Source organism: Castanea sativa, chromosome 8 (genome assembly GCF_040712315.1).
Source record: "Castanea sativa cultivar Marrone di Chiusa Pesio chromosome 8, ASM4071231v1".
Taxonomy (NCBI): Eukaryota; Viridiplantae; Streptophyta; class Magnoliopsida; order Fagales; family Fagaceae; genus Castanea; species Castanea sativa.
In genome coordinates this window covers 30,504,925-30,577,013 of record NC_134020.1, presented here as the reverse complement: position 1 = coordinate 30,577,013, position 72,089 = coordinate 30,504,925, and the positions used below count along the sequence as shown (strand labels likewise).

At 34.4% G+C, this 72,089-nt stretch overlaps 4 protein-coding genes across 4 annotated transcripts; 1 reads left to right on the top strand and 3 right to left on the bottom strand.

Moving 5' to 3' along the window:
* Positions 1-15,398: 15,398 nt before the first annotated feature.
* On the bottom strand, positions 15,399-16,120 carry LOC142606181 (uncharacterized). Its single transcript, XM_075777570.1, has 2 exons — positions 15,802-16,120; positions 15,399-15,421 (listed from the first exon to the last, which is right to left on the bottom strand). Exons 1-2 carry the CDS (start codon positions 16,118-16,120, stop codon positions 15,399-15,401), a joined length of 342 nt encoding a protein of 113 aa, XP_075633685.1.
* Positions 16,121-16,808: 688 nt separating this feature from the next.
* On the bottom strand, positions 16,809-17,405 carry LOC142606180 (uncharacterized). The gene is made up of 2 exons (XM_075777569.1): positions 17,081-17,405; positions 16,809-16,825 (listed from the first exon to the last, which is right to left on the bottom strand). The coding sequence occupies exons 1-2, from the start codon at positions 17,403-17,405 to the stop codon at positions 16,809-16,811; spliced, it is 342 nt and encodes a 113-aa protein (XP_075633684.1).
* Positions 17,406-27,229: 9,824 nt separating this feature from the next.
* LOC142606667 (laccase-4-like) lies at positions 27,230-33,057 on the bottom strand. The gene is made up of 6 exons (XM_075777999.1): positions 32,855-33,057; positions 31,044-31,195; positions 29,895-30,139; positions 29,443-29,571; positions 27,958-28,878; positions 27,230-27,730 (listed from the first exon to the last, which is right to left on the bottom strand). Exons 1-6 carry the CDS (start codon positions 32,948-32,950, stop codon positions 27,600-27,602), a joined length of 1,674 nt encoding a protein of 557 aa, XP_075634114.1. The 5' UTR covers positions 32,951-33,057; the 3' UTR covers positions 27,230-27,599.
* Positions 33,058-49,592: 16,535 nt separating this feature from the next.
* LOC142607148 (protein NRT1/ PTR FAMILY 8.2-like) lies at positions 49,593-53,689 on the top strand. Its single transcript, XM_075778572.1, has 5 exons — positions 49,593-49,897; positions 50,481-50,683; positions 50,775-50,992; positions 51,521-52,077; positions 52,615-53,689. Exons 2-5 carry the CDS (start codon positions 50,575-50,577, stop codon positions 53,447-53,449), a joined length of 1,719 nt encoding a protein of 572 aa, XP_075634687.1. The 5' UTR covers positions 49,593-49,897; positions 50,481-50,574; the 3' UTR covers positions 53,450-53,689.
* Positions 53,690-72,089: the final 18,400 nt, after the last annotated feature.

Sequence of the window (72,089 nt, the reverse complement as noted above, 5' to 3'; positions counted from 1 at the left end):
ACATGGGAACCACTGCGCACCTTGTGGAGTGAAAAGTGACCACCACACCTTTGGTGCGGTGGTCACTCCATAAGTATAGAAACTTGTGGGGTGTGGGGGGCAAGAGCTGAGATTCAAATCTCCAAGAGGGAGTTTCACACACATTTATACTTAGATTAGATTATAGTAGAATTCTATCTTGTATCAAAAAATAAAAATAAAAAACATGAGAGAGATTTTTGAATTTTGCTACGGTAACGTGTAAAAATAGATGTTCATTGTAACAACATCTAGATCGTAAATACTATTATTTTCTTCCACCCAATTATTTTAATCTCATAAAAAGAAAAAAATATAGAATGTGAAGCGCATAGTTATAGCAGTAATAATAAGAAAGTCAAAATATGAGATATATGATGTATTGTTAAGATAAAAAAAAGTTAATGGATACTCTAAATAGCATTAGTTTAAAAAAATTATAAATAAAATTAATAATTTGACAATTATATATTTCTTATGAGAATAATATTAAAAAATTAATAAAATAATCTATTAACAAATATTATAAAAATTGAACAAAAAAAACAAATATTATAAAAGCACGTGTTAACATAACTCTTATTAAAATAGAAAAGTAAAATAAATAAAATAATTTATTGGAGATGGAAAATTTTTTTTTATATTTTAAATTTTTTCTTATCTGGGAGTGTGAATGGTCTAAATAAGTTTACCCCTAGCATTTGCAAGTTGATGCTGTGGGCCCCCACACTGTTACAGGTTACTGGCATTCTCATTGGACAGCCTCCCCCACATAATTGTAAATAGGTTATGATCTCAAGGCAGAGGCCAGAGAACCTGGGTCCTTCACAAGGGGACTGGTTCTCACACACGTGGCACTATTGGATTGGTTCAAACAAGCTGCACTATTCAGTCCAAGGCAGAATCTGGTAACTTGGGTAACCCTCCAATTAGCTGGATCCACGTCAGAAGTAAAAGAACCCTAATCATGGGGCCAACTACACATAATTGTAACTCTTTTAGCTATAGCCATTAGCCAGCCAACCACCGCCTCTCACATCTCTTCACACCTTTTTTCTTTCTTTTTTTTCCTTTTTTTTCTGCGTTGTTGGTTAGTGGAATTGAGTAGGAGAATTATTAAAAACCCCACGCGCTTTGATTAGAGCGTGTGGAAAAGGCACTAACCAGAGACCGACAAAAGAGTACTACCCATGAAAACACCAGTTAAAAAGGTTCACATGTCAAACTCGAAAAACGGAGCGTGGAGCACGCGCCGACCAAGTTGGTTGAGCTCCACCGTCACACTCTCTCTCTCTCTATCTCTCTCAACCAATAAAACCAAGCGGTCCCCTTCTTGATGTGACCAACTGCTCCACTGCTTTTGTCTTTGTCCGTTCCTTTCTCTCTGCGGGAAATCTATACGTCTAGGCTTCCCAGTCCCCACAACCGCCTTCCTCAGTCATTGTTATGTTAGCACCTTTGAAATTTTTGTTGGAATATTACTTTCTAGTACTTTTTTTTTTCTTTCTTCATATTTTAAAAATAAATTTTTTTAATATTTAGCAATAAAACAAATCAAAGATACAAAGATAAATTAAAGGCCTGATTGGTAAGAAGGTTTTTTTTTTTTTTCAAAACTAGTATAAAAACAATTTTTAAAAAATTGAACTTAAAACTAGTTTTCAAATTATAATTTTTATATTTTATGTGTTTGACTCTCACTTTTAAGAACAATTTTTAAAATACTAAAAACAAAAAATAATTATTTGGGAGACCATTTTCTATTTTTGAGATTTTTGAAAAAAAAAATATTTACAAAAAGTAACGTGTAAAATCTGTAGATTACTTTTTTTTTTGTAAATAATGATAAGGAAATAAAGCTCATCAATTTTTTTTTTTAACGATAAGTTTCAAATTTGATGTATGGGAATTTTTTTTTGTGATAAAGATAAGTTCCTTAATTTAAGAAATAAAAGAGTTTGGACAAATATGTGGAGTTCACTGTTTTCAATTTATTTACAATTATGCAATTAAAAGCATTTTTAGTATCTTGAAAATACCTCCTTAGCCGTTTTCAAAATCATGTTCTAAATTAGGAAAATAGGATACAAGTTTTTTAAAATTGTATTTAGTAAATATTAACCAAACAATAAATTCAAGTGTGGGACCCACCATTTTATGGATTGCAAAACAAAAAAATATATTTAAATACTCTTACCAAATAGGCCCTAAAGATTTTAGAATTTAAATTCATGACCCAAATACAAATTAAAAATATAAAAAAAAATTTGAAAAAAAATTTTTAATTTAAAATCCATATAATTATGATACACATTTTATAATTACACAATAAAAAAGTGAAAGATACAAATTTTTTTACAAATTATTGATGTGGTAAGTGATTATTGATAAATGAAAATGTGATGATATAATTTAAGAGTAATGTTACAAACACAAACTATTTACAACATTTTTACGAAATGCTAATGTGGCTTTAGCATTTTCCAACTAATTATTGGTAAAAAAAAAGTAAGTGGTGGGTCCGGATTAGAACTAGTAAGAATTTGCCACATCAATAATTTGTAAAAATGTTGTAAAATAGTTTACAACCGTAGTATTACTCATAATTTAATGCAAGACTCTTGATGAATATTGTACCTCAAGAATAATGCTAGAGATACAAATTATTTTACAAAAAGTTTTACAAACTACAAATTTGGTGAGTAATTATTGGTAAATGAAAAAGTGATATTAATTGTGGGCCTAAATGGAAAACCAATAAGAGGTTGGTTACATTAACATTTTGTAAAAATATTGTAAAATAGTTTATAACTGTAACATTACCTTTGTACTCAACCCTAATTACATAGCCTACATTATATTGTAAGAAAATTAATTATTAATAAAGAATCTTAGTTAAAAAGTAATGTAGCATATTTTCCAAATTGTTTGATTACTCATTAAATGATACCTTCTTTTTGAAAACTTTGTCACATCTCTGTTCAAATAATAAATAATTTACCCTCTATTATCTTTAATGATAATTTTTTTAAAGTTCTTAGAATATTCGCATCAACCAATGCAAATTTGTTGTCAAATTGAAGCTAAATGAACAACCTCACACCATAGCACCTCACACCACCACCACCACCACCATTTGGGGTTTCATCAATGACAAAGAAGATTTTTACAAGGACCCCATTTGGTCACTTGAGATTTTTAGCCATCTATGGGTAAAAAGTTTGTGTATTGTGTATGAACTTTTAATTCAATCAATGTTTATGTTTAGTGTTATGTATTTTGTTTATAATTGGTTTTAAGCTTGAAAAAATTTGAGGATTGCAATAGGGTAACAATTAACATAATATTATGAGGATTGTGATAAAGTAACGATTTATCATAGATTTGTGTTGGGCCATTCCCTATATATGTGTCATACACTAATTAGTTTGTTAAAGATTTATAACTAACAAATAAAAAAAAAAAATTAGGGCTAAGGGGTTGTTGTCAAATCTCATGATATAACGATTTATCACAACCCTGGCATGAGCAAAATTTATAGGTGTTGAATTGGATTGATGTCCATTTACTCACTAGGTTTTTAACCAGGTGTGAAACTGTAGAGAAACAAATTACCCATGCTATGAAATATTAGCTTGTTTTGAATATAGATTAGATTTAATTGGCATTAACCTTAGATTATCGTGTGCTTTTATAATAACTATTCCGACAGTGTTGAGCATAGCCTTTAACTCCTATCATTCCTAATGGGCGGGACCAAACCAAAAATAAATAAATATAATGAACCAAATTCAAATACACATATATTTGTTAGGGTAAATTATAAATTACACCCCTAAAGTTTGGGGTGATTGGATTTTACACCCTAAAATTTTATAATTTAGATTTTACCCTCTAAAGTTTAGGGTGTTTGGAGTTTCCACCCTGATATTTCAGAACTTAGATTTTAGTCATTAAAATTTAGAGTTATTTGTATTTTACATCCCAAATTCTGAAATTTTAGGGTGTGAAATTCAAATAACCCAAAATTTTAGAAAGTAAAATCTAAACACTCCTAAAACATAAGGGGATAAAATTCAAATTTTGAAATATTAATAGTGTAAAATTCAAATATCACTAAATTTCAGGAGATAAAATCTAAATTTTAAAATTTCAGAATATAAAATTTAATTACCCTAAACTTTTAGGGGTGTATTTTGTAATTTACTCGATTTGTTATTATAGCATTAATACTAATATTTACTTTGAAATAAAACAAGAATAAAATTATTAATTATTGAAACCTTTGAAGCCAAATTAGTCCATCATGTTATCCTCTGACAACAACCACTGCCACCCTACATCGTTATTTAATCATGCCCTACCTCAAGCACCATCATTTTCTATTCTTTGATGTGGAATTTTTGGCAGACTAATCTACCATCTCGCCTTACAACTTGGCCCAACAATCACCATAATAAGCCTATACTTCAACAACAGCTAACCCTTCTCAAAATCAAATAGATCGACATCAACACCAAAAAACCTAGTTCACCTAAACCTAAATCTCCACACTATCTAAGACCCAACCTCTCATGCCACATTGCCACCTCAATTACCGTCTAATCAACTCAATCCATCGTCTGATAATAACAAAACCTAAAGAAGGCACCGTCTACCAATCAAAACGACCTTTTAAGTCATTTCCATATAAAACGACCATAGACAATCACATCCAAGAATGGTTTGAGAGAGAGAGAGAGAGAGAAGATTTTCCTAGGGATCCACCAAAAAACATTCTCACAAATTGGAAAAAAGAAATAGGAAAAAAAAAGAGTATAACTTTAAATTTATGTGAATCACTTTTTTTTTTTCCACTTTTTCATCGTCTCTAAGAAACATATACCAGGAAAAACTAGAATATTTTCTATCATTTTTCTATTTCATTCACCCAATCAAACAGATTCTAAGATCAATCTCTTAAAGCGTTCACATTGGGTCTTGTAAATGCTATATATTGTTAATATTTAGTATCAGAGCTCCAAAACCACCATTACGCAGTCTTGCAATTGCAAAAAAAATTGGAATTATGCTACAATGCCATCCTATTTTTATGATGGCCCCGTAGCAACTAGTAAAATGTTTATATTGTATTCTATTGCGGTGGGTGGATATTTTTAATTATTTTTTATGAAAAGGAAGAGAGAGAAAGAGTTAGTGAAATTAATATTATAATGCATATGCATAGATGAGATAAATAAAATTTGAGATATTAGGTTTGTTATAAAATATTATGGTATAATTGATAAAGTAATTTTTAAGATGATAAAATAAAATAGTTTCAATAAAGGAGATGTGAATGCTTTTAACACATGTTTAGTAGGCTAGTGTACTAGATATAATATTTCTAGTGTGTGTTTGACAAAAATTAAAAAGCCAGTTTATTTTACTATTCAGCTTATTTTTACTACTATTTATGAGTCTCACTATACTATTTCAGCTAACTTTTACTTTTATTTACAGTATTTTTAGCAAAAAAATTTTAATTTCAATAAAATAAGCGAATCCAAACAAACCCTAGAGAACAAAATTTTAAATAGAGGTTTACTATTCACACACCAAAATGGAGTGGGAAAATCAATGAAAGAGTGGGGACGAAATTTTAAATAGCTTCTAAAAAAAAAAAAAAAAAAATTATATTAATAGATCTCCGTCCCATGAAAAAGAACTGTTGCAATAATTGTTCTAGTTGTCCGCCAAAATTGGAATCCGTTAGTGTTAGAGCAATATAACGGGTTATCATTTTGAACTCCTATTAGAATTTCATTTCATCTCTTGTGTACAAAGCATAGCAACTTTATTTGGGATGTCATGCTCATGTCATATCTATGTCGTACTTGTAGCGTAACGGTGTCTTATTTACCATATTATATTATAATTATTTTAAAATTGCTTATGTCCTCGTACTGTACCTATACCCGCAATGGCAGAGTTAGAAAATATTCTCAATGGAGATCAAGCCAAATATATAATTATATTTCGGTGGCATTAACTTTCTCAATATAAATGCGTATGACTTTATTTTTGGAAAACGACAAAATCTTTTACTAAAGAGATTTACTTATATAATTTTATAAATGAAATTTTAACCAATGTCCTACAGATTAAAGGATATTGATTTAGAAACATTTTAAGGGAAAATGATAAAATAATTAATTTTTCTAACATCTTTTTATAATTCCCAAGAAAGTGGTATTAAAAATGTTCTAATATGGTTTATTAAAAATTGCCCTAAGATCGAGCACCCGTTAACATAACCATTTTTATAAACTCATACTTTAAATGCTCATTTTAAAAAAAAAAAAATTTTATACAAGATAGTATAATCTAAGTGTATATGTGTGTGAACTTCTCTCTTGGAGACTTGAACCCCAACCCTTGCCCTCACACTCTACAAGCACTTATACTTATATAGTGACCAACGCACAAAGAGTGTGCAGTGGATTGCTCCTTAAATTAATGACTTATATATGACAAAAAAAACTTCAATATTAAATGAAAAATAAAGAACATAACAATAAATTAAAGAACATTTATAATTTTTAAAATAAATAAAGGGGAGCATTACCTAAAATTTATTTAAATATTTTAAAATTTTAACATTAAAATAGAGGAGGAAAGGAATTTTTAGAAAATCCAAAGGGAGTCTCGGCCCCTTCGACCCCTCCCCACCATCAACCGCGTGTACCTAAGTCAATGTCCGTGTTCGTGTCCGTCCGTGTCCATGTGACGTCCGTGTTTGGACATGCCATATATTGTTAATATTTAGCATAAGAACCCCAAAACCGCCATTACCCAGTCTTGCAAAGTCTTGCAATTGCAAAAAAAAAAAAGGAATTATGCTACAATGCCATCCTATTTTTATGATGGCCTTGTAGCAACTCGTAAAAGGTTTATATTGTATTCTATGGTGGTGGGTGAGTATTTTTAATTATTTTTTGTGAAAAGGAAGAGAGAGAAAGAGTTTGTGAAATTAATATTTTAATGCATATGCATAGATGAAATAAATAAAAATTGGGATGTTGGGTGTGTTATAAAATATTATGGTATAATCGAGAAAGTAGTTTTTAAGATGATAAAATAGAATAGTTTCAAGAAAGGAGATGTGAATGCTTTTTACGTGTGTTTAGTAGGCTAGTGTACTGGATATAATATTCCTAGTGTATGTTTGGCAAAAATTAAAAAGTCAGTTTATTTTACTATTCAGCTTATTTTTGCATCTATTAATGAACCTTACTGCACTTTTTGGTGCTATTCATGAGTTTCACTGTACTATTTCAGTTAACTTTTACATTTATTTACAGTATTTTTAGCAAAAAAAAATTCAGTTTCAACAAAATAAGCGGATCTCAAACAAACCCGACGAAATTTTAAATAGAGATTTACTATTCACACACCAAAATGAGGTGGGAAAATCAATGAAAGAGTGGGGACGAAATTTTAAATAGCATCTCAAAAAAAAAAAAAAAAAATTTATATTAATAGATCTCCGTTCCCATGAAAAGAACAGTTGCAATAATTGTTCTAGTTGTCCGCCAAAATTGGAATCCGTTAGAGTGCTAGAGCAATGTTACGGGTTATCATTTTGAACTTATATTAGAATTTCATTTAATCTCTTATGTACAAAGCATAGAAACTTTATTTGGGATGTTATGCCAATGTCATATATATGTCATACTATTTATTTCGTAACGGTATCTTATTTACTGTATTATATTATAATTTTTTTTAAAAAAAAAATAGTATAATCAAAGTGTATGTGTGTGTGAACTTTTTTCTTGAGACTTGAACTAAACCCTTGCCCCTACACTTCACAAACACTTATATTTGTAAAGTAACCAACGCACCAAGAATGTGCGGTGAATTGCTCTTTAAATTAATAACTTATATATGACATAAGAATTTCAATATTAAATGAAAAATAAAGAACATAACAATAAATTAAAGAACATTTATAATTTTTAAAATAAATAAATGGGAGCATTACCTAAAATTTATTTAAATATTTAAAAATTTTTACATTAAAATAGAGGAGGAAAGGAATTTTTAGAAAATCCAAAGGGAGTCTCGGCCCCTCCGACCCCTCCCCACCATCTACCATGTGTGCCTATGGTAACGTCCGTGTTCGTGTCCGTGTGACGTCCGTGTCTGGAGTCTGGACATGCCATTCTGTTCTTTTTACTTTGAGAAGGTGGAAATCAATGTCACGAAGTACAGGAAATTGCAAATATCTGACATTGGGCTAGGTACTGTTACAGGCCCAAAAGCAAAGATGCTTTGCGTCACATGTAACGTGTTCTCTTGTTGACTAGCTAAGCACCTAGGCCACCATCATCTCTAACTGGTCACCTCACCTCGAATCTCTCACACCCTATTCAATGGGGGACAAAGTGTACGTTAATAAGCTGAGCTCTACAAAATGTCACAATTGCCCTTCTAGTCATCCATCCATGTTCCCATTGTGCTGGTGTCATTATCGGAGCAGAATCAAAACAGTGATGGGTAGGGTGAATTATTATTATTATTATTATTTATTTTATTTTATGGTCTTCTTATCAAAATATCGGTTTTGGAGCTCAACATTATTTATGTGTTTTTACTATGTATTTTGATTAAGATAACTGCAAAATCCTTCCTTTCTTGGGGACCAGGTTCATAATATTCATTTTTTTAAAACCTAATTGAGTGTTTACAGTTTACACATAGCAGTAAAATGAGTATGAACTAAAACATTCTTAAAAATTGCCTTTTAGCTTAAATTATTTGCATGGTACGGGGTCTTAAAATAAATAAAATAGTAAGACGTGCATTCTAGATGAGTTGAACTTTCACATTAACATTGTGTTTGGTTGTAGCTATGGGAAGAGAAAAGAAAGGAAAAGAGGAAGGTAAAAGAAAGAGAAAGGAAAAAAGAAAAGAAAAATAATCCATTTTGAAGTATTTGGATATAGGGAAGAAAGGAAAGAAAAAAAATGTGGGAGTTTTATCTTTCTCTTGTTTATTTGCAAAGGGAGGAGAAAGAAAAAAAAAAAAACTTTTACGTTTGTGCCCTTGTTAATGATGTGAAAATTCATATATTAGAAAATTTGTAATTTCTTAAAATATTAAAGCCATATTAGTCATTTTATAGTATAAAGTAATGGACCCATGCAATTAAGGCTCTCCCTTCCTCCAATTTCGTACTGATACCAAAGTAGTGGGCCCCACGAAGATATCATCACTCCACCTTATTCACCTTTCTCTTTCATTTACAACCAAACAGAGGAAATGATATCCCTTCCTTTTCTATTCTCTTCTCCCATTTCCAAACATAATGTAAAAAAAAAAAAAAAGTTGAACTTTTCTATTCCCGAGAGTGAGAAAGGAGTGCTAATTCCACGAAGGTGAAGAGCAATGAGATTCAATTTGGTTAGAAGGTTAGAAAAGATTTTACTTTTACACCTAATGTGTTTGCTATGAAAGATTAAATAGTGTAAGGATAGAAATTAACTTAATGTTATTTTTTCCTTTTTTTTTTTTTTTTTTACTATTATGTTTTTATTGTAATTTGAAACAATGTGGTAATATTATGGGTGTGCATTCAACCCACTTATTTGACAAAATCGACCTAACTTAATCCAATTTGACGTCTCAGATTGATTTGGGTTGAAATTTTATTTTGGGTCACAGATTAGGTTGAATTCAAGTTGATAGATATTGAATCCAACCTGATCCACTTAATATATAAGTTTATTTTACTATCCATAATTTAATTTTTTTTTAGTTCTCTTTATTTCAGTATATTAAAATTTTAGTTTTGATGAGTTTAGCACTTTACAATATAATTTAGGCATATTATTTAAATCTTTACATAATAATTTAATAAAAAGAAGTAATAAGTTTTTTTTTGAATTTCAAATTTTTTATAAGGTATAAAACATGTACTCAACAATCAACCCATTGATCCAACCCACATGGGTTGGGTTATGAATCTCTCAACCCAACAAAGTCGAGTTGGGTTGAAGAAACCTTCCATACAGATCCATGAACATAATCTCCCTTTTCACTGCAACCAAAAACTGAACGATAATAATCTGCTTTACCTTTTACTTCCACTGCTTTTCATCTCTTCTTTCAATTTTCACCCCCAACAAATAGAGCCTAGGACACAGGATTATAACATTGTCACTATGTATTAGCCAATTTAGATCTTAGCAAATAACATTGTGCTTAATTATTCAAAGATCATTGGTTGTTTTGAAGTTTGGTGGTGAGATCGTTAATTTGGAGTGTTTGGCTTCTCCAAATAATTAAGAGTTACTATTGCAAGGAGTTACACTTGGAATGCTATTATATCTAAGAAGGCCCCAGGTTAATTGGTGAAGAATATTGGTCTGGTTTTCAAGAATATTCTCAAGCATGCCTTCATCAACTGGTTAGTTTTTTTATAATACTCACAAAAAAAGGTTGACCATTATAGATATGCTTTCTAATTGGTGTTATATAAGGGTTACTTAAGTCCTTTCTACGAAGGCATAAGGGACCTTTAGATGCTCCTAAAAAATTGTGTGGATGAAAATTCTTAGGAAATGCTGTCAGCTCTTACTTCAAGCAGGTTGGGAAATGAGATTTAGAATTGGATATATAGGGCTTCTCCAAAAAAAAAAAACAAAAAAACAAGATGATAGGGCAGCTACAATTTATAACTCGGCTTGATTAAAATGTTCGAGTATAAAACAAGAGAGTTACGTCTGAGTGAAGAATTGTTTGACCTTTGAAACTTGATAGATTGTTTTGGTGCAAATATTTTGATCATGCCATTTTAAATAGGCTGCTCTCTGTTACTTATGGAGGGTTCTAACTTCTAAGTTTGATTCTTTCTAGGTTTTATTTTTTTTGGTAACAATTTGATTTTGTTGTTGTTGTTGTAACACTAGGATGTCTTTCTAGGTGTATAAATGTCGTAAAAAGAAAAAAACAAAACGCATTATTATATATATTTGAAGAGACTTAAGGCATACATCATCAAGGCTTTTAAAAAAGACCATTATCATTTACAAGCTAGGAACAAAGAAATGTTTCTCACATACAAGCGATCAGATTGAATGGTTATAGATAAAATAAACACGCATGACCATCTATTATTGATACATGGATGTTGGATGACTCTATTTTTCGTTGAAAATGCATTTGAATAATCTGTTCCGAAGTTTTTGGTCTAAATACATATTCTCCATATATTCACGTTGATTGTAAGAATGCATACACGTCATGAAGAACAGAGAGGAAAATAAAACCAAACAAAGAAATATATAGGAAGATAATAACAAAGGAAAGTTGTTTACTAGTTAAGACAATTTCCAATCTAGTTATGCATAGTGGTTGGCTCCCCCATCCTTATCTTATAAAATGTACCAAATGGTTGGATGGGCCTCTTTAACCAAAAGATACCAAAATATAACGTCACCCCCATATTCTTTCTATTTATTGACCGACAAATAAAATAAAATAAAACAAAAGTTTCTTCTCAATCGATATATTCACATTAATTTTCTCCAAGCTGAAATTGGAATAAAAGCTTTAAAGATTAAAAAAAGAAGAAGAAGAAGAAGAAGAAGTTGCTATATATAATCCATAAAAACTAATACGCATGTGTTAACCCTAATTAGATTAGTTTTAAAGATAAGTTAAAGCAAATTATAAGGATTAGGTTAGTTAATTAGGATAGAGAGAGAGAGATTCCTAGATAGAGAGAGAGTAAGAGAGAGAGAGATTCCTAATTAGAATGTGTTTCGATTCAAGGCTGCGTTTTGCGTTTTGCGTTTCAAGCTTTTTTTTTTTTTTTTTTTTTTCCAAGCCGCAGATGTTGACCAGTCTTTCGTGAACAGTGCATTCGTGCACTGTTTACGGACCCACAAATTTCACTTTTCAGTCACTTTTTCATTAAAAATGGGTCCCGCGGTACTATTCACACATTTTAAAATTATTTTGCTACAGTATTTTCAGTTTTCAGTTTTCAGTTTTCAGCAATAAATTCTATCCAAACGGAGTGTTTCAAACGTATTAATTGTCTATTGGCTCTTGATAGAGTCAGGGGGTACAGATTACAAAGCATTAATTGTTGGAAATTAAGACGTGACAACTGGACATGCATTAAAAAAAAGGAGAACGTGATGAGGCATTAATAATCAAGTAGGGCATTGACACCTCATTATAGTTTGTTTCCAATAATGGAAAGATTCCTTGTTTGTGTTCCTTTATTTTCTTTCCCAAAAAAAGTCAAAAGGTCTGGTGAGGTGTGATTGAGATTTGTTTGAGTGAGGCTGCATTCCAGTAACCGTGTGTGCACGCGTGCAATGTGGTCACAAAGTAGATCAATTCAAGATTCAAATCATACAATATATATATATATATATATATATATATATATATATATATATGTGTGTGTGTGTGTGTGTGTGTGTTCATTGTCCCTTGTCCTTATAATTATCAATAACATCTATAATATTAGGTAGCTTTCCTAATTTTATTTTATTTTTCTTTGGGAAAAAAAGGGCAGAGTAGAATAATTAATATCACTTGTAGTCTAAATTAACTTGCTAATCTTTTTATTTTTTTGGAGAATTTTAGCAAAAAAAAAACTTATGAATGAATACCAACTCTCCTATTAAGTAACTATCAACTTATTAAAGAAAATAATGAATAATATTTCGATGAAAAGAATATAAAATTAAATTACATGATATTTTTTTTATTGAACAAATTGTATAATATTTATTTATTAAATTAGTTAGATGAATTAATAACTTTACTAATGACATAGGTAGAAATAATTTGTTAATTTATGCAACTAGTGGGGAAGTCATTTTTGGGGAAAAAGAGAGCCAAATTAAAATGTGGCGATTATTTATTACCATTTTAAATATAGTATGTTATGTTTTATATAGAAGTGAAAAACTTAAGGGCTTGTGCAATGAAAAACTCAAGGGCATAGAAAGGTTGACACCACCTTCTTCGTTAAAAGCACATTGAGCCATGTGAGACACTAAGCGTGCGTTTGGATTGGACATTTTGTCCAATTTACGTGTTCATGTTTTTTTAGCGGGTCCTAGTAGTACTGTTCACGTATCATCAAACTCACTTTTTTCATAGATTTCTAGGTAAATTTGGATCCTACAGTACTATTCACACATTTAAAAATTATTTTGTTACAGAGTTTTTAGTAATAAGTTTTCAGTTTTCAGCAAATAAACGGTATCCAAACACACCCTAAACATCCTTAGAATCATTAGTAGTATTGGTGTTTCAAAGCTAGGAAAAAACTCTTCTGGGATTTTGGGATTGTTTGAAGTATTTGCATAGGGTTTTTGGGTGCTTTTCTTAGGTTGGTGATGGACAAAAAGGTTGAGAATGAAGTAAGGGCAAAAAGAATTTTCTCTCTGCACAAACTGAGGGAATGAAGGGAAATTTTTGAATGATCCCACTATATTCAGTGTGAGGTGAGGAATATGTGTATATAGTACTGAGGGCGAAGGTTTGGGAGTGACGCCAAGAGGCGTGTATTGGCAAATGGTGACAAAATCTGTTATTGGAAATTCTCTGGAATGTTGGATAAGTGAGGTCAAAATTTGTTGTTAGAAAATTCTCTGAAATTCCAACTCTTTTCATTAATCCAATTCCTTCTAATTGGCAAATAACAATGTGACACTCATCCAATAATCAATGGGCCTTAAATTAAAATTTGATAAACGCAAAAGTACTTTCAATTAACCCAGGTGCCAAAAGAAATTGAGAAGCAAGAGTATCATCACAAGAGTGCATAGGATTAATGCAAACAAGGAGGTAGTGTGCCATAAGCAAAACTGTGTATGCTATTTTTTTATAGCCATGAAATCCATAAGGCAGGAACTTACACGGTTCCTTTGGTGTCCTCTGATGGGAAAAAAGTAAATGCATAGCTACTTTGTCGACACACTTATGCATAACGCTTTTAAGGTTCTCAAAGTTAAGCCACGAACTGTCCCAATATATGACTCTTCCTTGCTAATAATACCCCTTCGTTGGGTTCCTAATTAGATGTATGAAGAAAGGCTCTAGACCAGGCTTCATGGATTTATTTTTTGTGTTACATAATGTCTGGAGGGAAAAAAGAGCCAAATAAATGAAGGGCCAAATAAGCTATTTATTTTTGAAAATATTTTATTGAAAATTGAAAAAACTGTCAATATTTTTTTAATTTCTGAGAAAAACTTTTCCAAAAATGATTAATTATTGTGCCTTTAGAGCACACATTAGCTAAATCCATAAATGAAAAGTATGCTCAGTTAGAATTATGTATATATAAAACCTACCTGCTATAATGGATGTTTGCAATTAATTTTAGTAAGTCTTATCATACTAAGTTGAATTAGTATCTTAGAGCAATGAGCTTCTTCAATTTTAATTGCAATCAAATTTTGGAATTGTCAAATGTCAAGTAAGTGCATTATTTGAGATCATATTTTATATATATAGTACACAAAGATGCCAACATATATAATCAGCTTTATTTTATTATTATTATTTTTGAGAGGCAGATTACCAAACTTGAACTTGCGGTATATGACTTGCCCTCGTATTATTTGAGGCAAAACAGAAGCCACTGCATTATGGTGATCCATTAAACTTGTTATGTAGCCCAATTTTCAAACCCATAAGTGGGCTGGACCAATCTCCAGGGAGTTGACCCTTCAGTTTTTTTTAGACACATTTACACACGTTTGTGGACATACACACACACACACACTAAAACTGGTCTTGATCGGAACTCTAGAAACTTGAAACTAGAATCCCGAAGGTTTTGATAGTCAGGATTTGATCAACTAAAAAACCTAACCTGAAAATCAATCTTACAAAATAAAAATTAAGAAAATAGATAATTTGCTCCCAAGGATAGCCTAGAATTGTAGTGGAGGCATTGCAAGGAGTAAAATGGGCTGGATTTAATATAAAAGTTGATCAAAAGGAGATATTCTCAATTAAGCCAGAAAATAATTTCCTACCCAATTTGTCTCTCTTTAGCGATTAGAATGTAAACAATAGACATCATTTGACATGGTGTACTACTGGACGTAATTAAATTGAATGTCCATACATTTCAATCTTCATCAAGATCATACAATTTTTCCTCGTCTTACTATTTTATGCAAAATGGGTATTTTTTTATAAATTTTTTTTTTTTAATATTCAACAAGAAGAGAAGCACTACACATACACGATACATTGGAAAATTAATTATGCCCTACATATAATAGACTTATTGTTACAATATCAAAATTTATAGTTGAAGATGACAAGAAACAACTATTTCCTTGACTTCAAATTCATGATGGAGGAACTGTATAGCCTGAAAGAACCATATCAAAATATTAGTGCGTGTTAGCAATAAGAAATTAGACAAACTATAAACAAGTATAATATTACGTAGGCAAAGATGCACTTTTCGTCCTTATATTTTGCTTTAATTTCCTTTTTGGTCTCTATATTTTATTTTTACTACATTTAGTTTCTATTTAAAAGAATGTCATCCATTTTAGTCATTTTTGTCAGTACCTTAACGGCAAAAAAGTGGGCTAACCTTCATTCCCTACAAACCTCATACTAATGGAAAGCTGAACCCCATACTTCAATTTTTTGAGGATTAATTAGATTATAAGACCATTGATACCATAGTTACATGAGGAAGAAAGTGAGGCATAAACCTTTAAACTGAGTTAACTGACTTACTCCCACATATGGTTCCGGGCTGGATTGTTAATCCACATGATCGTCCAACATAGACAACCTTCTCCATGCTAATGATAAATTCAACTATTCTGGTGACAAGCTTACAAACACAAGGAATGTCAACACCTTTCACCACCGCACAACATTCGGCGGAAGGTGGAATTTTCGGTCCAAATCTTTTGACAGAGCTCAAGCATTGTGAAGCAAGGCTTGGAATAGAAGCTTGGCATTGGGCTGAGACTTGATGGTTCCCAGAGATTAGGATAATGGTAGCCATAAGCATTGCCAAGACCAAGCATCTAATGTTAGCAATTGCCATCTCTTGAACTCTCTCACAACTATTACTTTCTCTCACTCACAATTTCAAATTATTTAATTTGTGGTTGAGAACTCATGCTTTGGTTAAGATATATATACTTGGTTTAAATCCTCATTCACTGCTGTAGCTATCAAACTAAAAAAAAAAAAAATTAAAACTGAAAAAATAGAGGTTTTATGGTGTTGAAATATTTTTATAAAACTTTATTATTTTACATTTTAAATATAGATTAAATGCTCATTTAATAAGTGAATTAATGAACTCAGTTTTTTTTTAATCCATTAGCATATTGGTTTCTTTTAAGAAATTCAAATATAAGTTTCAACTAGTTTTTGACCAATACTTCACACGTTTTTGTTTTGTTTTTGTTTTTTTTCCCCTTAAGAACATAAATTTTTAGATGTTATTTTTGTAGTTATTGATAATATTTCACGTCAAAAACAAAAGAGAAGCACTACACATAACAATACATTGGAAATTATGCCCTATAATAAGCTTATCGTTTTATTATTATTGAAACATCCATAGTCAAGAGAAAAATGATTTCAATCCTGAATAGCTTTATTAGAAACATTAGCTAGGAAATGCCAATAAGATAAGCTACAAGGCTCTTAGCTTCAATATCATAAATTATTATTGAAGAAGACATGCAACAACTATCTTCCCTTGACTTCAAATTCTTGTGAAATTATGGAACTGTATAGCCTGAAATTAAGAACCATATCAAAATATGAGTGGGTGTCATCAATAAGAAACTAGGCAAAACTAAACAAGTATAATAATATGATGTCATAATAACTCTTGTAATTATTATTATTTTTAGTTTTTCTTTAAAAGAATTGGGCTATCTACTCCAATAAATCTCAATACTCACGGAATTAAGGTTGAACCCCGTACTTTAAAGATTAATAAATTAAAAGACCATTTAAACATTAAATTTAACTGAGTTAACTGACTTACTTCCACATTTTTGTCCGGACTGGATTGATAATCCACATGTTCGTCCAACATAAACAGCTTTGTCCATGCTGATCATATTTTCAACTGCTTGAGTGACAAGATTACAAACACATGGAATGTCAAGACCCATCACCACCGCACAACAATCCGCCGATGGTGGATTTTCCGGTCCGGTTTGCTGAACAAACGTCGAGCATTTGGAAATAAGGTTTGGAATAGAACCTTGGCATTGAGCTGAGACCTTATGGTTCCCAGAGATTAGGATAATGGAAGCCATAACCATAAGCATTGCCAAGGCCAAGCTTTTCATGTTAGCAATCGCCATGATCTCTTGGAACTTAATTTCTCACAAGTCACAACTATTATTACTTTCTCTAACTCACGGTTTTGGTTATCTGTTGACAACTCATGCCATTGTTCAACATATATATACTACTAACTGGAGTACAATCAAATGAGCATAGACGAGCGCTATGGAATTGTCCCACGTGGTAATATTTTCTTCCCATATTAGGGTTAAATTGAAAAGGAAAACCAAAAAGAGGATTTATCTATTGATTCAGCAACGTGTTAAAAAATGGAATGTAAGGAGGCCCTTTTCTTTTGTTTTATTTATGGCAATGAAGTGGTTGGCTTTTCTTCTTTATTTTATTTAGAGATGCTACGTCTACGATATTTTTACAACAATTCATAGGTGGTTAGTTGTTATTGGTTCAAATTTAAACCTAATACTAAGATTACTTTTTTGCCCCAATAAAAACAACCAGTAACAACCTGTCACTTAAGATTTGTTGTAAAAATGTTGTGAAAATATTGTGGACATATCATTTCTCTTTTATTTTATTGTAAAAATACTAGTTCTTACCTGTCAATTTGATTCATACATAGGGATGACAATAGAGTGGGATGGGTCCAAAAGATGTGGTCTTCACTCCCGCCCTGTATGGTTTTGTTTTGTCCCATCTTTGCCATTCCCCATCCCATGTGACCGAGAAAATTTTCTTGCCCCATTCCTGCCGTTGTGGCCTTGCAAAGCCTCGTTACACATTGTAAAACTCTACTTCTTGTTAATTTGCCTACAATTATTACAATTTTTTTTTAAAAGAAACCTGTTTTGTTAATAAAAAACCATATACTATATAATAAAAGTTGAGCTTAGAAGCCATGATTGCGCCAAGTGACTACTCTCATTAATTAGTAAATTAATTTTATATTATTTGTTAGGTTATATATATTTCCTCAAATTAAGGGATAATATTCAACAATTATTTAATTTAGGTAAAATTTATCATTTAAACTTCAACAAATTTAAATTCTAATCAAACTAAAAGTCTATTATAAAAAATTCTAAACTTTAATCACAAATAACAACCCACGTTTTCTTTCTTTAAAAAAAAAAGCCACGTTTTGACTTCTACTCCAACTAAAAGTCTATTATTAATATTTTATGCTTTGTTTGTTGGCGAAAATGCACTTTGGGTCTCTACATTTTGGGTCAATTCCCATTTTGGTCCCAAAATTGATTTCTTTGCTAATCTCATCCCTAAAAAAAGAAAATCGTTTTTAAAATGGTCATTTTCATCAGGCTAGAAATGGAGAAATCCTACGTGGTTAACGGAATGTTCTGTTTGCTGACGTGGCGCTGACGTGGCTATTAAAATATTATTAAAAAAGATTATTTGACATATTTAAATGCCATGTCAGCATTTTAATTTTTTTAAAATAAAGCCACGTCAGAAAATTTATATAAAAAAGAAATTAAATTTTAAAAAAAACCTTAAATCTAATTTAATTAAAAAAAAACTTGTTTCTCAAAAAAAAAATTTTTTTTTTTAAAAACTTGGTGTTCAGTGTTCTTTGTGTTCTTCCCCATCAAACCTAGGAAGAACTCAAAGCCACATTCCCAGAAAACAAACTCAGCAACCAAACAACAAACACATACCCAGATCGGCAGAACCACAACAGCACACCACAACAGAAACAAAAACCCAAACCAACAGCACACCACACGGCCAAACCCACAAATCTGACCACCACTTCCACCGTCGCCCACCAGCCACAACCCCAAACCATAGTAGCAGAAAAAAAAAAAAAAAATTAACCACAACAAGAAATCACCACTTCCTCCTCCACCACTTCTCAAGAAATCACCACCATCCACAGCAAGAAAAAAAGAAAAAAAAACCCACAAACCAAATCAACCAAATCGGACCACGACTCCTACGATCCACGCTCCGACCCATGAACAATCAGACCCACGCTTTGATCCACCATTCGATCCACGCTCACGACTCCTTCGATCCACGCAGACCTACGAAGAGAGAACAAAGAACAGAGAAAGAGGGTGAGAAGAACAAGCCTCCGCGACGTTGGGTGCTGGGTTGGTGGGTTTGGGTCTCGGCGAGAATAGAGAAAAGAAGGAGAGAAGAAGAAGCCTCTGTGACGTTGGGTGCTGGGTTGGTGGGTTTGGGTCTCGGCGAGAACAGAGAACAGAGGGAGAGAAGAGAGAGCAAAGAAAAGAAGTGAGACAGGAGAGATAAGAATAAGCCTGAAATGAAATAGCTCCTTTGCTGTGGGATGATAGGTGTTGGTTTGTGTTTGTTGTTTGGTTGCTGGGTTTGAGTTCTTCCTGGGTTTGATGGGGAAGAACACGAAGAACACCTAGTTTTTTTTTTTTTTTTTGAGAAACAAGTTTTTTTAATTAAATTAGATTTAAGGTTTTTTTTTTTTAAATTTAATTTCTTTTTTATATAAATTTTCTGACGTGGCTTTATTTAAAAAAAAAATTAAAATGCTGACATGGCATTTAAATATGCCAAATAATCTTTTTTTAATAATATTTTAATAGCCACGTCAGCGCCCTGTCAGCAAACAGGGCATCTTGTTAGCCACGTAGGATTTCTCCGTTTCTAGCCTGATGGAAAGGACCATTTTAAAAACGATTTTCTTGTTTTAGGGATGACATTAGCAAAGAAATCAATTTTGAGACCAAAATGGGAATTGACTCAAAATGTAGGGACCAAAAGTGCATTTTTGCCTTGTTTGTTTTGATGTAAAATATTTTCAGGAAAATATTTTCACATTTTGCCATGTTTGTTTTGCATTAAAATAATTAGTCAAATGTAAAATATTTTCAGTCAAAGGAAAAACTAAAGGCAAAAATTGTAAAATATTTTACACTTCAAAAATCGGTAAAACATTTTACACTTCTCATCTCTCACTCCCAACTCTTTATCAGCTTCTCCCCCTCTCTTAACTTTCTCAGTTCTTCTCCATCTCTTAGCTCTCTCACTCACAAGGCCAAAACCCTCTCATCTCCACCCATCTTGCACAACCCATCTCACACCGTTGCCCACCCACTGACCAACGCCATTGATTGATGCCACAACCCTCTCTTCTCTTGTAATACCCCGCATATCTTTATTTGATATATATATATATATATATATAATTGATGGGTCATAAGTACTTTTGTAAGTAATTGCAACCCACTACCCCACTAAGTCCACATTTCTGATGCGTTAAATATAGGGTAGAGGAAGAGATAAATTAGGGTTTTCATAGAAAGAGATTAATCACTAAAAAGACTAGGAGATGTGTTTTTCCCTTGGAGTTTAGAACACATACAACTAAAGAGGCAACCAAAGAATTCCAAGTATGATTTCTCATTTGTTAGAATCAAAGAATTAAAAGATTAGAACCTTATCATGGAATTGGTAGTAATGGGTAGATTGTGTTTAAAAGAGGATTGTTTACCCTATAACGTTAAGTTGCCTATAATTGGGATTTAATATATATATATATATAATCTCAAGTTGCCGCTGGGTGCATTTAAGAACAGAGCCACTGTGTGAAGTCTAGATAAAGCCACGGATTACAAGCTTGATTAACTAGGTGCATGGCTTTACACTTTCTTTGGGTTATATGTATATATATAAAATCCTAGGGTCCCTATAGCTTGTATTCTAGAACATAAGTAAAGATTATAAAGCTTAAATCATGTATAAGGGTCTACTTTTTGTTGGGGCATATATCAAATCCTGAGTTTACAATATATTGGCTACTGCCTCTAAGGTTTGATAACTTGAAGGAAACATTTTTGTGTAGAGATTCCTTGCATTAGTGTTATAAATTGGTTCATCAAAGTACAAGTCTCTTGAAACAATTTGTATAGTTCAATAAGCTTAATATTTTGTGGAGGATATTAAATAATCCTTGATTGATTATAGGTCCTATTTAAGAGTATTTTGGGACTATTTGGATGGTGTTTCAGCTGGACTTTCAGAGTGATTCAAATGCTGTAAATAATTATGCATAATATGCACAATTTTTTTAATTAGGTTCCTAGGAGTCAAATGTTTTCAAAAGTTATGTTTTCAAGCATACATTTTCTAAAGTTGATAAAAAGCATTTTTACATCATTGAAAGAGAAACTTCAATTTTTAAATAATATTTTAAAGGGGAACTTCAAATTGTAAATAACGTTTTGAACGTCCGAATTTCATCTAAAAGATAATTTCAAAACTAAACTATTTTCATAAAATAATTGAGTTTCAAAGTAAGTTTTCTAAAAAGGTTTTTGTTCATTAAATTTGTTTAAAGCCAAGTGATGTAAAGTCATATTCCTATTTTTCCAAATGATATTTAAAATGTTTCTTTTAACAAATTGAGCTTTCAAACTTACTCAAGAAATATAAAATATTTATATAAACTTCTCAGTTCTTATTCATTCCCTAGGAGAGTTAAACATCCTTTGATTTATGCTTCAATTTGATACTGTGATCTTTGATATGCCTCTGTATATGAAATAATTGTTCATTTTAAGTAAATTATTCTATTTTGTATAAACTTTGGCTTATGTGATATATGACTCAAAAGAAGTGTTTTTAGAATTGATTCCTCACCAATGTGGGTTAGATGTTGGTATCCGCTCACAAGATTGTATGCGAAAATATGTAATATGTGTATATATGATACTGTGTTTTGATCAATTATCTGTATGTCTTTTCGAATGATTTTAAGATTTGATTACATATGTATTAAATGATCATTATATGTTTTGGAAAACTATATTTGATATATTGAGTAAATTTGTGAAATCAAAATACTCGTGCTTTGCTTAACTCTATTCTGTTGTGTATTGTGTATAATTGCTTACTAAATGTGTGGCTCACCCCATCAATTACAATTTTTAGATTAAAGTTTAGTTGGAAAATAAACCATTGGATCACTTTGTAAGGTGCAAGGTAGAGTGTGGGAGTCTTTAGGTGACGTCAATAATGCTTGAAGCCTTAAAGGATTTTTAGTTATTTTTATTTAGCTTAAGATTTTATAGTATTTGGAGATTATTTCTAAATTGTGGATTTTAGTTGTTGTAAGAGATTTATCAAGAGCATTGTTTATTTGGAGTTTGAATTATTTTGGAAATTAATTATATTTTTTGAGTTATGTAAGATCAGCAGGTTAGTCATGCATCTAAATTCATAGTTCATGGATTTAGGTCGTGACATCTCTTCTCTCTCACACTGCCTTAGGTCCAACGACGGGCTTGGGTTTTTGGTAGCTACCCAATCTTGCCTCCATTGGGGTTAGATTTTCAAATTATGTTCTTTGTTTTTTGGGTTCTCGATCTGGGTTTGTGGAGTTTTTTCTTGGTTGATGGTGGTTGTCTTTTGGGTGGGTTTTATTTTTTATTTATTTTATTTTATTTTATTTTTTTCGGGTTTTCCGATTTGGATTTTTTGTTGATGGTGATTGTCTTTTGAGTGGTCAGTGGTGGTTGGTGGCAATTTTGGTGGTAGTTTTTTGAATGGTTGGTGGTGTTTTGGTGGCTGTTTCTTGAATGGTTGGTGGTGGTTTGGTGGCTAGTGCTGTTTTAGTGGCTGTCTTTTCTTTCAATGTGGAGTTTTGGGAGGTGAGTGGTGGTGGTCTGTGCACCTGTTGAGTTTTGAGAGATATGATAAAATTTTCATTTTACGATGAAATATGCAATTCAAAAATGATTTCCACTATACTTTCATGTTGAATGTCAAACATAGTAAAATGAAAATATTTTATATATAAAAAAAAAGTGTGTTTAGAACAAATAATTGTAAATTAATTTTATATTATTTTTTTATGATAGAATTCACCAAATTAAGGGATAATATTTAGCAATTCTTTAATTTAGATCAAACATATCATTTAAACTTCAACAATTTGAAATTATATTCAAACTAGAAGCTTATTGTTTTATTATTATTGATACATTAATAGTCAAGAGGAAGAGGATTTGAATCCTGGATAACTTTATTAGAAACATTAGCTAGAAAATGCCAGTAAGATAAGCTACAAGGCTCTTGGCTTCAATATCATAATTTATTGTTGAAGAAGACATGCAAATAACATGATGTCATAATAATTCTTGTGATTACTATTATTTTTAGTTTTTCTTTCTAAATATTGGGCTAACTTTTACCCAATAAATCTCAATACTCATGGAATTAAGGTTGAACCCCATACTTTAAAAGTTTGATAACTTAAAAGACAAATATTTTCAGAAAAATAATTTACATATTTTACCATGTTTGTTTTGTTGTAAAATTTGGTCAATTGTAAACTCAAACTGTAAAATTAAGGCAAAAAGAAGGAAAATATTTTACGCTTGAAATTTTAATAAAACATTTTACATTTTATAATCTCTCACATGTAGAGATCACATTGACAGACCAGCCACTCCTAACTCTCTCCCAATCCTGACGAGGAGAGCACCCGCTAGCAACACAATCTTCAACGCCAGAGATTGTGTCTCTCCATTGCAAGTCAAGCACCGAAATTGCAATTTGTGTTTGCTGATTTGTTTTTTTTTTCCTAAGCCCTGTAGATCTGGGTATGTTTTGTACAAATCTCTACTGCTAGGCCATGTCATACAAAAATTTTGTAGATCTCCACCTGTGTCATGCAAATTTGGGTTTTTTTTTTATTTTTTTATTTTTTATCTGGTCTGCAAATCTATGTTTTTTGGCTTTTTGCAGATCTGATTTTTTTTTTTTTTTTTTTTTTTTTTTGGGTTGCAAATCTGTATTTTTTTTTATAGCTAATATGAGTTTGGGTGGTTTGATTCATGGCTGTGTTTCTTATTAAAATTTAATAATTTCAACTTAGAATGATGAGAATTTTGAGTTTAGTTGTTTCTAATTGAAGATTTTTTTTTATAATTTTTTTATTTTACACTTGCAAATGAATTTTCAAGTACAAACCCAAACATTGTAAAAGGAAAAATTTTTCCATAAAATACTTTCAATGTAAAATATTTTACATTTGAAAATATTTCACCTCGAAACATTAGCATTGCCAAGGCCAAGCTTTTCATGTTAGCAATCGCCATGTCTTAGAACTTTCTCACAAGTCACAAGTCACAACTATTATTACTTTCTCTAACTCACAGTTTTCGTTATCTGTTGAGAACTCATGCTATTGTTCAACATACATACATGCATTATATATATATATATATACACACACACACAAACTGGAGTATAATCACATGAGGATTGACGAGTGCTATGGAATTGTCCCACGTGGTAATATTTTATTTCCATATTAGGGTTAAATTGAAAAGGAAAACAAAAAAGAGGATTTATTTATTGATTGGGGCAACCTGTTAAAAAAGACTAAGTTTAGCTAAATAATTGTTAAATATTATTCCTTAATTTGAGAAAATATAACTTGACAAATAATGTAAAATTAATTTACTAATTAGTAAGAATAGCTACTTGGCGTGGGTTCTAGTTAGCTCAGCTGGTAAAATCTCTGATGGTTGTATAAGAGATCTGGGGTTCAATCTCCGCGTGCACCAAAAACTGATTGGTGTCTTGGTCTGATAATAAATAGCTATTATCAAAAGTAGACACTATAGGTTAAAACTCTCTCAAGAATAGCTACTTGGCGCTATTATGGCTTTTAAGTTTAACTTTTAGGTTATAATATAAAGTTTAGCCACTTGGCCAATTTTGTAACTAAAAAGGACAAATTTTTCCCCGCCCCACCACCTTTGCGAGGTAGGGAAAACCCATGTGGAGGGGCGGGGCAAAATTGCAATCCCTATTCATACGTTTTGGTAGCAATTAATTTGCTTTCTATTGTCAAATTATTAATGAAAATTGACTGGAAACCAAATCATTAACAATAACTCCAAAATAATATTTTTGCCTTCTCATGCTCAGCAAGGCTGGAGTTTCTTCCAGTCAAGCTTCATAATCCTTAATATTTTTTACACGGGCGTGTATAAATATAGGTAAAGTTTAGAGAAAGTTTAATTAGAATTTGTAAATGGAATCCAATTTTGTGTCATGTGTTTAAATTCATGTGAGGGCCATACTAGAATTATCCACTTAAGTTTGTGCTATGTGTCCACTTAAGTTTTTTAATCTTCTTGTCAAGAGAGTTAATGAATGCAAAATACTAAGAATCTAATGTTAATGAACTATATAAAAAAAACCAATCACATATACTCAATAAAAATCACCATACAACATAGATCACCACATGTTCTATCTTATTAAAAATTAGAACAAAAAATAATCATGAATAGTATTAAATTTAGGTAAGAATTTTAATATGTGACTAATTACGTTTACTTTTCAAAAAAAAAATTGACTAATTATGTATATTTTATTATAAAAATTGTGTTTAATTTTAAATGTATCTATATGTATATACATGTTGTAAGGGCTCAAAAATTTATGGCCCAAGCCCACTTAGAATAGTGAGGCCCGAACCTTCAAATTAAGTCCAAAAAGATAGAGTTTGTATAGAGGATGGGAAAAATGATGCTGGTGTGGGTTTAATTAAGTTTAGATCTATGACCAAATAATCAAATAAGAAGGGAAAAGATTAATTTGAAAAGTAATTGACATTAATGCTTTCCTCGAGTTAGTCCGAAGATGTGTTCTTATACAAAGATTTACACAAGTCTTAAGTTATTTCTCCCTCCCCGCTATTCGTGTTCTTATCTTTTTCTCTTTATCTCCCAGAGAATTTTTCCTCCTTCTAACTGGGGAGTTTCCCTTCCTTAATTTTAAGTGCATTTATGCGTTTACATGGGTAAAATGTTAGCTTAGCTAATACATGAGCAATAATATTTCCTTGCGCATGCCTTTTTGAGAAACAAACAACGATAAATAAAGATATAGGATAGTAACTATCAAAAAAGTTTAAAAGAATGGATCCCAAAGCAATGATTGAATGTGTATTATTATTGTAGTCCCCTTAGAAACTAATTTGGATTTTTAATTTTTTTCAACTTTAGTATAATAATAAATATATATAATATTTTATTTTATTTATACAATGGCGTCCATAATTAAATGGGAACATATAGCTTAGAGATGTAGAATAAAAATTTCTTTATTTGCATCAGGCTTTCAGGGAATCATTTTTCTCAAAGAAAAAAAAACTTTCAGGGAGTCATTCAAAACTTGCTTGAAATATTTTACCCAACATAATGTAAGAGTTTTGTTTTCCGTTTATCATGATAAAGGTATTGGGTAGACAAAAGTCACAAAACACATATTTTTGTGCCCTACAACCTTGAAGACCAATTTCTCGCCATTGAAAAATGTTTGAGAGGTTGTCAAACATAACCGCAATTTGATTGGTTCTAAGACACTCAACCCACTTTCACTCTAATTTTTTATTAAAAAATATACAGTTAAATTCTTTATCCGTTAATTTTAATACAGTAATAATTTGAAAAATATTTTACAAAATAACTATTCAGTGAACAGATTTGTCCCTAACCAAAGAGGAGGAAAAAAAGTTTTAGTATTGTTTTTGTCCATTTAGCAAAATGCTACATCTTAAGTTCCTATAACTAGATTCAATCCATGTGTTTGTATTAGCCAATACGTTATATGATTGAATTTAGTTGCATTTGAAAAAAATATTATTGATATTGTAATATTGATCAATGCAATCATGTATTTAAATTTAACTGAAATCCTTAAGAAATCTGGCACTACAATTACACTTTCATCTTAGTGTTATATGTATAAAAGGAGTGTCATTTGAGATATAGCTGAGCTCACTGACACTTTCATCTTTTTTTTTTTTTTTCCTTTTCTACTCCCAAGTATTTGACATACACGAAGAAATTGAACAAATTGTTGCTTTTAGTCAAAATATATGTGTGACTTCATTCCATGTATCATGTATGCAAGATGACTCATTCTGTCTTTAAAATCCCTTTGGACTTTAATTAGAAGCATGAGCATAATTACAAACATAAAATATATATAACTCAGTATAAAAAATAAAAATAAAAATAAAAATTTGAGGCAAATCAAAAGTCAAAACTAAAAAGAATTCCAATCCGGTTTTATTTAACTCTGAGCAGCTTCCTTTAGCTCACTGGCTTGCTTGAAAGAACTCTTCTTATTAGCCACCGGCTGCCACCTAATATAATGAGCACCTTGCGGTTTCTACCTAATGTCAAGGCCCTTGAAGTGTTTGAGTTCAGCTATGTTTGACAATTGCTAGCTTAGCACTTAGGAAGATCACTTGGAGGAGGTAGAAGAGATTCATTAGGGCCTTTACCATTGTCCACCACAAATGCCATCTTAAGCCCCCATGTGGTATGCACTTCCAAATGGCAATGCATAAACCAAACCCCTAACAAGCCAAACAATTAAATGTCACATTTTATATCATATGTACTGCAAGTCTGCAAGAGATCTATAAGTCTAAAGACACAACATTTTTTAGAATTATTGGCATAAGTCTGTTGTGATTGTTGTATATTAAAGTGATGTCAGTGATAAACCCAAATAAAATGATATTGATCCTATTAATAATTGTGTTATTAGTGTTACTAAATAGGCATTGAATATGGAGTTTACCTGGATTGTCAGCCCTGAATCTAATAGCAGTCCATCCTCCAGCTGGTACACTAATTGTGTTTCTCTCCACAGGGTCAACAAGATTGAATTTCTTTGGATCTTTCTTTGGATGAAAGTCACCTAGTCCCCTTCCAACCTCAAAGAAATTGAATCCATGCAAATGGAGTGGATGGTTTTCAGGGGATATCATCCCTGTATCTTGTAAGACTATTTGTACAGTTGAATTGTAAGAAAGTCTATACAGCCTTGTCCCAGTCATGGTCCCCAAGTTCGTTGGCTGTGTGCCAGTAAAATTAAACTTACTTGGTGGATTAGCAGGGAAGTCATCGGTGAAAACCCCACTTATATTGAAAAAATGAGCTTGAAGAAGTGAAATAGTTGGCATCACAAATGAAACATTGTTAATATCCGCTACCACACGGACACCAGTTGCACAAGTAGAACAAGGGTTAACACCAAGACCAATAGTAAAAAACAACGAATGGTCTATTTTCAATGGAACTATAGCTGGGTATTTTTTCGAGTTCAGGCTTCGGAGGGCTTTTGTGAAGTTTGCAGCTAGTGACGTAGAATTTTTGGGAGGTGGGGTAGTGAGAGTGGTTGTGGTAGAGGCTAGAGTGCCTGAATAGTGTAATGTGGCTGTGGCTGAGGTGTTATCAACTGCAATGGGTTCGTCCATGAAAGGTGAAGCTACAACCATATACTTCCCTGTTCTACGATCACCTGTTAGGAGTGCATTTGTGGTTTGGCCTGGTCCAATGACAATGGTGTCGGTTTTTAAAGGTTTTGTGTATACCGCGTCAACCTCAACAATGGTGAGTGTGTGGCCAGCAATCTTGAAGAAAAGCTCTTCATTCATTGCAGCATTGATGATTCGTAGCAAGTATGTCTGTCCGGGATTTATTGGTAATGTAAAACCTCCTGGAAAAGAAAATTGAGTATTAACATTATTGTAAAAATATCGCTAAAATTATTACAAATTTTTCTTTAAAAAACAAATCTTACAAATTAATGTGGAAAGAATTTTATATATCAATGCCACAATATGAAAACAGTATAAAACACAAAAGAGGCAAATTACTAAGCACGAAGTATTTAAATATTGTACTAAAATGCAAAAGCCACTTTTAATTATCGCCTTAAGAAACAAACTGTATTGAGTCTAATAAAACTTAAGATATATCATACATCCCACTATATAAATTCATGATTAGACATATATACATATATATAGTCCCATAAAAAAAAAAAAAAAGATTAGACATATATAGAGATCGGAGGCAACATTACCCTTTGAATAAATTTTCCCTATTATCATCTCATCCAAAGAAACAGCTTAGCCTAATTCTATTTTATAACTTAAAAAAAATCTATTTTAAAAACTATTAACTGAAATTCCATAGATATAATTCTTATTATTGCATGGTTGAAGCGTAATTAGACTGTTACTATGAATATATATACAGTTGTAGCAAGATCTTTTACTTTCTAAAGGGCAGCTTGATACAGGTCCAGAATGACCATTGATGGTGTGAGCATCAGAGACATTAGGGGCCCCGCCAGATTTCAAAGCTTCATTAATGACAGCCTCAACATCTGATTTCCACCATTCACCTACAAGTTGAAATACCAAAATAAATAAGAATTTTATTGACCTATTAAGCATGTTACGGTCTATTGGAAATAGACCTTAGTGTGATAGCAAGTGCTTTATATCCAAAGCAACATGTCACAAATTTGAGTCTAAAAATCAATATTTTCATTAAGAAAATTAAAATCGGGGCAAGATGCAACCCTCTTCTTAGATGTCTGATCCACATGACTATACCAGTTTTGAACTGGTTGATTTATTAAGCGAATTCAATTTTTCCAAGAGAAGTTATGAAATGGTTTATAGAATTGAAAAAAAAAAGAAAAAAAAGAAGCTTGGGACGTACCTAATAAAACGACTTGTTCCTTTTGTGGCCTGGGAAATGGGTAAGGAACCCCACGCTTGGGCAAGATAACCAAGGCACCTTGGACTGTGGCCCTGAGCCAGAGTATGTGTGCGTGCCACCATAGTGTACCCCTTTGGCCCGTGATGGTGAAGTTGTAAATGAATTGATGTCCTGGTTGAATTGGGCATTGCGTAATGTATGCAGGCCCATCAGCCCAACCCGACCGTAGCTGTCTAACCCCATGCCTGCCCGTACCCATAATTATTATATACAAGGAAAATTGTAAATATTATGAGTTTTATTGTGCACCTTTTTTTCTCTGATTGTATTAAAGCCAATGATGATATTGTGAAGTTCAATTAAAGATGTTTACGATTACGAGGTTAAGAAAGGTAAAGGTTGAAAAGGGGGTTGAAAACTCAGCCAAAAGAAAAAAGAAAAAGAAAAAAGTAGAGGGGTTTAAAAGTTGGAATAGCCAATACCCTGGGCAGAATCAAAGCAATCTCAAATTATAAAGGCTTCCACTTCCCAGCAAAAAGAATAATAAAAGAATAGAGAGAAAGTACACTAAAAAAAAAACTACACAGTTATTTTTGGGGCACATTAAATCTATACTTTTAAATGAGAACTTCCACAAATATACCAACCAAAAAAAAAAAAAAAAAAATCCTAATCTAGGATTTAAAGCGTCTCATTTAAAAGTATGGGTTTAATATTCTCCAAGTATAAAACTATAAGGTTTTCACCTACTTTTCCCAAAGAATAGCCAATTATATTAAAGCCATAACAGAATTTCACATTTTCACCTTTATCACTAGACTTGATAAGAAGAAGAGTAATAATGTTATTGTTATGGTTATTACAAATTTTATTATATAACTATTTTTTTTATTAAATATTATATAATTGTTAAAAAATAATTTTTAATTAGGTCAATTTATAAGTGCTTAAATCTTATAAAAATAAATTTTTTATTTTTTTAAAAGAAAATAATCCTTAAATTTATTTATTAATTTTATAAGTGTTTTTTTTTTTTTTATAGAAACCAATTCATAAAAGTTGTATAATCAACTCGGTAATAGTTTAAACTTTTAGTTCCTTGGAGAGTATGGGCCACATAGCATAACCCACTATAGGGGATAAACTCACCAATGGATGCTAACATTGTATTTGACATGGTTGACCACCTTAACCAGCACTGTGTCATCCTCCCTAGCATAAATTGTAGGACCAGGGAACCTTCCATTCACAGTGACAATGGGCTTAGTTGAGCACAATTTCGTGGTATTCTTCAGTACAACCTATATTCATATATCAAAACATGTAACATTATTAGCCATATTAGCAAACACAAATAGGAAATTAATTAGTTTAACTGTAACATTTATGGGTATGGTACTAGGGTCAGCAAAGTTTGGTGTGTTTTCTCAATAACACCACGCCACCACCAAATTTGCTGTTTCATCAAGATTTCTTAGTCATCCTTTAAATTTTTTTTCCCTTTTAATTGAACCCGTGACTCAACAAATAAAGAGAATTTTTTTATATACCACATGCATCTGACTTTTTGGTTACGAGTGAGAATATGCTAATATTGCTACCATGTCATTGATGGAACTAGAAAAATAAACAATATGATACAAATATTGTTTCCAATGATAAAGATTTGTATTACTCTCATGTCAAACATCATTTTGACCAGCTACAAGTGTGGTCCAATATATTGCTAGTTTTTATAACTAGCGAATTTTGTCTAGTGTAAAAATTTTCAGCTGTTGGCTTGTCACCTCAGCTGAAGCATTCCAACAAAAAAGAATTATGCTATTGAGTTCTTTTCGTGAACGAAAACAATTATCTAGAAATTTAGATTAGGCAAAAGAATGGAAGAAGATTTTTAACAAGGGTTCAAAACATGCAAATTGGGGATTAATTTGAAATTGAAAAAAAGTATATTAGGTGACAAAGCTATTAAATTGTCAATTAATTATAAGAGTCGACAGCTGGAGTCCCATCTTGCAGAAGACTTGGATGTTCTTGCATATTAGTGGCTTTGATGATTAATCCTTATACGTACCAACTAATCGTATTATATAAATTAATTATAAAGGTCTTTTCTCTCTTTAAAACTTGTAGGAATGATAAAGCTTCTCCAAATCATTTGAAAGAATTAAAACACAAAAGTGACACTCTAGCTATAGGAGAATAAAATTCTATCAAAACGTGTGAATTTTATGGATGAAAACTCGTAGAATTCACAAATTATTTTAAAGTATAATTTTTTTTTAGAGAGTTTCAATTTATGACATCCACTCTTGATGATAGTTTTTTATTATCAGATCAAGACATCAATCAATTTTTGGTATAGGCAGAAATTTTGTGAATATATATTATATATTAATCAAAAGATTAATAAATATCTTCATTTGAAGCATTAAACTTGTCTATCTATCCCTATGAAGAGCTAACGTTACGAAATGACTAATGAATAATGATAATGAATGATGCACATCATTTAAGGTTCTAGCTAGTCATCTTCATGCAAAATTGAAAATATTAGAAACAACACGGTACTCTGTTATTAGCTAGTGTCTACACGGTTTGCTTGTGTAAGGATTGTGTTATATTCAAGTTAAACCCTTACATCCTTAGAATTCTTGTTTATTACAAGTATAAGTGTTTGTGGGGTGTGGGGGGTAAGGGCTGGGGTTCAAGTCTCAAGGAGGGAGTTTCACATACATATACACTTAGATCAGGCTAGAGTAGAATTTTATCTTGTAAAAAAAAAAAAAAACCCGTTTATTACATGCATGCAATAACTCTTTCTTGATTAATTTGCATGTGGCTTTAATATATACACAAACCGAGCTAGGCAACCTCGACCAAGTGGAACTTCATTGCATGAGTTTATAGTCATATATATGGAACACAATTAGAAACGTGAAGCTGAAAATGGTGCTTACATTGAACTTGTAGTGTCGAACCATGCCTTCCACCGACGCCGGGAACAGGCAATAAGCCATCACTACCAGCACTACGACTCGAATCCATTGCGCCATCTCCAATTCTCTCTCTCTCTCTCTCTCTCTCTCTCTCTCTCTCTCTCTACGATATTCTTTTCTCTCTAGCTAGAGTATATTATTTTTGTGGTAGTGAGGTGTGTCTATCTGACCAAATAGACAAACCTATAAATAGAGAGACACTCTCTGCTGCCGAGTCGTTTTTACTTAGGTGGATGGAAGAATACTTAAGAAGCAAGCTCTTCGTATAGACCTTAAAAAGCCAGCCAGAGCCTTCTCATCATCTGATTTTTCTTGTGTATTACTTAAGGTAGCTATCCATCAAACTAATGAAGACACTTTTCGAAGCTAAGCTAGTTGAGCTTTTGATGTTGCCGATTACCCGTTTTTTTCAAATGGACTAGGTGGTCAGCAATTGGGTTTGGTCCAACCGTATTGGGTAAAGTACACCCGATCCCATCTAACATAACTAATTAAAATGTGCAAATTCTAGATTTCCACCTGACTTAAGTCATGGTCATGGATATGACATATAGAAAACAAAAGAATTCTAACCTTTTGTTGTTGTTGTTAATTAAGGTTAAAACTCAAGCACTTTAATTAGAAGGTGGTTGCCCCAAACCACTCACGGTTGCCTAACCCCCTTGCTTCCACTTTTTACCTGATATGCTCTACTTCGAAGTCTCACACAAATAAAATTTCTCTATGTCACTTTAGTGTTACATTTTACACCACCATATTGCAGCTTGTCATAGATCACTTTTTTCTCATAAAATAAGTTTAAAATGAAAAAAGAAACAAGAAGAATTATGAATGTAGACCAACCTATATCAACCCATGAAAAACCAACTGGAGTTGTCAAATCAAGATGAGTTGGATCAAGTTCATTGGGTGGGTGGGTTAAATGAACACATCTACGGCTCGGTAACTCTATCTTGTGCATTTGTATAGACTATTTGTTGGAGGACTTTTAAGAAGGAATGTAGTTATACCAAAACTAAAAAGTTCAAATCTTGAAGCTTTTTTCCTAAACTTACACAGATATCAGCGTTGTACTCTATTTAAAAAAAATGGAAAAAAAATCATTGTGTATCCCTATTTATCTAATAAAAATTTTAAATCTTTCTTGAAACAACAAAGTTTGTTCCAATGAGTTCACTACTGTATTCCGAAGGTTCCAGTTTATAAAAGAAATTCATTTAGGAAGATTTATAGAATCTGAGACTATTGGTAGGAAGACAAACAAAACATTCGCAGATGTTGTAATAGAGAGTCTTTCTGTACAAATGATTTTTTGGATAGATTATTGTAATTCCTTTTCCTAAAAAAAAAGGTTCTTTATTGATTCGTCATTACTAAATCTATCAAATCATAATAAGAGGACATTAGAAACCAAGTTTTTTATCCAGATTAAGTTTATTTCTCTTTAGTTTAGTCTGATATTTGAATTCAGGTTCCTCCTAACTAGTCAAAGACCTTATAACTGAATTAACATTTCCTCATGCACAAAGTGCTTAGGGGTATAGGGGAGAAAGGGTTTGAGTTGCGGAGTTAGCAGTATGTTGTAATTATTTCTATAAAAAAAAAAAAAGCTCCTCTTAACTAATTATATTACTCTTAATTACTCAATAATTATATTACTGTTGTGAAAATTGATGGTTAAAGGAGGAAAAAAAATGACATTTTCCATGGAATCAACGCGACCGATCTGTTGGGTAATTTTCCATGCGTTTCATGCTATGAGAGGACTACTTCGGAACAAGTTGATATGGTAGTCGGTAAGTGACAATTGACAGGTACAAGAGATGTTAACCAACAAAATTTTTTATAGTTGGGACATGGCTTTCATGTATTGGCAGATTGGAAAAGGTTGGATCTGTGAAAGCTATAGATTTTTAAATGGTGGGTACGCGGTACCACCTTCTTGATCTCTGGTTTTCAACTCCATTTATGAATTAATCTCATGGCGGCGGCTATACTATTGATACTTATGGCTCAATCACTCTCTTTCTCTCTCAAAGGGTGTTAATGATAATTATGAAAGGTAAAGTGTCATTTTTTTTTTGTACATTATTAGTATTATTTTAGTTTGTAGCATGAATCATGACAACTAATTTTCCGATTTAAATCCAATTTATATGTAAGTGACCAAAAGTTTCATTATCATGCAATGATGTACAAAGAATTTAGTTAGCATTATTGGTTCCTACGATGTCAATTGCGTGCAGCAATCAAATTGGTGAGAGTTGGCGGAGGTGGAACAAAACTATCCAAATGATTTTGACATTTCCAGACACTATTGTCTAGTAGTAACATCTAGTTTGTAAATTTGTTTAGTTCCTTTGAGTAATCCTTTAGAAATGAGTTCTTGCCTTCTTGGAACCCTAAGTTGAATTTTGCTAAACATGTTCAAATGAAATCTTTTTTTTTTAGAGAAGTAAACAAGTTCGAATTACAAATATAAAGCACTCTAAAAGATATCATTATCACTAGACTATCACTTGAATTTTGAAATAACGCAATTTTGAGTATTTTCAAATAGTGAACTGTTTTTCTAATCCAAATTTAACAAACCCTATTAATGAAAAAGTTATTTTATATTTGATAAACACATCATATAAAATTATAAATTGTGGTTTCGATTTTCAGAGCTTTAAACGAACACTTTGATTATCATTTTCATATGAGTGTTTTCTAAAAGATTATAATAATACATTACATCTTTCCAACATCATCATATGGCCCAACCCGTACTACAATGTTACATCTTTCCAAGTTCCAACAGAATTATAACATTGGGCCCATCCCAAGGACAAAGTACAAAATTACATCTTTCCAACAACAGCATTATGTGGCCCAGCCCAAAGAACATACTCTCGCAACACCCATTTTTAGCTTGTTCACTTTTCTTCTTTTGGAAAATCATTTGCTAATGATATTTACTTTGTCCAAAAGTTTTCAAAGGCTAAAAAAAAAAAGATTTGGCTGAAAAGTCAGTTTCAGGTTTTGCAATTTATATAGAGCATTGAGGGACTACCATAGGATATGGATCAGGTTTTTTTTTTTTTGCAATTTTCATTAAAAATATTAAGAAGTGCTAGTTGAATGTTTTTCCTTATTTTCTATCTTTCTCAGTAAAAAAAAAAAAAAAATTCGTTATTTTGAAGCTGGTCAACCCAGTCTATAACCCTCACTCATGGAATATTGAAATAAATATTGCTTAGTTTTTATTGCTGGAATCTGTTAAACGGTTTCGTGCATGTGTTTATGAGTTCAATAAAAGATTTGATGCTGTTATTAAAGGAGTTGAGATTTAGTTTTTTTTTTTTTTTTTTGGTAATTTCTCCTTCAAAAGCGGAGGAGGCCTTGTATTTTATGGATTTATCTAATTTGTACCACCCTTGAATGGTTATTGCTTAAGGCAGTTTTTGTTATAGTATCTTACATTTATCTTTTAAAAAATTCCATAATATAATTATAAAATTAACGTAATTATTGAGTTTTCAAACTACTTACATATACATACATATATATATATATATATATATATATATATATTTTGTGTGTATAAAATGTAAAATAGTAATGCACAATACTTCATAACTCAATATGTACTATAAACAAAAGTGTATTAATTAAAATTAAACAATCATGAGACATGATTGACAAAACAATTTAATATCTTTAATCAACTATGAAATGGGCAAAGTTGCAAAACATAAAATAATATAAAAGTTAAACATTTTTTTTTTCAAAACTGTAACCTACGCTCTTTCAAAGATCTAAAGTTATCAAGTATTGATGACTTTTCAATTTTTCTACTGTTATGTACAAGTAAACCATAAATGTGTTGGGATGAAAATTATAATTCTTTTTTCTTTTTTGTTGAGGTAATTGTTAAAATATCTATGTGCTTATTTTAGAGATACTGAATGTTTAATTATTGTATTTTGTTGATATATGTATTTATGGATTTTATCTTATTTAAATGAAATTATATTTATTTTTAGACTTTCTTAAATATATATATATATATATGTATATTATTAGGTATGGAGGGCAAAAATAATAAAGTTATTTTAAAAAATTTAAATCATTTAGGATATTTTCAAAAAAAAATTATATTTTTTTCAAAAATTTGGGGGGGGGGGGGCTAGACCCCCTCGGTCTTCAAGTGGCTACGCCACTAGCTGCAAACTAAGTTGCAGCAACTCCTGCAAAAATGCACACATGTCAATGTCTTAGATAGACACTTGTCTAGACTTATATTTAAATGACAACTTCCATGTCAAGATTGAACCTTTCACCAAATGGTAACTTGACACGTGCATTTTACAGGAGTTGCTGCAATTTAGTTTGCAGCAAATCTTTACCCTATTTAGAATACACAACAAATATGACATATATTTAGCAAATTGGCCAAGTGTAAGTCTAAGTTTAGACTCAACTATTAAACTAGTCCACATAAAAATAATAGAATAAAAAAAACTTTATTAAACAAGTTGAGTTCAAACATAATATAATGAATTTGTGAACAAACTTGTAATAAGCCTATTAGGTTCAAAGTTATAACTTGGAAAACTGTGACCAAAACATGTATCATGTGTCATGGAAGTGTTTTTAAGTCTAGGTTTATGAAGGGGCAAAAACATTTACTTGTACTCGTAGTGTTTATTATATATGAGAAGACAATAAATTAATCAAATAAATTGTTAACAAGAAAACGTACCAAATTTGAAAATATAATCTAATTTTATGATGAACTCAAGTTTGGCTTATGTCCAAATTGAAATTAAATAAATAATCCTAAACATGCAATATTTAGTTTGACTTGGCTCATCTATAATTCTACGAAAATGTAGTAAAAGTTAAATGTTATAACATGTATTAACATTACGGATTGTTTTGGTGGAAACTAATTTTTTTTGAAGAATATTCTAGTTTGTAGCATGATTCATGAATGAAACTAATTTTCCGATTTATATCCAATTTATATGTAAGTGACCAAAAGTATCATTATCATGCAATGACGCACAAAGAATTTAGTTAGCATTATTTTCTCCAAAAAAAAAGAAAAAAAGTTAGCATTATTGGTTCCTACAACGTCAATTGAGTGCAAAAATATCCAAATGATTTTGGAATTTCAAGACACTAATAGTATCTGGTTTGTAGATTCGTTTAGTTCCTCTGAGTAATCCTCTAGAAATGTGTTCTTGCCATTTTGGAGCCCAGAGTTGAGTTGTACTAAAAACGTCGAAAGGAAGCCCTTTATTTTCTAGGAAATAAGTAAACTAGTTTGTATTACAAATATAAAGCATTACAAAAAATATCATTATTGCTAGGCTATCACTTGAATCTTAAGACTAAACAATACTGTTTTGGTATTAATAATTACAAAATAGTAGACCTTTTTCAGATCCAAATTCAGGGGCCACGTTAAGTGTTGTTTAGTTTGAACCCCTGACTTGAAAATAAAAATATTATATATAAAAAATATTTTTTATTAGCTTAATTTACTTTAAAAAATATTTTTGAACATCCTCACTTAAATTTTGCACACCCTAATTCCAAATAAGTCCAACTCAAAACTAAACAATAACATAGGTCAATTCAGTCCAAAACTAAAATAACACAGATCAGCCCATCTTAAAACCAAACAACAGAACAGATCATATAGATCTCTCTCTCATGAATCTCATCCCATCTCAATTAATTATCTGACTATCTTGGTATCTTCAACTCTAAGAATAAAAAGTGAATATTTGTGAGTTGCGAGTGTCTAATTTATTATAAGTTTTTATTATATGTGTGAGTCTGTTTAATATTGATTATGAACATTTTTTTTTTTGTGAATTGTGATGTGTGCGAATATGTACATGTATAATATAAATGTAAGCGCACAATTGCACCTGGACCCAAAGACAACTGCGGGCTCAGGCCCAATGAGCCTTAAACAATAAAATTTGTAGAGTGTGGGCTTGAAACCTAGGTTAGGAGTACTGAGAACTTGATAACAGGCTAAGAGTTACAAAACACATGTAAATAACAAAAGATAATTGTAAATAGGCCTCCTCGGACGTAAGCCGATGACTACTTCTGTATTATTTCTATTTCTTACTTAAAAGTTACAATTCTTAGTTTCTTTCTTTGTTGCGGATCCCCCCCTTTTCTCTTTGGCCTTCACCCCCCTTAAATACTTCCTTCCCTGATACTTTTTTGAAAAGTGACTAGAAGTTTCAGCCCTACTATTCAGGGGTCACTTCCCCATTAATGCGGCCAGGAAGGTAGGTGCAGAGCCTTTAATGCGGAGGTGGCAGCCTTTGCTCTTGATATTTTCTCTAACATTGGTGCATCTAGAAGGTTTAGGGTGTCCCCCTTTAACCATTAGTCTTTCCAGAGTTGTGCCTTGACTTTCATAATGAAGTTTTGAGTTCTCTTGGATCTGTCCGAGAAGAAGCTCGCCCTCGGCTGTATCCTCGGATCCTCGGCGTATGGGCCAATTCGTAGAGTTTAATTTTGGAGCAGGTCGGCCCTCCATGCTACAGTCCAAAGGCCCGTATGCCCACTTGAGTCCTTTTACTCCTCACAATAAATATGAAATAATTTTATATAATTTAATTTTTAGGAACTACAGATGGTTTGTAATGATTCAAAATATGAAAACTCGTAGAAAGAAATTATAAAATTTTATGCATTTGCATGTTTTTTTGTTGGTAACTCGATATAGTCAAGTTTCGTTTTAATTAAATTTTGTTTTAACTTATATTTCTTAATGAACCCTCTGGATAAAATTCTTAGAGCCGTCATTGTTCAAATTTAACAAACCCTATTAATGAAAATGTCATTTTATATTTAATAAACATATCATATAAATTGTGGTTTCAATTTTGAGAGCTTTAAACGACCGCTTTGATTATCATTTTCATATAAGTGTTTTCTAAAAGATTAGAATAATACGTTTTCTCAAAAAAAAAAAAAAGAAGAAGATTAGAATAATACATTTACATATTTCCAACATCATTATATGGCTCCTATCAAAAAAAAAAAATCATTATATGGCCCAACCCAATACGTACTACAATGTTACATCTTTCCAACAGAATTGTAGGGCCCATCCCAAAGAGTCTAAGACATAAGTACAATATTACATCTTTCCAAAAACAGCATTATATGGCCCATCCCAAAAAACATACTCGCCGCAGGCTCACTACACCCATTATTGGCTTCTTCACTTTTCTTCCTTTGGAAAATAATTTGATAAAGATATTTACTTTGGACAAAAGTTTCCAAAGGCAAAATGGCAAAAAAAGTTTAAAGATTCGGCTGAAAATTCAGTTCGAGGTATTGCAATTCATATGCAGCAATGAATTTGAGGAACTACAATGGGACCTTGTGTAATCGAGTTTTGGGGCTTCTTTGGTTAGGGTGTTTGAATAACAGTTTTCAATGTTTAAACACTAAAAACTGTATGTCTAAAAAAAATAACGTATTTGGTAGGTATATTTTTTACTGGAGTGTTTGAGTTATGTTGCTCATTTTAGGTTATTTACTGCTTAAATACAAAATCTAGAAAATTCCTCTTACAAGTTTTCAATTTTCAAACAACGTTGTTTAATGATACTTTTGTAAATATGCTGAAAACTATAGGGCCCACTTGATTAGACAAAACATAATTTGACTTCTCTCTCCTCAAATAAAAAATTTTAAACTATACAATGATTGTCAACTTTTTAAAAATAAAATACACACATATCATTGATACCAAACACATAATAATGTTTTTATACACGCTGAAACATGTTATTTGAAACATGGTACCAAACACATTTTTTTACTTTATGAATACTGTAAACACGTGTTTCTACAATATTTTTTAAACCACAGTTTTCATATCATTTTAAACAAGGATACTAGAAATCTTAACCAAACTAGCCTTAGACTCTCAGATATGGGCTCTACCTAGCCACTCAAATGGGAATCTGTAACTCACAATTCGAAATAGATGCTTTTGAGTTTTTGTTTTATTGGTTTTCATTTTTTTTTTTGAGTAAAGGTTTTCATTATTACAATTCAATATTTTTTTTTATAGGAATTGCCATTCAATAGTTGGCAAAAGAGAGAATTTAATTCTCGGATATTTCCATTAAAAATATTAAATAGTGTCCAGTTGAATTTTAAGACTCTTAGGGGCTGTTTGGTTTTTAAAAAACAATCTCATCACTCCTCACTTATCACTTAAAATACCCCAATTTCCTAAACCCCACACATTTGGCACATATTTTCGCTTTCTCATCACTCAAATATTTCTACTAATTTGTGGGACCCATGCTTGACTCCTCACTCAGAGCTTCTATTAGCCTACCCGCATGTATCCTCTCTCTCCCCATAAATCCCCTTTTCTCCTTTCTTTTTTTCTTCTTTTCCATCACTCTCCCCCAAATACCCAAGCACACGGTTCTTGATAACGCCTTAAAATATATACTTGTTATATATTTATGTGGGCGTTATCTCCTTATTATTATGTTTAATTTGTATAATTTAGTCATGATTTGCATTAGTCCCTATTATTTATCTTTACATAATTTTTTGAATAAGATGCCATTCATTGTGTGTAATTTTCTACTTTCAGGAAATTGTGTGAGAAAGATAAGTTTACAGGAATTTGTGAGAGAATGAAGATCAAACTAGAATTAAGTGGAGCTAAAGGACCATGCTTAAATGTCTAAGGAGGTGCAGCTGGAGTGCTTGGGTCGTCTACCATGATTAGAAGCTTCAAATAAGGAAAGAAATCAAAGAGGCAGAATTTGAAAAGGAAAAATCTTATCTGAGTATCGATCAGTAATTTTAGCATATCTCTCTCTTTAAAAATCCAATTAACACAAGGTCAGATGGGCTGGAACTGTGACTTAAATATCTACAACTTTCCAGTTTTGAGTTTTACGAAAGTCTCAAGTTTTGAAGGCTGAAATTAACTCACAAGTTACTGTTGTAAACTTGGACGGAAATTAAAATAGTAAAAGTTTTATTTTCTTTGGACACTTTTATGTTAGGATTTTGAAGGGAGGCTGTGAGAATGAATTTTGGGCAGAGAAAACCTTGTATTTTCCTTTCTCTAATGGCAGCCTAAACTCTTTGCTAGGGCTAGGAGTTATGTTTCTTCTATACGATATGAATATTCAATGTGATTCTTTCTAAGATTTTATCAACAACATATTTGATTGTTCAATTAGATTTCTTTTGATATATTAGTTCTCCCATGCATGCTTTCAATAAGTTCAATCATATTTTTCTTATTGTTTAGATGAATTTCTAATAGTTTCAAATAGAAATCAGGTTCTAAAGTGAATGGGTTTTTCTGAAAACTTTTCTAACCGCATTATTAATTGAGATTATCATGCGTTCTTGAATTGTCTCAACTCAACCGAATCATAAGTTTTTAGACGTAAATGCACTTTTAGTCCCTATATTTTGACTTTTTTCCATTTTAGTCCCTACATTTTAAGTTTTACCACTTTTAGTCCCTAAATCAATTAACGCGTTCCATTTTGGTCCTTTCCGTTAACCCACCAACGAAAATTGCTTAGGTGGCAAACAGATGCTGACGTGGCCAATTAAAAAACAATAAAAAATTTTAATTAGCATTAAAAAAAATGCCATGTCAGCTTCTATATATATATATATAAATTATTAATACATTTTAACAAAATTAAAAAACAAAAAACAAAATTAAAAACAATAAAAAACATCAATGTAGATCTAATTAATTTTGACCAAGAACAAGATCACAAATTTAAACACCAACGCAAGAAAGCACATACCCAGAGCGCCATAAAACCTCAACCACCGTGAACCCTGTATGACCCATTCCAAATGCAGCTGAGACCTACGGCCACACCATCTGAGACCCACCTGAAACCCATGCCCACACCATTTGCAACCCACGAAACCTCACTTGAGACCCTCGGCCACACCATTGAGCATGGCCAAACGCACCACCGTACCCATGAACCCATAACACCAACCCAGAACGCCAACGCCATACCCACCCACTAATCTGACCACGACAAAGTTCAAACCCATATCACAACCAACAAAATGTTGTCAAAATGTTGTGCGGTGGCATGTTGTTATATGTTCAATATGGCCATCGCTGTGGTCGGCATGAACACCTCCTCCACAGCGACCGGAATTTCATCATCATCGTCAGTTATAGCTTGCTCTTAGTTTTGGATCTCTAATTCAAAGCCATATCAGATCTGATTTGGTAGTACCAAGCTCGAGTTTTAGATGGGTGTTTGATAAATTGACTGAGAGAAATGAAGATGATTTGTTTTTGGGAAAATTAGTTATTTGGAGATGTGGGTTTTGTGTGGACTTTGTGAAAGCATCTTGGGTTTGATCCAAAATCAGTTTTTTAAGCAACCAGACACCAAAAAATCACATATCATAGATCCATAAAACCACTGAAAAAAAAAAAAAAAAAACCTCCAGAGTATCAAACAATCATCAGATTTGGTGAAACCCACAAAAGAAATTACAAATCTATGAAAACCCACAAAAAAAATTACCTTCTATAAGAGATTCTGATGCCTCAACCTGGTTCTTGGGTCCTCACACGCAGCTTATGGAGAAGACTCCATAGCAACAACCCCTTCCATCTTCTTCATCAGATTAAACCCAAAAAAAGAACTGAAAATTAAAGAGAAAGAGAGAGTAGATTGGGAGGGAAAGAGAGAGTGCGGAAATGTGAATGATGAAAGAGAAGGGAGAAGAGTTTATGTTTGTTATTGTGTTATTTGTGTTTGTGATGCGTTAATGTTTGTGTTTTTTGTGTTTTGTTCTGGGTTTGTGCTTCATCTTCTTGCATTGGTGTTTAAATTTGTGATTGTGTTCTTGGTCAAAATTAATTAGATCTGCATTGATGTTTTTTATTGTTTTTAATTTTGTTTTTTCTTTTTAATTTTGTTAAAATGGATTAATAAATTTTTTTATATATATAGAAGCTGACATGGCATTTTTTAGTGCTAATTAAATTTTTTTATTGTTTTTTAATTGGTCACGTCAGCATCCGTTTATCACCTAAGCAATTTTCGTTGGTGGGTTAACGAAAAGGACCAAAATGGAACGCGTTAATTGATTTAGGGACTAAAAGTGGTAAAATTAAAATGTAGGAACTAAAATAGAAAAAAGCCAAAATGTAAGGACTAAAAGTGCATTTACGCCAAGTTTTTAATTGTATAAGAACAATCAAATATGAAATATATATTTTCTTAGATCACAAAGAATCTCATATCGACATAGGGAAACACCCCGATGCCCTAGTATTTACATTATTGATTTAAATAAATTTTTATTATTATTCTTGTTAACAGTCACAAGCAAAATTATTTTTCTTCTTCACCCAAATTGTTATTTAATTATATTTTCTTTGAATTTACCGTGTTCTTTGTGGTTCGACCTCGGTACTCCGAAAATTATATTGCTACAATCTCCTGCACTTGGGAGTGAGCAAGTAGTTCTCTCTTCCTCTCCGCCCCTACATTCTCTTCCTTTCATCGAGTCCAAACAGCGCCAATATCCACCTCATCGGGTCCAAACAGCGCTGATCTCCACCCATCTTCTTCACCCCTTTCCTCTCTTTCATTTCTTACTTCTGGGTTTTGTTCGTGTTTGGAGAAGAAATTTTTAGATTTATTGTGTGGAAGAACATGTTTGTGGGTTTGTGTTTGTTTGTCAGTGTGTATGATCGGTATCATGTGTTTATGAGTTTGATTTTCTAGGTTTGAGAAATCGGTACCAATGATCTTTCTTTCTTTTTTTGATAAAGTTACCCATGTGTTTCTGTGAAGAAGAAAAGAAAGAAAAAAGAATGAAGAAGAAGAAAAAAATGGCCATTGGAGCGAGTCTATGAAGAAGAAAGAAAGAAAGAAAGAAAAAGAAAGAAGAAGAAAACATGAAATCCAAAAAAGCTGTTGAGTTGAGTGAGTCTGTGAAGAAGAAATGAGAGAAAAAAATAATAAATAAAAGTAAGGACGTGACTTCTCTGACCGTGGGTCCCAGCAGTGTGTATTTATTTACCAAAACGCTATGGAAACTCTGTTTCTATAACTCAAAAACACCTAAAATGTGTTCTCAGTTTCCATAACTCATTACTCAAAAATCAGAGAATTGAGTGATGGAAACAAAACTTGAAAACAAATCCAAACAAGCTTTCTCTTCGTGGGTCCCACCATTTTTAAGTGATGAGTGATAGAAATAGAATTATGAATGATGGAAACTGAAAATTCAAACAACCCCTTAGTCACTCTAAAGAAGTTAGTCAACCCAAACAATAATTCTGTCCCTCTTTTACCACCAAAAAAAAAAAAAACTCTCAACTCTCCCACTCATTGAATGTTCAAATAAACTATTGTTTTTTTGTTTTTTTTTTTTTTCTGGCATTTGTAAACAACTTCCCTCATAGTAGTATGAGCACGTGTTTAGGAGTCTATTAAAAAATTTTGATGCTCTTGTTAATTAAAGGAGTTGTGATTTTGTTGTTTTTGATTTCCTCCTCCAGAAGTGGAGGCCTTGTTGATGTTCTAGATTCGCCTAATTTGTACTAGCATGCTTAAGATAGTTTTTATTATAATATCCTACGAATAATTATTGGGTACCCTCGGAGTACTATAATTGCATACTCCCTCCTCTCACATAACTGTGGGTCACACTAATTAAATTTATGGTGAGATTTACAATTCATGTGAGAGGAGGAGAGTACGCATTTATGGTACTCCCAGAATATTCAATAATTTTCTAATATCCTACATTTACCTTTAAAAAACTACATAGAATTCTTATAAAATTAACGTGATTATTGACTTTTTGAGCTACATAAATCACACTCATATATTCCATAAATTTAATATTTATAATACACAACCCGTATATTTAGCATATTGGTCAAATGTAAGTCTAAATTTAGACTTAAGTCACCAAACTATTCAATAATTTTCTAATATCCTACATTTACCTTTAAAAAACAACATAGAATTCTTATAAAATTAACGTGATTATTGACTTTTTGAGCTACATAAATCACACTCATATATTCCATAAATTTAATATTTATAATACACAACCCGTATATTTAGCATATTGGTCAAATGTAAGTCTAAATTTAGACTTAAGTCACTAAACTATTAATCAAGTTCTTATAAAAATTAAATATAATTTTTTTTTAAAGTCTACTAAACAAGTTGAGCTCAAAAAAAAAATATAATGTGTTTGTGAATAAGGTAGCTCATAACAAGTCTATTAGATCCAAAATTATAACTTAGCAAACCGTGGTCAAAACATGTGTCATGTAAGTGTTTTGATGTCTAGAATTATGAAGGGGTAAAAAAATTTACTCGTAGTGTTTATTATATACGGAAAAAGAATAAGTTAATCAAGTAGCTTTTGAATAAGCTCGAGTTTATTTGATAAGAAAATGAACCAAATTTGAAAATATAATCAAATTTGGTGATGAACTCAAGCTCCTCTTGTGTCCAAATTAAAATTAAATGAACAATCCTAAACATGTAACCTTGGCTTGACTTAACTTATTTATAGCCTTATGAGGATGCGGTAAAGATTAAATGTTAAAAAATATATGTATTAACATTCTGTGTTTTGATGGAAAATATTTCTTTTTCAAATATTTTTGTATTTTTTGAAGTTTGGTAAGAAGGAAAATCTTGGTCGATAGAAAATATTTTTCAATGTCAATGAAAAGATAACCCAACAGATAGGCGATAAAAATGATTTTTTTTTTTTTAATGAAAAAATTCTCTTTTACTCTCACCCCTCAATTCTTCTATGCAACCAACATCGTTACTACCACCACCACCATGAGCATCACTACTACCCTGTCCACCGCTGCCTCCATCATTATTGCCTTCGTCGCCACCTTCACCACACTTCCATCTTAGGAGTTACATGAAATATTAATGAATTTTCGTGAGAACCAAACAACATAAAATAGTTTTGAGATTGTTTTATGATTTATGATCAAGAACAAACAGATTAGTCTTTTTTAGAACATATTTTCCACTAAAAAACATTTTTCTTAGTAAAACGTTTTCTATTGAAACAAAAGAAACATAGAATAAATTGAAAGAATAAAGAAAGCAAGAAAAAAAAAAAAAAAAAAGAGGGGATGGGATGGGGGTGTTTGGGATTGGATCATATTGAAGATTAGTGATAATAATTAATCGATGCTCTTTCAAAGGAGACATTATCGTTTACGTTTATAGAGTGGTGCTTTCAAAGAGATCGAAAGTGGAAGATTCATCTGATTCAAGCTGTGCTATATAAGCAAAAAATTTCTTTACTCAAAAGTCTTAAGACATATGAGAAAATATCTCATTTAATGTTTTTCAGATCTAACCCATCAACTCAACAATTAAGTTTATAGCAGTTCATAGATCATCCTCTATTATGATTCCCGTATTCAACACAACAAAATATCACAATAGTTTCGTAATATTTTTAAATTGCATATCAACTTACATAGACGTGACATGCTAATTTAAGATCGTTGTGAAATTATTGTGATTTTTTATTGCGTGCACAACATCATCATGTGTTCAATTAGGCTGAGATGAGGCCTGGAAAAATGCCAATAATTTGCAGAGTTGGCCAGTTGACAGGGGAGAAATTGAGGAAGAGAGACAAGCTCTCTTGGCTTTTCCTGTTTAACATTTTCTAAGCTAAGCTATTGTAAGAATTTAGACACGGCAAGGCAGGCAAACCATGTAAGAATAATAATACAATACAGTTGCGTTAGTCCAAATGAATACGCCCCACTTCTTGTGCGGCTTTTTTTGTCATTTAATCATTTTGGTTTTAGAATTCAACGCACAACAACACTGAGTTCTTTCACGCTTGCACATTATTATATAACAATCAATAATGATGATGATAACAATCAATAATGTTCACACCGGATCAGTGGCTTATTTTTTTTAGGCATTGTTGAATCTAAAAGCGGCCTCATATCACATTCACATGATGACATATCTTTAGCATAAAAGAAAAAGTATTGTTGAATCTAATAAATTAATGTCCCAACTTTTATTAAACCCTCGGTAATCAACCATAATTAGTTCTTAACCAACAAAAACAAAACAAAAAGGGAATAAATCAACCTACCGTAATTTGTGGTATGTACGGTAATTATTAGAGTATTACACTATACAGTATACACACAAGACAAGACTGCTTGTTTATAATATATATGACTCTTCTTTAATAAAATATAATATCTTGAAAGAATCCAATTTTTTTAAAATTATAGTATTAGTTGATGCTAATGTATGGGAACTATACTACCAGAATTGGTGAACCCAACGTTACGTACGGAGATATAAGCGTAATGATATTATTATTATAAATGAGTGCCAGCGTAGTTTATGAAATTATTATACAATGGCTCTACAAATTACTAGTAATAAATTTGATTTATTATGAAAGCAATTAAATACTATAGCATATTTTCACCCAAAAAAAAAAAACCTATAGCATATAAAAGAAACTGTTCGGATCTTGGTGGTAGGCACACATGCAGGGCTGGAGGACTTTCTTGAACTCAACGTCCCTAGTTGTCCATTCCCTGCAAAGCCTCCTCACTTTTTCCAATTAAAGCTTCAATTAGAACAGATTTCATAAAAGGCCTTGAAAGTTGAAACTTCTTGTTTATTTGTGCAGTGAGTTGGATGAACATTAACATTGCATAAAGGTGAATAAGGTAAAGAATTATACTCATCCATTTAATGTAATGGTTCTGTCTCACACCCAGTCAAAGTAAATAAAAAAATTAAAAATAGCTTGCCCTTCTGGTTTGTGTGTGTATGTAAAAACTAAAAACATTGCCTTGCCAAACTTGCTTTCCTTATTCCAACTTTTCAACTTTCAACTCATTTAACTTTTTTTTGATGATTACTTCTTCTTCTTCTTTTTGTTCTTTTTTTTTTTAATGAATACTTTCAACTCTTAACTTGCTGCCTTTACTTTCAGCACGGCTCCTTGCATTTGGTAACTGATCTAGTTCACAATGGAGCCCTTTTCTTTGCTATGTATTGCTAGGAACAACTCTTTTCACAACTTGTTAAGTTGGAAATTTATTGTTGACACCACTTTCTTGTGGGTCTAATATTGACACAATTTTTATTATATATCAATCATAATTGATCATCATGTCGGTAACTCTGAAGATAAATTTAAATGCTCTCTTTCTGCACCCACCTAATGCACTTAGTGATGATGGGTTATGATGACGCCCTATCCTTATTTGTATGAGTGATGATGAGTTGATGACACCCCTATCCTTATCTTTCTAATCAAGACTCAAGAGTGAACACTCAAGAGAAGCAAGTAAACTTGTCGTCCATCTGCAATTAGATTTCTTTTGGCCAGTAATGAGAGACTAGATATTAGCAACTAGTGCCACTTTTTTAAGCAAAATTATTAAATACTTCGAGAGCACAATAAATATATATTTCTTCTTTTCATATAAATTGTGAGTCTCACCATAAATTTAATTAGTGAGATTTATAATTATATAAAAAAGAGGGTATACATTTTATGGCACTAAGAGGGTTTCAATAATTACCCATCTCTTGCAGCTTTTGCACTCATACACGGCGTTAGTGAGCCCATGGTCATGCTGACTTAAACTAGCGGCCAAAACACACCAAACCAAACCGACGTCTAAAACTCCTATCAGAATCTCTCTCATCATTATCAAGAATAGTCAAAAGACTCAAGCCAAACCCACGTAATCTTTCGAATCCTAATAGTATATACTACTTTTCATATCATTGGTTTTGACCATTAGAGAGTAGCTATTACAGCCCAGATTCCATATCTTGTGGCTCTGACTAATGACTGTAGAGTCTGTGGTGTGTATAAGAGGCATCTACTGCTTTTCTTTCTGGGTACATAGGATGAACTGTGAAGTACCAGGTTTGATGCTTTGCCCCTCATCCCAGTATTTTCATTTCCTTTTTATTGATGAGTGAGTTTTGTCCTTTGAATTAGTAAATAGTAATCTTTGGTTTCATGAATTGTAGTACATATCATTCATTCAAGAAAAAGCCAAATGTATAATTTGTGTCTAGTTTGTGATTTTCTTACAGTAGTTTCCAATCCCATCTACAGTTAATGTCATTGCTTTTATGTGTAAATATATATTAGACTCTGTGTAGCCTAAGATCCATCTTGACAATTGATTGGGGCTTCTTGATAATTCCCAAAGGAAGCAGAGAATATTCTGAACTAAATTCTAAAAACTTCTAAACTTTCTTTCCTTTATTTCTGTCCTCCTGTTCATCTGTGCATATGACTATGAATCAGGATGATAATGGCTTTTCACTGGGCCAATTGCCTGCAGTTAATTTGCAAAACTACTTAGAATAGGCTTCATTTGAATTGGATTTATTTTAGGACATGTTTGGAGAGAAACCCTTCAAACTCCCCTTATATCTTTTGACCAAAAATGATAGCATATTAATTATTCTAATTAATGCACTTTGTGGTTCTTATTTAGTGTACTATTAGCTCAACCTCAAGTTCTGAGTTGATTGGCTTTTGAGTAAATCCCCTAAAAAGAGTGAGCAAACACAAGAAGTTTCTGAAAAACCATGGGAGAAGATGATGATAAGTACACGAAAGATGGGACCGTAGATCGCCATGGAAATCCAGCTGATAGAAGCAAAACTGGAACCTGGAAGGCCTGTCCCTTTATTCTTGGTATATATTTTGCAATCCATCTTCTTATACTACTAGTAAATCTAGTTATGCTTTGGATAAGATGCTCATCAGTTTAAACTTTCATCAACAGGAAATGAATGTTGCGAAAGATTGGCATACTATGGGATGAGCACCAACCTGGTGCTTTACTTTAAGAATCGACTACATCAGCACAGTGCTACTGCTTCTAACAATGTCTCGAATTGGAGTGGAACATGCTACATCACCCCATTGATCGGTGCATTCATTGCTGATTCTTATCTTGGAAGATATTGGACTATTGCCATTTTCTCCATCATCTATGTTTTCGTAAGTTTGGTTCACTTGAAACTTAAGCTTTGCAGCCTATATGTGTATTTAAGAGTCATCATGGTGAAGTGCATACTGAGTTCAACACTCCATTCGTTATGGGGTATCTGAAATTAGGAATGATTTCTGCTTTCGGTGTCACTTGATTGACAAGTTTGAAATCTCACTTCATCAGGAACCATATCCTAATGGCTAGGGAAAAAGTAAAAAGATAAATAAATCCTTTCTTCCCCTATTTCAGTTCCAATATCCGTTTTTTCAAATAGATTCATTTTATGGTTCAAATTAATATTACAAATCTATAGATTTATATATGCCTCGTCATTTAAAATTTTAATTAATGACGCTGCATGTACACTGTTTCATTTGAAATTGAGAGGATTCTATTCCTCTTTCATCAACTCTACCCTGGCTTACAATCATATATAAACAGATTCTCAAAAAAATTGACCCAAGTTTTCAGAGCTTTTTGTCTTTTAGTCGTGTTCCTGCTCATTAAATGATGAAATCATTGTCAATTTTACCTAGGGGATGACACTTTTGACACTGTCAGCATCAGTCACTGGCCTAAAGCCAACGTGTTCTGGAAAAGAAGATTGCCATGCAACAGTTACACAAACTGCAGTGTGTTTTCTAGCACTTTACCTGATTGCACTTGGCACTGGTGGGATTAAACCTTGTGTCTCATCATATGGAGCTGATCAATTTGATGATTCCGATGAGGATGAGAAGAAACACAAATCGTCTTTCTTCAATTGGTTCTATTTTTCAATCAATGTTGGTGCTCTCATTGCTTCTTCCTTGTTGGTCTGGATACAAGACAATGTAGGTTGGGGATGGGGCTTTGGCATCCCAGCAGTGACCATGGCAATTGCTGTAGTGAGCTTCTTTTCAGGTACAAGGTTGTATAGGAACCAGAAACCTGGGGGTAGCGCTCTGACACGCATGTGTCAGGTGGTGGTAGCATCCATTAGAAAATACCGGGTTGAAGTACCTGCTGACAAGTCTGTTGTTTTGTATGAGACTGCTGATGCAGAATCTGCTATCAGAGGAAGCCGCAAGCTTGAGCACACAAAAGATTTCAAGTAAGTTTCTAAACTAAAAAGCTTAGCTTACCAATGAGAGTCAATATGCAAGAAGTTCGAAATCAGTTTTCCTCACCTTCATAGCTTTGTCCTGGGATAAGGACCTCCCATCCAACAGGGTTGGCGTACTTTAGGAGCAAAATCAGCCTGCCCCTCTAGTTTGTCAGGATTTTTCTAATCTTAATTGTTTAGCTGAATAAAGTAACATTTCTTAATGAAGAACTGTAAATTTTCATTCTCTCTTCAAAAGCAAACAGAAAGTAAGGAAAAAGAAAAGCATAGGAACCCCCCAGTTCAATGTCTAGAATGTAATCAATTAATGCTTCAATATTGCAACAACCATCCCATTGCTGTGAGAATCGAAACGTAAGGATTTCATGTCCATATTACAGATCAAACTAGAATACCCCATAATGCTTTTGTGTAGATGTAAGACAGTCTTTTTTCCATTTCTTGGGTGAGTTCTGTTTTCATTTTTTATAGAATCCCCTATTTCCCTGACTTACATGAATCCTCACATAATATTGTATTCTTCAGGTTCTTTGACAAGGCAGCCGTGGAGGGACCAACAGATGACATAAAGGTTGCAGTAGACCCATGGAAACTTTGCACAGTTACCCAAGTTGAGGAGCTGAAAGCCATCATACGGTTGCTTCCTATATGGGCCACGGGTATCGTCTTTGCCACTGTCTATGGTCAGATGGGCACCTTATTTGTGTTGCAAGGCAACACCATGGATATTCACGTTGGTCCCTCTAGCTTCGAGATCCCACCAGCATCTCTTTCAATATTCGACACACTTAGTGTCCTTTTTTGGGTCCCAGTCTATGATCGAATCATTGTCCCAGTTGCTAGAAAATTCACTGGTCACAAAAATGGCCTAACTCAACTCCAGAGGATGGGCATTGGCCTCATCATTTCCATCTTTGCCATGGTATCTGCAGCAATTTTGGAACTTGAAAGACTTAAGACTGTTAGAAAACACAACTACTATTCACTTGAGCACATTCCTATGTCCATCTTTTGGCAAGTTCCTCAGTATTTCCTCATAGGGTGTGCAGAAGTTTTCACATTCATTGGGCAGTTGGAGTTTTTTTATGAGCAAGCACCTGATGCCACAAGGAGCTTGTGCTCTGCTCTCTCACTAACCACTGTGGCACTAGGGAACTACTTGAGCGCTCTACTTGTAACCATTGTTACCAAAGTGAGTACTAGGCATGGGAAGCCTGGATGGATACCGGACAATTTAAATTATGGTCGTCTCGATTACTTCTTTTGGCTCTTGGCCGTGCTGAGTGTGCTGAATTTGGGAGTTTTTCTCGTCATTGCAAAATGGTACACATATAAAAAGCCATTGGGGACTCTCCAATGATGGGTTACTCTGGTGGTTGAATTGAAGCGCTTATATTGTATATATGGTCTGCTTCATTTTCTTATGCATGCAACACTATTGGAGGTCACCTTCAAACATCTCACTCTTTGTATTGTTTTCGTTAGATAATATGTAAAATTGAATCAAATAGGGTGAACAAAAGAAAGTGAACTACAATTTAAATTAATCCAATGTATCTCCCTTCATTTATCAATGTACCAGAAGAACTGTTTCTTAACACCTACTGTTGCATCAATGACTTTCATTTTTCCTCTGAAGCCTCTAACCAACCGTCGTTTCCTCAATGACCTGTACTTTAAATTGCTTTCAACTAGTAGCTCTTTTCTTGCTAAAGTCCTAGCAACAAGTAGCTCAATTATCACAATACGACCATTCAATTGCCAATCATAATAAATCATGTTAGTAATTGCAAATGTTATGTTGACTTATTGTTGCATAATAGAAGCTCGCACCTAAATTTTGTCATATAAGTATATAGGGACTACCAATAATTATCTTATGCAACAAACATGAATGGTCTCTTTCCACAACCACGAAAGGCCCTTAGGGATGATGAGTTATGATGACACACCCTATCCTTATTTGTGATTTGTGATGAGTAATGATGACATGCCCTATCCTTCTTTTTCTAGTCAAGACTCAAGAGTGAACACTCAACACTCAAGAGCAGCAATTAGATATATCTTTTGGGGCAGTATTGAGAGGCTAATATTAGTAAGCAGCCCCATTCTCTAACGGCTTTTGCACGTTTACACACCATTAGTGTATGGTCTTGCTGACTTAAACGAGCCAAGACACACCAAACCAAACCGTCTAAAAGTCCTATCAAAATTTCTCCTATCATTATCACATAATAGTCAAAAGACTCAAAGCAAAGCAACACACCCCACGTGCTCTTTTTATACTAATTCCATATCTTTTGGCTTTGACTATAGTGTTTGTGGTGTGTATATGAGGCATCTACTGCTTTTCTGGGTAGTGGGTACATAGTATGAACTGTGAAGCACCAGGTTTGATGCTTTTCCCCCATCCCAGTTTTTTCATTTCCTTTTAATGAGTGGCCATTGAGTGGAAGGAGGAGATTTGAATTTTAGTAAATAGTAACCTTTGGTTTCATGAGTTGTAGACTTGTAGTCCTCTGAGTGATTGTGCTATATGTCGTTCATTCAAGAAAAACCAAGTGTATAATTTCTGTGTCTAGTTTGTGATTTTCTTACTGTAATTTCCAATCCCATCTGGAGTTTATCTCATTGCTTTTATGTACTATTTAGTGTTAACTTCTGGGATTATATGTTAGACTGTGTGTAGCCTAAGATCCATCTTGACAATTGATTGGGGCTAATTGCCAAAGGAAGCAGAGAATATTCTGAACTAAATTCTAAAAAACTTTTAACTTTCTTTCCTTTGCTTCTGTCCTCCTGTTCATCTGTGCCTATGACTATGAATCAGGATGATAATGGCCTTTCACTGGGCCAAATTCCTGCGGTTAATTTGCTTTATGGACAAAGTTTAGCTACAAAATTGGTTGTAGCATAAGATTACAACCTTACTCAATATCATTAACATTGCTACATATTTTGAAAATTTAAACGTTGGATTACATATTCCTTACGCTTTTAATACACATGTCAAATTTGGTGTCAATCAGATATTATTCACTATATGATCTATAGGATTATATTTTATGCATAATTTTAAATTACAAAAAAAATTGCAATTTAAACAATTTATTGATAACATAGCTATTGATATTTAATTTACTAGAAATTTTTCAAGCATGAAAGATATAAGAAAAAATGTAATTCAATGGTGGATTTGTCAAAATTCACCTCCAATAAATAGATATTGAGTAAAATTGTAACCTTTGTTCGAGGAACTTTTTCGGTTGCTCGGCCACATGTGGTCCTTTGGAGGGGTGACCTTGCTAGACCCGGGTTCGTTTGGGGAGTTGCGTCTCGGAACTCAACATAGGGCCATGTAGTCCAATGGCTACCGGTGCACTTTTAAGCCTACAAAACCATCAAAGCCAAAGTCTAAGAATCACGATAATGGTTGAATAAATATGTAATATGTGTTTGATATAATAAGTTTGATTAGTAGTTGTAATAGTAGTTGAAATAAAGTAGTATTTATTTAGAAGTAAAGTAATCATGTACTCAATGATGTAAATTTAAAAATATGGAAGCAAAGTCACTTATCTTCGTATGATTTGTAGCCCAGCTGTGTAGCATCAGTGAGCTAATAGGATTCTAATGGAATGTCAGCGATAGAGACTAATTAAGCTTGCCCCTCTTATCATGCATTTAAATGAGTTTAAGCCTTGGTTAATAGTTGTAATAGTAGTTGGAATAAAGTAATATGTATTTAAATGTGAAGTAATCATGTACTAAATGATGTAAATTTGAAGATATGGAAGCAAAGTCACTTATCTTTATATGATTTTTAGCCCAACTGTGTAGCATTAGTAAGCTGATAGAATTCCAGCAGAATGCCAGCGATAAAGGCTAGTTAAGCTTGCCCCTCTTATCATGCATTTAAATGAGTTTAAGCTTTGGTTAATAGTTGTAATAATAGTTGGAATAAAGTAATATATATTTAAATGTGAAGTAATTATGTACTAAATGATGTAAATTTAAAGATATGGAAGCAAAGTCACTTATCTTTATATGATTTGTAACTTAGCTGTACAGCTTCTTTGAGTTGATGATATCCCAGCAGAGTGACCCCTGCGGTAGAGAGACAGTTTGTTATGATAACTTCAAGATTGAGAGGAAAAAATTGGCGCAACTAAAGAGAGAGAGAGAGTATGTCCAGCTGTGTGTAGGTGTTGTTTAAGCTTGCCCCTCTTATCATGCGTTTAAATGAGTTTTCCCCTTGACAATGCTCTTTTAGTTGTTGTGGATTTATGAATAGTGTTGCCTTCCATGAGAAGGGCTTTTGTATGGAGTATTTGTGCCTTCTAAGAGAAGGGCTTTATGCAAGATAGATTTGTGTCTTCCATGAGAAGGGCTTTGAAATGAGATCTTGGTGTCTTCTAGGAAAAGGGGTTTAGCATTAAAAGTTTACGCCTTCCATGAGAAGAGCTGTTATAAGAGAGATAGAGAAGAGTATTGATATGTGTTTATAAGCAACAAAACAGTAGAACTTCAGAGTGAGAGAGTATGAGAGTGGAGTTTAGAAGAGTGTAGTGTGTTATATGTAATAGTGTAGTAAATGTGTATGAGATTGTATAAGAGAAGTGGGGAAAGAAATGTTTAGAAATATGAGTGTTTTGTGAGATGTAGCATTTGTAATATGTATGGTATATGGAAGTATGAGAGATATGGTAGTTAAAGATAGTAAAAATATGAGATTATAACCGTTGAAGTTGTGGAGATTGTTTTTCAAGAGGAAAGATTTTGTAAGAGAAGAGTATGGAGATGTGTTTAAGTATTTGGGGATAGAATCAGTAAGATAAACGTATTTTCTGAATATGGAGAGTGAGAGAATGAGTATAATAGAGTAATAGTGTTATAGTGTGTTTAGCAAAACTGCTGGGATTTGCTGCTGGGATGGACAGGAGCTTATAAAGAGCTTATAAGTGGGGAGTAAGGGAGTATTTGAGAGCTAGGGGCGTGCTCTTAGAGAGAGTATAGTTAGCTTAGAGAAAGTATATGTAGTAAGTAGTGAATTAGTTGGTAGTATGGGCAGTGAGAGAGAAAGTGTTTAGCAGGGCTGCTGGGTATTTCTGCTGAAATTTTCTACTAAAGGGTGTATGAAGGCTTATGAAGGGCATTTATGAGCTAAGGGCTGAAGAGTTTAATTCCTGATTTTGAAACTAAAAACTCAGAACTTTTTTAAGAACTTGAGAAGATAATTAGGGGGGAGAGAGAATAGAGAGGTGTGAAAGAGTTGCTCCTCCCTTTTTCTCTTTTTGAGGTGTTGATGAAGGGTTCTATTTAGTTGAGTTTAAGCGGGTATTTTAGCAAATAATCTCAGCTAAAATCTGTCCCAAATAGCAATGAATCTTTAGAAAATTCATCTTAAGATTTGGGCAAAAATGGTATGTTTAGCTTTAAGGTGTTCTTGCTGTTTTGGGTAAGAGCTGCTGGGGAAAGAGCAACTAAAAAGGAAGGTATTTTGGCAAGAAAAAGATAGTTACTTTAGTTGGTTTTGGTTTTAGCCAAATGAAGAAAAATCAGTAATGCTCAAGCTACTGGGTTAGCTGTTACATTTGCTCTGAAAATATTGTCCTAGCTGTTAGGAAAAGTTGTGACAGCTATAATGAGACAGTTGTCACAACTGTCACAGCTGTCATAAGACAGCTGTTGCTTTGGGTAGAAGCAAATAAGGTCAGCTGGGTGATTTCAGACTATTGGAAAGGACATTTAGTATTTATTTTGTGGATTTGGCTAAAAATGGTAAGATCTCTTTCAAGGGAATCTTGCTATTTTGGGTATAACAGCTGGCAGCTGGGACTTCAGCATTAAATGGCTGATGATATCACTCCCAGCTAGGTGTCAAGTACTGAATACACTGCTGGAGTTCTGTTGGAAATGCTTCCTTTTTTGGGTGTTTGTGTTTTTGGTGCAACGTTCCATTACAACACATTTTTAGCAAGTAATAGAAGAATTGGTTGAAAGTTAATGAAGCTTTAGAGATTTAGTTGAAGTCTCATTGTATTGTAACATAATCTTGGTGAGCAAGAAGAGTATCTAATGTTCTGCTCTGGTAGCTGGCAGAGAAATATATGATCTAATTGTGGCAGACAGCAGCTGGGTATCAAAGATATCATGAATATTTTGTATATAGTTGGAGATTAAAGGTAGCCAATTAGATTAGGCCATATGTTTGAATTGAATTTTAGCTGAAAGTAGTAATAAGATTTATGTAGAATAATAAAACGAAGTTTCTAAATTTGTATAGCAACAGCTGTGGATTGAATGAACAATTATTTTCCCAGCAGTTAAATGGCTGGGGATATTGAGTATTTGTCACATGATGAATATTAAATTTTAGGAAAAGAGTATTGGGAAATTTTATTATTTTAAATGCTCTGTGATAAGAGATGCTTATCATATGTTACCCACTACACACGGACTCGTTAGAGTTTAGGGAGTTGGAGAAGACATGCCAAGCAACATGTTTCTTTTATCAATTTTAAACCACTGGAGCTTTACTAAACATACCTCTTGGCCCTCCAAACCACGACTCCCAAAATTTTCCCAAAGAGACTCATGAGCTTGGATCATAAGTCAAAGATGAGATGACATACATTGGGTTTTGTTGTCATTTTGTGTAAATATGGGCTCTTGTTGAAGAAGCCGCTTGCCATGAGTGTAAGAGAGGTAATATGGGTCGTGAACGTTGATTCATTGCTTAAACCCGATCCATATGTTGATGTTGATGATGTCATGAGTTATAATCCCAATTGATGAAAAGGAAATGTGGACCATGAATTCGCCTCTTGAAGGAAGAATCTTGTGGGCCATGTTAGTCCAGTTCATGAGATATAAGCTTATTTTGGGCTTCATAGAGATTTACCCAAAAAATCAATAATATTTTGATGTGGCATGGGTTGTCGATGAAGTAGTGCCACGTGGGGCGAAAAAAGTGTCCTCAACAGCCTTAGACCACAACCAATTTTGTAGCTAAACTTTCTCCTTTGCTTCATGCAGCCTAGCTATTTTAGAATAGGTTCCATTTGAATTTGATTCATTTTAGGATAAGTTTGGAAAGAAACATTTCAAACTCTCCTTATATCTTTTTATTAGATGTGAATTCAGAAAAATCTACATCTAGATTGAATTTTCTTATTATATTCTCCATCATTGCAAAATTTGATTGAAACATGCAATCCAATGGTTATATTTTCAAAATATATAATCACGTTAATTTTTTAGTCGGTGTTTGAAGAGTTTCTCTAAATTAATTTAGAGAAAAACTTTGTTCTATATTTTATAGTTCAGATTAGATATATTACAAAGCTAAAGGTATATCCATTGCCACATCATTTAAAGGTTTAAATGACATGACAAGCTATACACTGTTATATCTAATAGTTTGTTGACAGGCTATACACTGTTATATACATCATTTAAGGTATATCCGCCGCCAATGCACCAATCTTTGAATCCGGCAGGTTGATTGAAAATCTTAATAGTTTCAACTTGGTGAGTTAATTGGGTTAGGCGGGTTGACAAATTCAATTGACTAAATGAAATTATTTCAATTAAATTGGATAATTTTTTCCCCCTCAAATAAGAAAAGAAAAGAAAAAATTGCAATTTTTTTATTGAAAATAATTACAAATCTACATTTTTTTTTTATTAAAATGACTAAAAAAATTTATCATACTAAATTTTCTCCTTTACTTCATGCAACCTAGCTATTTTAGAATAGGTTCCATTTGAATTTGATTTATTTTAGGATAAGTTTGGAGCGAAACCCTTCAAATTCTCCTTATATCTTTTTATTAGATGTGAATTCTAACAAATCTACATCTAGATTGAATTTTCTTATTATATTCTTCATCATTGCAAAATTTGATTGAAACATGCAAATGATGCAATCCAATGGTTATATTTTCAAAATATATATTCATGTTAATTTTTTAGTCGCTATTTGAAGAGTTTCTCTAAATTAATTTAGACAGGAACTTTGTTCTATATGTTATAGTTCAGTTTAGATATTGTAAGTGCACAATTTGTACTTGGACCCAAAAACAAGTGATGGGCTCAGGCCCAAAGAGCCTTATACAATGAAATTTGTAGAGTATGGGTTTGAAACCTAGGTTTAGGATGCTGGAAAGTTGATCAACAGGCTAGAATGCCGCTGTCTATGCAAGTAATAGATGGACGTAACAAAAAACCCTCCTCGAACGTAAGCCGAGGACAAATTGTATAGCCTTTCTTTCTCTGAGCAAAAGATTACAATTTCTTAGCTTCCAAAAAGAAGAAAAAAGCCCCCCCTTCTCTCTTCTCTCTCGTCTTCTTATATCCTTCTCCTTCTTACCTGATCCGTCCACGTGTAACACAGATCTTTTTCTCAGATACTTGTCCCATCTACCACCTCCTTATAGTAACACAGATCTTTAATGCAGTGGTAGCAGTTTTTTCCTCAAATATTTCTCACTCATTCTTGCTTCTAAAGGGTGCTTGGATCACACCTTTATCCAACAGATCTTCCAGAATTCTGCCTCTAAGCCGTTTAACAAGTCCCCGGGCCTTTGCTAGGCCTGTCCGAGAAGATACTCCTCCTCGGACAACTCATCGGACCACTATAGTGAGGACTGACCTGTGGGCCTAGAGACCCTGATTGAACAGACTTGTACCAACTAATCAGGCCCAAAGCCCAAACGTTTATTCAAGCACTTTTACCCCCACAATAGCCCCTCAAAACTTTATTTTTCCCTCCCATCCGAGGAGAGAAATAGAGTTTTGAACCAAACAGCACACCCTCCACACACTTTACAAACCGCCACACGTGCAGGGGTCCTTTCGTTCCCTTAAACCGTCTCTGACGTTTCGAAACTCGGAACGTGCGCATTTATGACTGCAAGTTACATCCTGTCCCCACGTTCAACGGTGAGATACGCATCCAACGGCCCAGGTTTGTTCTAAAAAATTGGGCGGGATAATTTTGATTCGAGGCCGCCTCCCACACGTCAAAACACCTGGGAACCCGTATCTCCATCCATTCTTTCAGAAATCAATCACATCTAAGTGTTAATCATTATCTTTCCTCTCAAGAAGCTCGTGAAGAATCGCCTAATCAATTCCCGTAAGTTCTCAATTTTCTTTACTCATTCCTTCTCGGCTTCTGTCCTCGGCTACCATCTAGATCCCTTTCCTTCTTTAAACTTTCGTTTTCATTCCCACCAAATGGGAAGATTTAAGTGTTTAGTAGATACTGACGCCGGTATGGAGGGTTTTAGGGCCAAATATCAGATTCCTCACGACGTAGGCTTGAAATATTGCCCAGTAGAAACCGTAGGTGACGCTAGGAAAGAGGGAGAAGTTATCATTCCCATGATCGCCTTCCTAGAAGGTGGGATGACCCTCCCCATGAAAAACGTAACCAGCGAATACCTACGTAACCATAGGTTATGCCCAGATCAATGCACACCAAACGTATTTAGGGTCTTAGGTTGTGTCGATTCTTTAAACGAGCAAATGGGTCTGAACCTCACATGGTATGACTTTGTCCATATGTACGAGTGCCATAAACTTAAAAGTGTAGGATACTACCTTAAATCTAGGTCTAGCATCGTTAGACTGATATCCTGCCTTCCCAAGTCCAACAAAGGCATGAAAGACGACTATCTCATCGCCTCGGGAAATTGGTTTGACGGTCCTCACTGCCCAGTCGAATGGGAAGAGCCAAGCGTGACTCCATAGGAATTAGATTTCCTAACCCATGACTCAATCCCGTTACTTTTACCGTTTTTAATTTTATTGCACATTATTGCTTTTTCCCTTGATATTTATCACTAATCTAACCATGCTCGTCTTCTCGGATGTTTCTTTTCACAGATAAGCAACATGTACGTCCGCGTCTAAGCCTTTGCAACGTCACAGACTTGAATCGCGTCCTTCGCTCCGAAGTCTTTGTCAGTGAAGACCTACAAGTGAGAGCAGCCCACCTGATACTAGGATACGATTCTTTATCAGAGGATTTTCAAGAGATTGACAACGCGATCACCACGGGAGACAAACGACGCAGAAGGATAGACGTGTCACGACCAGGCTTCCTTTCTGACCGCGAACTCCCAGACGACCCCTCCATCATACTATACTCTCGCCCTATCGCAGCGATTCCTCTTTCAGCACATTCCCAGACAACCGCTATCCAAGAAGAGCCAGCGTCCTCACAACAATCGTTGGACGAGGAAACCGACCAGTTTCGACTCGAGGAAGCTGAAAGACCTCGAGAGGATCAACTTGTCATCCTCTCGGACGAAGAGCACGCGCCGGCCGAAACTTCAGGCATACAAGGTCTAATAATTGGGCAGCCTGACTTTAGCTTCGAAGAAGACGACATGGCCACTCTACGGAAGCTGATGACGAAGAGGGGCTCAAAAGTCTCTAACAACGAAGCGGGTGGGTCCCAGGTCCCTCCGTCCTTGCCACCACCCCCTCCTCCCTCCAATCCTAAGCTTCCCATTCCGGAGCCTAAGAAGAAGAGGAAGAATGAGGCCGAGGAGGTAGATGCGGAGAAGCAGAAGAAGCTAAAACAACAGCAGCAACAACAACAGAAAACTGGCAAAGGCAAGGGACGCGCCTTTTCAGTGGAAAGTGAGGAGAATCGGGACCTGGCCGAGGTACGTCGTACGCTGGCCAACTGGTCTCCCGAGCTGAAACTGGACGGGGCACCAATCTCTTGCCAATCCAGCATTAAGGCGTTCCAGCAAGGCCACGCTCACCATCTGGCTGAGGCTTTGGAACGTCCTCTTTTTCTGCCCAAGGGCATGGACGCCTTGGACAAGATGAGCCAACTGCATCTGTTTCTCTCGCTAAAAAGGGACTTGGCTTTGGTGAGTGTCTCGGTCTCATCCTCACTTTACTGCTTTCATTACACTTTAACGAAAAAAACCATTCTTATGTACTTTAAATTTGCTCTACTAATAATATATCTATTTTAATATTTCACCACAGGTCATTCAGGAAGTCTTCGCTGCCGAGAAGTGGGTGGAAGACTCTCGGAAGAAAGCTACAGCCGAACTGGAGGTTAGGCAGGAGACCGAGAAGTCCCTAGGCCAAGCTCTTGTGCAGAATGAGAACCTAACCACACAGCTGGCAGAGCAGAAAAGGGAGAGGGATGGTGTCGAGGCCAGCCTGAAGATAATGAGGACCTAGGTGGAGGGGCAACGCAAGCTTCTGCGTCAGAAGGACAAAGACTTATCCAAAGCTCAGCTAGAAAACTCCGACCTGAAGAAGGAGCTTGCTAGGATGAGGGATGAGGCTCATACCTTCAAGGACTCCATGGAGGCCGCGAAGAAGACCGCTTACAAGGAAGGGGTGGAGGCGACAGAAAACCAACTAACTGAGGAGTTCGCCGAGTTGTGCTGGGAATATTGTCAACAAGTGTGGGCGGAAGCTCTAAACGTGGCAGGGATTCCCACAACCTCCGAGTTGAGGAAGCTTGAAAACATTTGGCTCCCCCAGGACATCCAGGTGCTCGAAGAACTTCCTCCTGTCGCACCTGTCCCCGAGATGGCGTCTTCAACACTCCCATCCATGATCCCAGAGCCCATCCCCACTCCTAAAGAACCTGAAGGTTCTGACAAAGAGAAGGAACAGGGTGATGGCACCGAGAAGCTTACGAGCCAAAATGCCGAGCCCAATGTCCCTCCACCGGTGGCAAGAGATAAAAGGAAACAAGTCCAGACCTCATTTGAAGCAGAGCTGAAATGAACAGAGGCGAAACGCAAACCAATAGAGGCTGCCAGCACTTCCGAGGAAGACCCCCTTCTAAGGCTTAAGGCTTAGGCTAGTTAGGACTTCCTCCCCTTTTCTTACGCAATAAGATTTGTATTAAGGCTTTTGCTTCAAATGTACATTTAAAAAGAACTTAATGAGAAACTTTGACTGGTTTGATCTTCATTTGACTTCCAATCTTTGTATAAAAATACTCATTCGCTTCTTTTTAGAGCAAAAATGAATGAATGGAACAACTAACTCCACCTCCAACATTTCAATTAGCCGTAACTTTAAACAAAAGTACATATACTTAGCGTATACTTGTAAATCATGCCTCAAGAGCATAATATATGTAACACAGCAATACACAATCAAAAATTTAACTTAGGATTCAGTTTGGGGCATAAAGCAATCCATCAAACTTACTGTGGCTCATCAACACCTCAACACTAATGTCGTATGATTTCTGCTAATATTCCCAAAGTAGAGGGTCCAAGGACCCGACATAACTAAGCTTCTGTTTAACAAAAAGTAGGATGTCAATTTCCACAAGCCATGTGGTCCGAGGGCCATGCACGGCCAAGTTTCTATTTGATAATTAGAAGTAGTAAATTGAAATGTTAATTTCCCCAAAGTAGAAGGTTTGAGAACTCGACATAACTAAGGTTTTGTTTAACAAACAATAGGATATCAATTTTCACAAGGCATGTGATCCGAGGACCATGCATGACCAAGTTTATGTTTGATACTTAGAAATAGTAAATTGAAATATTAATTTCCCCAAAGTAGAATGTCTGAGGACTCGACATAACTTAGGTTCTGTTTAACAAACAATAGGATATCAATTTCCACAAGGCATGTGGTCCGAGGACCATGCATGACCAAGTTTCTGTTTGATACTTAGAAATAGTAAATTGAAATGTTAATTTTCCCAAAGTAGAAGGTCTGAGGACCCGACATAACTAAGGTTCTTTTTAAAAAACAATAGGATATCAATTTCCACAAGGCATGTGGTCCGAGGACCATGCATGACCAAGTTTCTGTTTGATACTTAGAAATAGTAAATTGAAATGTTAATTTCCCCAAAGTAGAAGGTCTGAGGACCCGACATAATTAAGGTTCTGTTTAACAAACAATAGGATATCAATTTCCACAAGGCATGTGGTCCAAAGACCATGCATGACCAAGTTTCTGTTTGATACTTATGAGTAGCAATAAATAAATCGAGCCGTATAATGATAATTTGAACAACGAACGACAAAAATACTTTTTATTAATAATAATACCTTCGTAGGTTGTTTACATTCCATGGGCGTTGTACAATTTTTTCATCTAGATCGGCTAAGCGATATGACCCTATGCTCGCTACAGAGATGATCCGATATGGTTCTTCCCAATTTGGTGTTAGCTTTCCCTATGCTGGATTTTTGGCAGCACCCAAGACTTTCCTCAACACCAAATCCCCAGGCGCTAGTGGCCTCAGCTTCACATGAGCATCATATCCTCGTTTAAGCTTCTGCTAATAATAAGCCATTTGGACCATGGCGGCCTCTCGCCATTCCTCAACCAGATCTAGGCTTTTTTCAAGGAGGCCATCGTTATTTCCCGGGCTAAAAGAACTCGCCCTTAATGTGGGGAAACCAGATTCTAAAGGTATCACCGCCTCGGCCCCATAAGTCATGGAGAAGGGTGTTTCTCCAGTGGATCTCTGCGGCGTAGTCCGATATGTCCACAAAATGTGTGACAATTCCTCTACCCATCTACCCTTTGCGTCATCTAGCCTCTTCTTAAATCGACTGACTATAACTTTGTTAACCGCCTCTGCCTGCCCATTTCTTTGAGGATAAGCTGGGGTAGAGTATCTATTTGTGATGCCCAAGTCATTACAATATTTCTTGAAAGCTTTACTATCAAATTGCACGCCACTATCTGAAATAAGTGTGTGAGGTACCCCAAATCTAGTGATAATGTTCTTCTAAATAAATTTCTTGGAGTCCACATCCCTAATATTTGATAAAGGCTCAGCTTCGACCCACTTGGTGAAGTAGTCAGTTTCCACCAGTAGCCACCTTTTGTTTCCCACATCCCTCGAAAAAGGCCCAACTATATCCAGTCCCCATTGAGCGAATGGCCAAGGACTAGACAAAGGATTAAGGACTTCCCTAGGCTGATGAATATTGGGAGCAAACCTTTGGCATTGGTCATACTTTCTTGCGTAGTCTTGAGCTTCCCTCTGCATATTGAGCCACCAATATCCCTGAGTCAAAGCCCTATGGGCTAAGGATCTTCGCCTAGTATGGCTTTCACAAATTCCCTCATGCAATTCTTCCAAAAGTGCCTCCGTTGCTTCAGGATGTACACATAGCAAGTATAGTCCGAAAAAAGAGCGTTTATACAACTTCTGATCCTCGGACAACCAGAACAGAGGCTCCTTTCGACGAATCTTATTTGCTTCAGACTTCTCCTCAGGCAGAATATCGCTTTTTAGAAAAGAAACCACAGGGCCAATCCAACTAGGTCCAGGCCTTATCAGATGGATATGGACGACACTTGCAGTTGTTAAAGTTGGTTTTAGCAAGTCTTCGATGAGGATAGTCCTAGGCAAACACTGAGCCGAGGACGTTGCCAAAGTGGCCAACGAGTCCGCATGCGTGTTTCCACTTCTAGAAACGTGCGAAAGGATGAAAGAATCAAACTCGGATTGTAAACATTTGACCTGGGTCAGGTACTCTTGCATTCTTGGATCCCTAGCCTCCATGGTCCCCGTCACTTGGTCCACAACTAATTGAGAATCCGAGGACATATGAATTGTCTTTCCTCTCATTCTCCGTACCATATTCATACCGACCAAGACAGCTTTGTACTTAACCTCGTTATTAGTGGCCGAGAACGCTAATCTCAATGATTTCTCAAAGATAATTCCCTTAGGGGATACCAAAACAAGTCCAACGCCAGACCCTCTCTGGTGTGCTGCCCCATCAACATACGCTTTCCAAATCGGAGGTCCTTTGCACGTGATCATGCCAACTGATTTTTCATCAATGTGCAATTCCTTCGCAGTTTCTTCTAACGATGGTTCAGCGAATTCTGCCACCAAATCCGTGAGAACCTAGCCCTTCACCGAGGTGCGTGGCATCTATTTGATATCGAAAGCTCCCAGAATAGTTCCCCACTTGGCTGCCCTCCCCGAGTAGTCAGCACTTCGTAACACTGACTTGAGAGGCAGTTGAGTCAAAACCACGACAGTGTGGGACTAGAAATAGTGAGGAAGCTTTCGTGTGGCATGGACTACAGCCAAAATTGCCTTCTCCAAAGGCAAATAACGCACATCAGCTTCATTCAAAAATTTGCTGACATAATAAACTAGTCTTTGCACCCCGCCGTCGTCCCTTATCAGAACCAAGCTGACTGCATGGATAGCACAGCTAGGTATGCAAACAGGATTTCATCAACCTCCGGCCGAGACATGATGGGTGGTCGGAAAGATATTCCTTAAGTTGCTGGAAAGCTAAAGCACACTCCTCAGACCATTGGAATCCTTTCCATTTATTTAACAGTTGGAAAAAATGTCTACACCTGTCAGCAGACCGAGAGATAAATCTGCTGAAAGCAGCAGTCATCCCGGTCAATTTCTGAACTTCCTTTGGATTCCGAGGTGGTTGCAGGCCCTGAATGGCTCTGACCTGTGCCGGGTTCACCTCTATTCCTCTATGAGTCACCATGTAGCCTAGGAACTTTTCGGAACCCACCCCAAAAGAACACTTTGAGGCGTTAAGGCGCAGCTTGTACTTCCTAAGTATTTAAAAGGTGTCGTCCAGATCTTTCACATGCATAGGTACTGTCTTACTCTTCACTACCATATCATCCACATATACCTCAATGGTCTTTCCAAGTTGCGATTCAAACATCCTGGTCATCATCCTTTGGTAAGTAGCCCCTGCATTTTTCAAACCAAACGGCATTACTTTATAGTGATAATTTCCCATAGGAGTAATGAAGGCAGTCTTCTCCTGATCACCCAACACCAATGGTATTTGGTGATAACCCTGGAAGGCATCTAAAAAACTCATCCGAGGATGCCCGACCGTAGCATCCACAAGCTGATCAATGCGAGGCATCGGGAACGAGTCCTTTGGGCAGGCTTTGTTCAGGTCTGTGAAGTCCACACATACTCTCCACTTTTCGCTCTTCTTTTTCACTATGACTGTGTGCGCTAACCATTCCAGGTAGAAAACTTCTTTAATATCCCTAGCCCTTTTGAGCTTGAGCACCTCTTCCTTGACAGCCTCGGCATTCTCTTTCAAAGAACGCCGAGGTGGTTGCCTCCTGGGAACAACGGCAGGGTTGACGTTCAAATGATGGCAAATGAAGCTTGAGCCAACCCCCAGAGCCTTATAAGGATCCCAGGTAAAGACATCGATATTGTTTTTCAAAAACATCACCAATTTCATTTTCTCTTGGTGGGGTAACCGTATCCCAACTTGAAAGAACCTTTCGGGGTCATCAGTTATGAGAAATCTTTCCAAATCTTCACACATGGCCTCCTCTACTGTCACCGCGTGGAGCGCATCCAGAGTTGTTAATTGCTATAAGTCTTCCACAGCCGAGGCCGAGGACTCTGATTTGGCTTGATGCAGTACTACGGCCAATATGCATTGCCTTGCCACTGATTGGTTACCAAGAATTTCTTCAATGAATCCCCCCGAAGGAAATTTTACTTTAACATGCAAAGTCAAAGAGACGGCACCCAAAGCATGTAGCCAAGGCCTGGCAAGGATGGCCGTGTATGGAGAATATGCGTCAACCACAATGGAGTCTACATCGACCGTTTTCGAGCCAGACTGTACGGGCAATTGAATCTGTCCCTTTGGTATAACAGCCTTCCCTTCAAAACTTATCAACAGCGAGTCATAGGGAGTGAGATCCTCCAGTCTTAACTTAAACCCTTTGAATAAGTCAGGGTACATAATATCCGCCCCACTACCTTGATTGACCATCACCCTCCTGACGTCATAATTTCCTATCCTCAAGGTAACCACCAGTGCATCGTTGTGTGGTTGAATAGTCCCGACTTTATCTTCATCGGAGAATCCCAAAATAGGCGTACTCCCTTTGATCCTCTTCGGCCTCGAGCCAGGATCCTCGGCCTGGGAATGTGACACCACCATCACCCTTGTGGGAAAGAACCGGTCCTGCCCGGCGCAGCGAAGATGACATTAATCGTTCTCAAAGGCGGCTGAGATGAGCTGTTCTTCTGATTATTTGAACCCGAACGATTTCCTTGTCCATTGGGTTGATGCAGGTGCTGCTTCAATTTTCCTTCGCTAACGAGCTACTCTAAATGGTTCCAAAGGGTCCAACAATTCTCGGTGGTATGACCCACATCCTGATGATACTGGCAAAAAAGGTTCTGATTCCGTTTCGTAGGGTCCCTCGCCATCTTACTTGGCCACTTGAAGTAGGGTTTCTTATGGACTTTCTCCAGCAATTGGTGCACTGGTTCTCGGAATCTAGTATTAACTACTTAAGGTGTGGCTGAACCAGATTTCCCAGAGTAATCTCTCCTCGGCTTATTATTATGGTACATGTCCGACCTGAAATCCCTTCTCTCCTGTAGGATAACCTTCGCCTTACCCTTCCCTTGTTGTTGATCTTCCTCAACCCTTTTGTACTCATCGATACGATCCATGAGGTGACGTACACTCTGTACGGGCTTTTTGGTCAAGGATTTCCTTAAATCATGATCAGTTAGGAGGCCCACTTTGAAAGTGTTAATCACCACCTCATCAAAATCTCCATCGATCTTGTTAAACATCTCCCAGTACCAGTCGAAGTATGCTTTCAAAGTCTCACCCTCCCTTATGGCCATAGATAATAATGAGTCTAAAGGTCGAGGGACTCTACTGCATGTAATGAATTGAGACGCGAATGCCCTGGTAAGCTCCATGAAAGAATCGACAGACCCCGACTTTAGTCCGTTAAACCATCTCATAGCAACGGGTCCCAGGCTAGAAGGAAAGACTTTGCACATCAAGGTTTCGTTCTAAGAATGCACCGCCATCCTCTGATTAAAATGGCTCACATGTTCATGGTGAAGGTGGGCTAGGTGAACCGTCTAGGGAGCCTTCCCTTCTCGATCCTGTGTGAGAAGGGCGACTTGGAGAGTTGGTGCAACGCTCGGCTCATAGCATCGTTCCCCAAGCCCTGGAGGGAAGCTTCCTATGCTTACGACTTGGTAGGTCATCCCTTTCGTAAGAGAAGGTTTCGCTAGGGGGAGTCTTGGACCTCGGACTGTAATTGCTTCCCCATGACCCCCCTGAGGAAGGATTGGATGGGGGTGAAGCCCGCCTTCGTCTAACATGGCGTAGCTTTTTCTTGAGGTGGTCAATCTCCCTCTGCATGGCCTTGGCATCATCCTTATGGGTGGCACTGCTTCCACCACGCGAATGGCTCGCGTCAGGATATACGGTATGCACGCTTCCCTCTCGATCCCTCCGACGCTCAAGACGCACAAAAAGATCTTCGCGTTGGGATCCCTGAGATTCTGCATGATGAGAACCTAAGTCTGCCATGATGTTCCAATTCCTTCAACACTAGATTCCCACAGACGGCGCCAATTGTAAATGCACAATTTGTACCCGGACCCAAAAACAAGTGATGGGCTCAGGCCCAAAGAGCCTTATACAATGAAATTTGTAGAGTATGAGTTTGAAACCTAGGTTTGGGATGTTGGAAAGTTGATCAACAGGCTAGAATGCCGCTGTCTATGCAAGTAATAGATGGACGTGACAAAAAACCCTCATCGGACGTAAGCCGAGAACAAATTGTATAGCCTTTCTTTCTCTGAGCAAAAGATTACAATTTCTTAGCTTCCAAAAAGAAGAAAAAAAGCCCCCCCTTCTCTCTCCTCTCTCCTCTCTCGTCTTCTTATATTCTTCTCCTTCTTACTTGATCCGTCCACGTGTAACACAGATCTTTTTTCCAGATACTTGTCCTATCTACCACCTCCTTATAGTCTTCAAACAATAGCTGGAAGGCTGAATGCTATTGTTCAGAGGTCATTTCTCCATTAATGCGGCCAAGGAGGTAGATGCAAGGCCTTTAATGCAGTGGTAGCAGCTTTTTCCTCAAATATTTTTCACTCGTTCCTGCTTCTAAAGGGTGCTTGGATCACACATTTACCCAACAGATCTTCCAGAATTCTACCTCTAAGCCGTTTAGCAAGTCCAGGGCCTTTGTTGGGCCTGTCCGAGGAGATACTCCTCCTCGGACAACTCATCGGACCACTATAGTGCGGACTGACCTGTGGGCCTAAAGACCCTAATTGAACAGACTTGTACCAACTAATTAGGCCCAAAGCCCAAACGTTTATTCAAGCACTTTTACCCCCCACAGATATATTACAAAACTAAAGGTATATCTAGTGCCACATCATTTAAAGTTTTAAATGACATAACAAGCTATACACTGTTATATTTAAATATTAAAATCTGAACTATGAAATTGACTCTGGAAGAGATCTGTTCCAATTTTATAACAAGTCTGTTATGTCATAATAATTAATTCTAACTAGTCGCTAACCCGTGCTATGCACGAGAACTTACCTATTTGTGAGGTAGACTAAAATAATTTTATAAAATCTTAAATTGATTAAGAAATTACACCATTGCATGATTTGCTCTTGTATAATTTCAATTTGTGTTACAAATTGATGAAGAAACCATTGCTTAAACGTGCAATGGCTTACAAAAAATTTGTCAGACAATTTTAGATACTACAAAAAAATAACTCAAAAATTCAGATATTAAAGCTTCTGAAAGACCAAAAAATATTAAAGAAAAATTATTAACTTTTGAGTTTGAGTTTAAGTTGAATTTGTTAGAGAGATAGAGTTTCATTTCTTGTTAAGTTTGGATTAAACAAAAATAATTTTGTTTAAAAAAATGATGAGTTTGAGTTTAAGTTGAACTTGTCAGAGAGATAGAGTTTCACTCCTTGTTAAGTTTAGACTTAACAATTTTTTTTTATTTTAAAAGATGAGTTTGAGTTTAATTTAGAGTTGTCGGAGAGATAGAGTTTCACTTCTTGTTAAGTTTGGATTATACAAAAATAATTTTGTTTTAGAAAAAATGATAAGTTTGAATTTAAGTTGGACTTGTCAGAGAGATAGAGTTTCACTCCTTATTATGTTTGGACTAAAAAATAATAATTTGTTAAAT

Bases quoted from the DNA above. Each gene is read 5' to 3' on its own strand.
- LOC142606180 (XM_075777569.1), bottom strand. From the start codon at position 17,405: ATGGCGATTGCTAACATGAAAAGCTTGGCCTTGGCAATGCTTATGGTT.
- LOC142606667 (XM_075777999.1), bottom strand. From the start codon at position 32,950: ATGGCGCAATGGATTCGAGTCGTAGTGCTGGTAGTGATGGCTTATTGC. The intron at 30,140-31,043 runs GTGAGTTTATCC...GGGTACGGGCAG, and splicing joins TACAATGTTAGCATCCATTG to GCATGGGGTTAGACAGCTAC. The intron at 27,731-27,957 runs GTAAACTCCATA...TTGGCTTGTTAG, and splicing joins ATTCAGGGCTGACAATCCAG to GGGTTTGGTTTATGCATTGC.
- LOC142607148 (XM_075778572.1), top strand. From the start codon at position 50,575: ATGGGAGAAGATGATGATAAGTACACGAAAGATGGGACCGTAGATCGC. The intron at 50,684-50,774 runs GTATATATTTTG...TTTCATCAACAG, and splicing joins GGCCTGTCCCTTTATTCTTG to GAAATGAATGTTGCGAAAGA. The intron at 52,078-52,614 runs GTAAGTTTCTAA...TGTATTCTTCAG, and splicing joins GAGCACACAAAAGATTTCAA to GTTCTTTGACAAGGCAGCCG.
- LOC142606181 (XM_075777570.1), bottom strand. From the start codon at position 16,120: ATGGCAATTGCTAACATTAGATGCTTGGTCTTGGCAATGCTTATGGCT. The intron at 15,422-15,801 runs GTAAGTCAGTTA...TGGTTCTTTCAG, and splicing joins GCCCGGAACCATATGTGGGA to GCTATACAGTTCCTCCATCA.